Source organism: Dasypus novemcinctus, chromosome 6 (genome assembly GCF_030445035.2).
Source record: "Dasypus novemcinctus isolate mDasNov1 chromosome 6, mDasNov1.1.hap2, whole genome shotgun sequence".
Taxonomy (NCBI): Eukaryota; Metazoa; Chordata; class Mammalia; order Cingulata; family Dasypodidae; genus Dasypus; species Dasypus novemcinctus.
The window spans coordinates 101,557,061-101,619,414 of NC_080678.1; the positions used below are offsets into that span (position 1 = coordinate 101,557,061).

General features: G+C 50.2%; 1 protein-coding gene and 1 long non-coding RNA gene across 2 annotated transcripts; both read left to right on the top strand.

Annotated features, from left to right (window-relative positions):
* The first annotated feature begins 3,044 nt into the window (after positions 1–3,044).
* Positions 3,045–48,962, top strand: LOC131278902 (anthrax toxin receptor-like). Its single transcript, XM_058299542.1, has 13 exons — positions 3,045–3,330; positions 31,524–31,595; positions 32,228–32,299; positions 33,924–34,008; positions 34,114–34,147; positions 35,145–35,224; positions 35,302–35,370; positions 35,709–35,786; positions 35,905–35,965; positions 43,919–44,017; positions 47,480–47,549; positions 48,458–48,540; positions 48,946–48,962. The coding sequence occupies exons 1-13, from the start codon at positions 3,140–3,142 to the stop codon at positions 48,960–48,962; spliced, it is 1,011 nt and encodes a 336-aa protein (XP_058155525.1). The 5' UTR covers positions 3,045–3,139.
* Positions 48,963–49,325: 363 nt separating this feature from the next.
* On the top strand, positions 49,326–51,607 carry LOC131279004 (uncharacterized). The gene is made up of 3 exons (XR_009186348.1): positions 49,326–49,390; positions 50,200–50,241; positions 51,524–51,607. It is a non-coding gene; the product is annotated as an uncharacterized lncRNA (long non-coding RNA).
* Positions 51,608–62,354: the final 10,747 nt, after the last annotated feature.

The window sequence follows — 62,354 nt, forward strand, 5'->3', positions numbered from 1 at the left end:
CTCCAAAATGTGTTCAGCAAAGTGCGATGAGTGTGCCACAATGATGGAGGAGGTTGTTGGTGTGGGAGGAGTGGGGTGCAGGAGTCGGGGGTATACGGGAACCTCTTACATTTTTTAATATAACTTTATTTTGTGTGATGTATATATCTTCAAAAATATATAATTTACAAAAATGATGGGGTGGGGGTGGGGAGTGGGGTATATGGGAACCTCATGTTTTTTAAAATATTTTTTACTGTAGTGTTCTTTGTAATCTATTAACTTTAATTAAAAAAGTGTAAAAATAAATAAAACAAAATGGATCAAGGACCTAAATATAAAAGAGACAACTATAAAGCTCTTAGAAGAAAATGTTGAGAAACATCTTTAAGATCTTGTGGTAGGGAAACGGACTTTGGCCCAGTGGTTAGGGCGTCCGTCTACCACATGGGAGGTCCGTGGTTCAAACCCCGGGCCTCCTTGACCCGTGTGGAGCTGGCCACACGCAGTGCTGATGCGCGCAAGGAGTGCCCTGCCACGCAAGGGTGTCCCCCGCGTGGGGGAGCCCCACGCGCAAGGAGTGCGCCCGTGAGGAAAGCCGCCCAGCATGAAAAGAAAGAGCAGCCTGCCCAGGAATGGCCCCGCCCACACTTCCCGTGCTGCGGACGACAACAGAAGCGGACAAAGAAACAAGACGCAGCGAATAGACACCAAGAACAGACAACCAGGGGAGGGGGGGAATCAAATAAATAAATAAATCTTTAAAAAAAAAAAAGATCTTGTGGTAGGTAATATTTTCTTAATCTTATACCGATAGCACAAACAATGAAAGAGAAAATTGATAAATGGGACCTCCTCAAAATTAAACACTTTGTCCTTATAGGACTTTGTCAAAAGGGTGAAAAGGAAGCTGAATCAATGGGGGTAAATATTTGGCAATCACATATCTGATAAGGGTTTAATATCCATGATATATAGAGGACATACAACTCAACAATAAAAAGTCAAACTGCCTGATTAAAAAATGGGCAAAAGAGTTCAAAAGACAATTGTCCAAAGAAGAAATACAAATGATGGAGAAACACATGAAAAATGTTCAACATCACTAGCAATTAGGGAAATGCAAATCAAAACTACGAGATATTATTTCACACCTGCTAGACTGGCCACTAGTAAAAGTTGGAAAAGTGTAAGTGTTGGAGGTAGGAACACTTATTCACTGTTGGTTAGAATGTAGAATGGTACAGCCACTGTGGAGGACAGTTGGGCAGTTTCTAAGGATGTCGAATATAGACTTAACCATGTGACCTGGATATACCATTACTAGGTATATACCCAGAAGAACTGAGAGCAGTGTAACGAACAGACTTCTGCACACCCATCATTATTCACGATTGTTAAAAGCTGGGAACAACCCAGGTATCCATCAACTGATGAATGGGTAAACCAATTGTGGTGTATTCTCCCAATGGAATAGTATGCAACCATAAGAAGAAATGTGGAAACATGACAACATGGATGAACCTGGAGGACATTATGTTGAGTGAAGCAAGCCAGATACAAAAGAACAAATACTGTTTGATTGTGCTATTATGAACTGAATATATAATGTGAAATTATGGAGTGACGCCTTCTCCCAGGGGCTTCAGGCACCCTCTGCCTGCCCCTTCTCCCCCAGCAGCTGGGATCCTAGGCCCTCCCTTCAACAACACGTGCTCGCACCCGGAGCCCCTGCACGCCGGCTTTGCGCTCCCTCCCTCAGCAAACACTTCAGCCCTGGACGAACCCCACGTCCCCCCGGGAAGCTGCGTGGAGGAGAAAGGCCCCAAAGGACCAGCCGGCCCCGCGGGGCGGCCCCACCACCGACCCCAGTGCCGCTGGCATCCGACTCCACGGTGTGGTCACGGCTGGTCCCGGGCCCGAGGCTCCTGGTCTGATAAGGGCTGAGCACGGGGCTCCTCTCCTCCGCGCACAGGGCACTTCCCCGCCGCCCGCAGCCAGAGCAGGCGGTGGTCGCAGTGCTGAGCGGGCGGATGTGAAAGAAGAGCCCGTGCCCCGTCACTGCACCCCCAGCCCAGAGCCAGCTCCAGGCCGGGGGACTCAGAGGGACCCCGGCCCCCCTCCCTGCCGGCTTGAACCGCGGCGTGGCACCGCGGCCCTGTCAGCGCCTGGCCCTGGCCCGGGGGGCGCTGAGCAGTTGGGTCCCCACAGCTCCGCCTCCAAGCCAGGAGAGTCGCGGCTGGACCCCCGGGTCGGGTCGGGGGCTGCGCCAGCCCGGGCGGGACTTTCTCTCCAGGAGAAAGGGCCCCTCAGGACAGACGGGGGATCCTAGAGTCCCTCCCGCTCCCCCAGCCGGCTTTCCCTCCCCACCCCTCCAGAGGCAGCCCCAAGGGAGAGTCCGGAGACCCTCGGAGCCCGTGGCTGGCCCCGCCTCCCCCACTGCCTGCTGCAGGCCCTCGGGGCTGGCCCCTCCTGCAGGGCCTCGGTTTCCCCCTGGAGCTGGTCAGGGGAGGACCGCCTCCTGCTGGGCGAGGAGAGGGAGGCGTCCTCAGCCTGCGAGCACCCTCTGGGTTCCACTTGCGTTCCCCGCAGGATTGACAGTAACAGGACCAGAGAGATGCCTGAGCCCAGCCTCTGCCTCCAGGCTCTGCTCCCAGGCCGGGGTGGGGAGAGCGGGTGGGGGGCGAGGGAGTGCCGGATACTCATCCGCCAGCACCCAGACCCTTGTGGTAACATGCTATTAAGGAAAAACGCAGCGATTTTGAGGGTCCTAGAGGCCCCCTGTGAGGGTCTGGGGGAAAGGGGCGCCTCGTTTAGCCCCCTCCCACCCCGCACAGATCCTGTGACCCCCCCCCCCCTTGCTGTTGTGAGCAGCCCCGCAGTGCTGCAGGTCACAAAGTGGCCACGTCAGCCTCATGGCCGTCGTAATAACCTGGCCCCGGGGCGGCGGAAGGGGGCGAGCAGGCAGTTGCGGCTGGTGACCAGAGCCAGCCGCTGTCTTGCTTGGCGCGCTCCGTGGGTGCGTGGCGAGGTCGTGCGTGTCTAGGCTAGAGGCGAGGGCCGGCGGCCGCTGAGCTCGCGCAGAGGCGGAGGTAGCGCCTGGAAGAGACTTTGGTGGATTTGCTGGGCCTGACTCCAGGCTTCCAGAGAGACCAGAAGGATGGGGAGCCGCGCTCCCCGGGCGCCCGGGCCAGCGCCCTTATGGCTGCTGCTGCTGCTCCTGCAGCTGCAGGTGTTGAGCGTGGGGGGCAGACCCCATCACGTTCGGAGCGGGAGGGGCGCGTGGCTCCAGAATTCAGGGGATTTGGGAACCTGCCAGCCCTCCTTGGATCTCTATTTCGTCCTGGACAAGTAAGTTGCTGGGGGCGCCTGGTGCACTGGGGGTGGGGGTGGGGGGCGGGGAGGGTTGTTGGAGCAGGTCCAGGCTCCACAGGGAGGTTCTGCCTGGGTCCAGGGCCTGGGGAGCCCCTGTTTTGTGGGCGCTGCGGGAGGCCCAGGGGTCAGTCGCAAGAGAGGTGGCACTGGGAATGCCTCGTTTCCCGAGGCAGAAGGATGCTCCAGGCTTTTGTGTCCAGATACTTTTCCTTTGGAGGTTTCTACTGAGAAATAGGCTAAGCTGCAAGGCAACCAAGTCATTCATCTGGGGTCCTGAATGGCAATTCGGGAAGCAGAGAGTCAGGGAGCACCCCAAGTAGTGTTGTGTTGTGGCATTTCCAAGCAGGAGATTTCAAAGAAAAAGACGAGCACAAAAGTTGACTGTGGTTGGAGGATGTTCGGGTTTATGTTAGGAGTTAGCTGAGTTCTTTCATTGCACTTTGCTTTTTGGAGTGGGGATGCCCCTGAGGTTTTGAGGAGCCTGTGCCTGAGGCTTTGCAGACTCCAGCGGTTTGTGACACCTGAGACCTGCCTAAGAGTCACCTCCCGCGTGGCCTCCTGACTCCATTTGAAATCTCTTGGCTGTCAAACTCTGTTTTCTTTTAGTTCTTTATAAGGAAGGGAACATAAGCCACCACAATGTTTCTGAAGCTTCTGTCCCTCCTTTTAAGTGGACTTCAAGTGGGCTGATCTTTAGTCTAGAAGACTTCTTTCTCTACAGGGTCCCAAAGGAGCAGGTTCGTGGCTTTCTTTGGGTATTTTAAGTGTCGCTGGTGCTTGGAAAATCTTTGCTTTGCTTCTTCTGGTGGCTTTGCTTCCTTCTTCACAGTCACTTTCAGGAGCAGCTGGCGGGTCTGCTTGTGGCCTTGGCCCCTGGGCAGTGGCTCAGGTGCCTCCTGGCCCCTGTGAGGTGGTCCTTCCAAAGAAGGAAAGGGAGGTGCAGGGTCAGCCTTGGAGAGATTGTCTTGCTTCTACCTTCAGCTCCTCCTGTTGGGTTGACAGTGAACTTTGCATTCATTGAAGAGTAATGGAAGTGCAACCAATGGTAATTCTGCTGGAGCACTTTACAGTTTCACTGTGGTTGTCTTCTTTCATCCTCCAAACAGCCCTGGAATGGACAGGGGCAAAGGGGGGTGTCCATCCAATTCTGGGTGGGAGGGGTGAGGCCCTAGGGGTGAGTGAGGGACCCAGGGTCAAGTGATGGAGGCAGATCTTGGAAGAGAATCCCTTCCTCTGCCCAGTGGGGGGACTTCTGACACACCCTGGACAGGTCTCGCCTGGTTGACGTCCCCTTGGAGAGTGGATCAGGGTTGGAGGACGGCTGGATCTGGAGGGGCTGACAGCCTCTCTAGTTTAGTCTTTCTGGAAAGGGCAGTGAGGCCAGAGGGCCCCCCACTGCTGGGCAGCCATCCTACTGCTCTCCCAGGCTCTGCTGTTTGGCCCAGCAGGGGCACAGCCCAGCCTGGGATGGAGGAGGAGCTCTGGCACCAGGGGTGTGTGAAATCACAATAACTGAGCACTTACTACATGCTAAGCAACATACTGGACACTTTAGTCCCTGACAACTGAGGGAGTGTGTTCAATTCCCCTCTTTTAGGATGATGCAACTGAGGCTTGGAGGGGCTAAGTGGGTTGGTCAAGGCCAGTTAAACCTAGTTTGCATTTATATTTCCCTACTGGCTAATGATGTAGAGGCTCTTTTCATATGCTTATTTTTCATTTGTGCATCTTCTTTGGTATGTTCAAGATTTTCCCTATTGTTTGACTGGTTTTTTATGCTTCTGTTGTTGCATTGTAAAAATTTCTGTACATTTTAGACATTAAACCCTTATTAGTCTATGATTTGCCACTATTCTCCCATTTTGTAAAATATTTTCAGTTTTTTTAATACTGCCTTAATGAATTAAAGTTTTAATTGTTCATGAAATGGAACTTACATATTGTTTCTTTTGTTGTTCATACTCTGGCATCATATCTATGGCTCCATAGCCAAATAGTGTATCATAAAGATTGCTTTCTTCAAAGAGCTTTGCATTTTTAGCCATTATAATTAGGACCTTCATCCAATTTGAGTCAATTTTTGTATATGATATGAGGTAGGAGTCTAGCCTCATTCCTTTGCAAGGGGATATCCAGGTTTTAATGATGTCATTTGTTAGAATCTAATCTTTCACATATGTGTGTTACTGACATTTTTGTACAAAATCAATTGTCCATATATGTTTGGGCTTATTTCTGTACTTTCAATTCTATTCCAATGGTCCAACTATGCATTATCTTTAGGCCACTTCCACACTGTTTTGATTACTGTAACTTTGTAGTGTATTTTGAAATTGGAAAATGGTACTCTTTCAACCTAATTCTTCTCTTTCAAAATTGTTTTGCTATCTGAGGCTCCTTGTGGTTCTATGTGAATTTGAGGATCAGCTTTTCCATTTCTGCAAAAATGGCTGCTGTAATTTGACAGTGATTGTGTTGGATCCATAGATCATATTGGGCAGAATTGACATTTTGGCAATATTAACTCTTTCAATCCATGGACATGGGCTTTGTCATGCCATACATTTATGCCTTCTTTGATATCTTTCAATGGTCTTTTGTAATTTTCACTATAAAAGTTTTTTACATCCTTGCTTAAATTTATTCCTAGATATATCATTCATTTATATGCTGTCATAACTGGAATTGTTTTCCTATTTTTGCGTTTAGATTGTGCATTGTTAGTATATAGAAGCATAACTGATTTTTAATGTGTTAAACTTGTACCCAGTTGCTTTGCTGAATTTGTTAATTCTAGTAGTTTTCTCATGGATTCCCTTGGCTTTTCTATTTAAAAGACAACATCATTTGCAAAATAGATCTACTTCTTGATTCCAATTTGGATACAGTTTATTTCTTCTTCCTTCTTAATTGTTCTGGCTAGCACTTCTAGTACAATATTGAATATTGAATAGCATGATTAAAATGGGCATCCTTATCTTGTTTCTGATCTTAAGGGGAAAGTTTTCAGTTTTCATCATTGAGCAAGATGTTATATGTGAGTTTTTCTTTTTTCTTTTTTGTCTTTATTTTCTTTAATGTTAAATTAACAAAATATGGGGCCCCATATACCCCCACCCCCTCACCCCACTCCTCCCCCCATAACAACAACCTCCTCCATCATCATGAGACATTCATTGCACTTGGTGAATACATCTCTGAACACCACTGCACCTCATGGTCAATGGTCCACACCATAGCCCACACTCTCCCACAGTCCACCCAGTGGGCCATGGGAGGACAAACAATGTCCGATAACTGTCCTTGCAGCACCACCCAGGACAACTCCAAGTACCAAAAACGCCCCCACATCACCTCTCTTTCTCCCATGCTCTACCCCCAGCAGCCACCATGGCCACTTTCTCCACACCAATGCCACATTTTCTTCAATTACTAATCACAATAGTTCATGAATAGAATATCAGTAATTCCACTCTAATCCATACTCTATCCCTCCATCCTGTGGACCTTAGAATGGTTGTTTCCACTCCACATCTGTATCTAGAGGGGGCTTAGATTCCACATGCATGCTGGATGCAATCCTCCTGCTTTCAGTTGTAGGCACTCTTGGCTCCCTGGTGTGGTGGTTGACCTTCTTCACCTCCTTGTTGGCTGAGTGGGGTAAGTCCAATAAACCAGAGTGTAGGAGTTGCAAGTCTGTTGAGGCTCAGGGCCTGGCTATCACATGGTCAGTCCAGAGATTCAGGTCCCCTGAATCCCCAGCACCAACTACATTTCCGGTAAAAGTAACAGGAGAGACTTGTGGGCAAAGATCACATCTGAGTCCAGCTCCATCACACGGAAACATAAACTCCAAAGTAGGGCCAACTGACATGGCACTGAACTCCATCTGCCATGACCATAGAACCTGTGGGTGTCTGTAGCCCTCAGAAGAACCAGTACCTGGGATTGTATCTACTTTATCTGTCTCTGGGACTCTGCTCAGGTGTGCATAAGGGCAACCCCTCTGATAACCTCCTGGCTCTTTTTGGAGACCCATAGCCATATAAACTCATTTGTCCTTTCCATTTCTCCCTTTTATTCAGGTCAAAAAGCATTTTTAACTCCTGGTACTATATGTAGACTGAGATATTCTGCTGGTCTGAGTTGACCCTTTTATTTAAGGTCATTTTTAAGTAATTGACCTTTATCATAAAGAAAAATTTCCCTTCTAATCCTAGAATTCTAAGTGTTTTTATCAAGAAAGGATGCTGGGTTTTTTTCCAAGTGTGTTTTCTGCATCCATTTAGATGATCATGTGTTTTTGTTTCCTTCATTCTATTCGTGGATTGATTTTCATATATTGAACCAGTCTTGAACCAAGTGGTATATATACACCACTTGGTCATGGGTACAATCTTTTGTCACATGCTGTTGGATTCAGTTTGCTAGCATTTTGTTTAGGTTTTTGGCATCAGTATTCACAAGGGAACTTGCTCTGTAAATTTCTTCCCTTATCAGCCTTTGGTATCCAGGTAATGCTGGCCTTATAGAATGAATTATAAAGTGTTCCTTCTTCTTGAATGCTTTGGAAGGATCAGAGAAGGATTGGTGTTATTTTGTACTTGAAATATTGGTAGAATTAACTATTGAAACCATCTATTCCTGGACTTTTGGTGGATGGTTCTGTTTATTCAGTGTCTTTATTTGTTATAGATTTGTAGAGATTTTCTCTTTCTTCTTGAGTCAGTTTAGGTAGTTGATGTGTTTTTAAGACTTTTTCTAATTGACCGTGGCCCTCTAATTTGTTGATATAAAATGTTTAGAGTATTCTTTTCTAATTCTTTTTATTTCTATAAAGTCAGTAAAGACAGCACTATTTTATTTTGATTTTAGTTATTTGTATATTTTTTCTTTGACACTGTAGCTAAAATACAGTCCATTTTGTCAAATTATCATAAACCCAAGTTTATTTGTGTTGATTGCCTCAAATGGTTTTCCATTCTCCATTTCATTAATCTCTGGTCTAATATAGAAATTATTTCCTTCCTTCTGCTAACACTGAATTTATTTTGCTCTCACCGGTTCATCAGGATGTGAAGTTAAGTTATTGATTTGAGATTTTTCTCTTCTTTTTCATATAGGAATTCATAGCTATAAATTTTCTTTTCAGCACTGCATTCATTCTATCCCATGAATTTTGGTATGTTGGCTTTAAAAATTCTTTCTAAGTATTTTATTTATTTTTTCTTCCTTTTTAATTTTTAAAAAATGTTACATTAAAGGAATATGAGGTCCCCATATATCCCCTACCCCCCTCACCCCACTCCTCCCACATCAACAATCTCTTTCATCATCGTGGCACATTCATTGCATTTGGTGAATACATTTTGGAGCACTGCTGCACCACATGGATAATGGTTTACACTCTAGTTTACACTCTCCCCCAGTCCACCCCGTGGGCCATGGCAGGACATACAATGTACAGCATCTGTCCCTGCAGTTCCACCCAGGACAACTCCAAGTCCTGAAAATGCCCCCGCATCAGATCTCTTCTTAATTTCCTCTGTGGTTTCTTCTTCAACCCACTGGTTTTGAAGAGTTTGTAGTTTAATTTCCACATATTTATAATTTTTCCAGTGATCCTTCTGTTATTGATTTCTAGCTTCATTCCATTGTGCTCCAAGAAGTTACTTTGCATGATTTCCATTTTTTAAAATTTACAAGTCTTATGCCCTAACATATGGTCTTCCTATGGAATGATCCATGTGCACTTGAAGGATGTATGTGTTCTGTGTCGTTGGGTAAATTGCCCTATATATGTCTCTTAATTCTAGGTGGTTTATGGTGCTATTTCAATTTTCTATTTCTATGCTGATTTTCTTTCTCAATGTTTCATCTACTATGGAAAATGGTGTGTTGAAACTATTATTATAGAACTGTCTATTTCTCCTTTGAGCTCTTTCTACTTTTTCTTCATGTATTTGGAGCCCTGTTGTTATGTGCATATATGTTTTATAATTGTTATATCTTCTTTTTTAGTTGACTCTTTTATCAATATATAATAACCATCTTTGTTTCTTGTAAGAGTGTTTGCTTACCATATATTTTTTCTGATATGAAAGATATCAGATATCCATCTTAGCTCTCTTTGGGTTATAATTTGCTTGGGGCATTCTTTTTCATTTTTTCACTTTCAACCTATTTGTGTCTTTGGAATGAAAATGAGTCTCTTTTAAGTGCATATAGTTGGATCATGCTTCTTTATTCTTTCTGCCAATCTCTACCTTTTTATTTGAGTGTTTAATTCATTTACAGTAATGTATTTATTTAAAAGGCAAGACTTCTAACATTTTGCTACTTGCTTTTTGTATGTCTCATACATTTTTTATCCCTCCTTTGCTCCATTATTATCTACCTTTTTTGCTAAGGTGATCCTTTATCATGACCCATTTTGAATCACTTCTCATTTCCATTTGTGTAGATATTTTGGACATTTTTGTGATTAACATATGGATCACATTTGACATAATAGATCTATTATAGTTTATTTTCAATAGTTTACACATAATCTTTTCCTATTTCTCTCCTTCCCTATGTTACTTTTATTGAAAGGTACTTCTTTCCATGTGTGCTCTATAATGTATCATTATGGTTGGTTTTATGCATTTGAACTTTAAGCCAGATAATAAATAAAAGATGGATTTACAAATGACACATACAGTAATACTGACATTGACATTTAGCCATATATGTACTTAAACCACAGGTCTTTATTTTTCAGACAGCTTGGAGTTGATGTCTAGTGTTCTTTCCTTTCAATGTGAAGGAGTTCCTTTAACATTTTTATAAGGCATGTCTATTTGTAATGAACTTCCTCAGTTTGTGTTTATTTGGAAATATTACAGTTTCTCCCTCATATTTGAGGAGCACTTTTATAGATATATTATTTTCCTTTGACAGTCATTTATTTCTTTCAACTCTTTAAATATTTCATGCCATTGCCTTCTGTCTTCCATATATTTGAATTAACAACCAAATGTTAATCTTACTAAGCATCCCTTTTACAAGATATATCACTTCTTTCCTGCTGTTTTCAAGATTCTCTTTTTATCTCTGGGCTTTGCCATTTCCAATAAAATGTGTCTTAATGTAGATCTCTTTGAATTTATCTTGCATGAAGTTGATTGAGCTTTTTGAATTAGTTTATTTCTATCTTTCATCATATTTGTGACATTTTTGGCAATTATCTGTTTTAGCATTCTTTCTGCCCCTTCTTCTCTTCTACCTCTGGGATTCCTATGACATATGAATTGGAACACTTGATTTGGTCCTACCATTTCCTTATACTCTCTTCACTTTTTCATTCTTTTTTCTTTCTGCTTCTCAACTTGCATAATTTCAATGGTCTTATCTTCTGGTTTGCTAATCCTTTCTTCTTGTTTCAGTCTGTTCATGCTATTGAATTTTCCTCATGTTAGAATAATTTTAGTTCAAGAATTTCTATTTGATTCCTCTTTATAATTTCTGTCTCATGATTGAAATAATAATTTTGTTAATAAATTGTTTTCCTGGTTTCCTTTAGTTCATTTGTCCTGTTAAGAGAGTTGATCTATGATCTTTGATTAGTAATCCAAGTGACTGGGCTTCCTCTGTTAAAAGATTCTTTTGAATTCATTTTTCCTGCAATTGAATCATACTTTCCTCTCTCCTTACATTTTTGTAATTTTTGGTTGAGAATTGGACATTTTGAGTTTTGAGTATTGTGGTCACTCTGCAGGCTAGCTATTGCCTTCCTCAGTTTGCCAGATCAAGTAAAAGACAAAAAAGTGAGGGGGTAGAATAATAAGGAAAAAAAACATACCCCCACCCCTTCCAAAAATGTCTGCCACCCCTTAATTCTCTAAGTAGATGCCAGTGGAAAGCTGGAAGCTATTGTTGCCAGGAAAGCCAAAATCAAGGGTTGTGTCTCTGCAGGTCCTTCATGACCCATCCACCAGAAAATACACACAAAAAGAGAAATGAAACTGTGTTAGTCAGGGTTCTCTAGAGAAACATAACCAATAATAGATATTGGTCAATAGTATGCGATTTTATAAGAATCTCTTACATCACCGTGGGGTTGCACACCTCCAGGTTCCACAGGCAGGCTGCAAAGCATGGCTCTGATGAACGTCCAATGGAGGTCCTTGATGAGTTTCTGAGAGATGTTGGCTGTCCAAAGACGAGCTGGGAAATTCTCTGAGTGCTGAATCACTTCCCCTTTTAAGGCATTCAACTGATTGGATAAAGCGTCACTCATTGCTGACAGAAATCTCCCTGACTGATGTAGATGTAATCAGCTATCTATGCAGTAAAGTCAGTGGTGACTAAAGTCCATAAATGCCCTTCTACTACAGTTAGCTCAGTGCTTGCTTGACCAAACAACTGGGTACGATTACCTGGCTGAGTTGACACATTAGCCTAACCATCATAGATACCTACCAAATATAAAGATGCTTGGATCTTTACCTCCAGCAGATGCTGTTTGAGGCCAGAACGCCCTAATGATGAGTGGGCCCAGACTGAACTTAGCATGTGTGCTGGTGTCTCAGGATTTCCCAAACTGACCTTGACCTCCAGCCAGACTCTTGGAGGCTGATGTTTCCTCTGCCCACAGTGACTACAGCCAGCTACTCTTAGAATCTATGACATGTTTCCACAGCTGTGCCACCTCCACTGCCAGCACTGCAGTACCTCATGGTTTCTAGTCTTCATTACAAAACTGAATTCTTGGCAGTCTTTCCTTTCATCCTGAACTCCCCATGGTTGTTCTGAATGTCTGATCTGGTTTTGGGGTTACCCCCTAGTTAATTACACTCTCTTTTTCTAGCTCATTTTTTTTTTTAGGTGGAGGGAAGATTCTTTAATACTTCCTATTTTACCATTTTGCTCCTAATAGCTCTCATTTGGCTTCTTAAAAGAGGGGAGGAAGCACAGGTACCTCTAGGTATCCTTGGAGAGCAGGGGAGGGGGTGAGCAACTCAAGTTGCCTATGGTCCAGATCAGACCCTAGGATTAATGATGCTCTACATGGTCCCTTCCTCACACTCAGTCTATTTATTTGCTAGTCCACGATGCTACTGGATTATGAAAATGGAGTGTATGCTGAGCTTGCCAAAGAAATCGCCCTTGTATACACATTGCATATCCTCAAGCTGGCATGTGGCCAGAGGTGGGTGTGGAAGTCTTATCAGGACCACAGTGGACTTCTTAACCCCAGGGAACTAATGTGCCCTATTTCCTGAGCCTGGCGCGTATTCATGTGGGAGTTGGAGAAGATGATGGTGAGGATATAGGTTGGTGGAGAATATGGTAACTGGCCACATTCCAAACCCATATTGAAACCAGAGGCCATGAAATTTTTGACAGTTTGAGTGAGGAAGGTGAGTTGTGGCCTGGACTTGGGTAAGTGTAAGGAGGAAGTTAACTCCCCTGACTGAGTGTCTGACAACACTGTGGGTAAATGGCATTTCCCTTATTTTTTAGAGAATGAGAGGAGGAGGCTCATGGACTGAAAGTGGTCTGTTGACACTTCTAGAAGGAAGACATGGAGACAGAATAGAAACTCTGGAGTGTGCAACTCCAGGACCCAGTCCTAAACCAATGGCTGAGGTCCCTGGGAGTTGCTGATGTGGTCTTGGAGGCAAAAATAATCTTTTAGGGAAGTGGCTGTGGCTCAGTCAGTTGGGCTCCCATTTACCATATGGTGGTAGGCTTGTGAAGACAGGCTCGCCTGCATGCCGTGGAGAGCCAACCCAGCAAGGGGATGCAACTAAAAGGGAGACAAGTAAAATCTTAGAGGAGTGTGCAGCAAATGGACACAGAGAGCAGACAACACAAGCAAACCACAAAGGGGGGGGCAATAAATAAAAATAAATATACAGACACACAGAAGAAAGCACAGTGAATGAACACAGAGAGCAGACAACAAGCAAGCTGCAAGGAGTGGGAGGAATTTAAAAAAAAATCTGTTAGCCATGTGGAGGCTCTCTGGTTATCATTGCCATTCAGGGACACCCAGAATTTGGGGACCAGGAGTTTACACTTGATGGACTTGGAAAATGTGGGTAAGCCCCTACTGTGTGCCCACTTCCTTGACCAGGGCACCTCTGACTTCTAGGGAAGAGACTCCATACTGAGGGTGAAGCCTGTGCAGAGGTCCAGAGAAAGCAGATGTCAGGTGGTCTAGGCAGGCCTGGAGCTCAAGGAAGTGGGGGGAGAAAGGAAGAGGGAGAGGAGAGGACAGGCCAGATGGCGGGGACCTGGGGCCATGAATAAGGTTTGCTCTTCATCTCAAGGGCATTTGGGGGTCATTGAAAGGAGGCCTTCATCAGAGGTGTGATGGGTCAGACTTGTGTTTTCAAAAGAGCCTTTGCGGGAAACGGACTTTGGCCCAGTGGTTAGGGCGTCCGTCTACCATATGGGAGGTCCGCGGTTCAAACCCCGGGCCTCCTTGACCCATGTGGAGCTGGCCATGTGCAGTGCTGATGCGCACAGGGAGTGCCGTGCCACGCAAGGGTGTCCCCCGCGTGGGGGAACCCCACGCGCAAGGAGTGCGCCCGTGAGGAAAGCCGACCAGCGTGAAAAGAAAGTGCAGCCTGCCCAGGAATGGCGCTGCCCACACTTCCCATGCAGCTGACGACAACAGAAGCAGACAAAGAAACAAGACGCAGCAAACAGACACCAAGAACAGACAACCAGGGGAGGGGGGGGGGGAATTAAATAAATAAATAAATCTTTAAAAAAAAAAAAAGAGCCTTTGGCATCTGTGGAGAGAATGGATATGAAGGAGGAAGGACGGAATCAAGGACCGAAGTGCAAAGGAGAAGAGTTAGCCCAGACTTCTGCTTCCATGGCTCTGCCTCTGCAGTCATTTTTTCTTGATTTTGTCCCATCTCTGACCCTCTGTGCCAAGGCTGGCAGTGCCTGTACTCAAAAAGTTCTCAAAATTCTTGTCAGTTTTGCATGCAGTTCAAGAGTGCCCATGCTACCAGACAAAAGGATTTCCCACATATCCTTCCTGGATAAATGCATTTTCAAGCCTGACTTCCTCTGAGGGGGCTGGTTGGATCCATGAGTCATACACCTAATCTTTGCAAATTTCAGTTCAACCAAAGCCTCCTGTGGGACCGTGTTCTTGGGAGCTGCCTTTCTCATATCTCGGGGAGGGCCCTAATAGAGCTGTTTCCATGCCTAATCAGAATATGTTGTCTTGATCTGCTGAGAACTTTCCAAAGCATCAATAGCTCGTTCCTTTTAGACCTGTTTTCCCTCCCTCAATTTGCTAAAAATAGCAAGGAGATACCAGGCAGCATTTTCCACACTTACCTTGGAAATTTCCTAGCTAAACATCCAAGAGCTCACTTACAAGTGTTGTCTTCCATCCAGCTTAGGTACACAATTTCACCAAGTTCATTGCTACATAATAAGGATTGCCTTTCTTCCAGTTTCCAAGAACACATTCATCATTTCCTCCTAAGGCCTCACCAGAAGCACTTTTGATGTCCATATTTCTATGAACATGATGTTCATTGCAATACAAGTGTTCTCTAAGTTGATAGAAACTTTCTATACACCTTTCAATTATTTCTGAACCCTCGCCAGAAACGCTTGCCAATTTCTTTTTTTTATTAGAAAAGTTGTAGACTTACAGAAAAATCATGCAAGAAAAAGAATTCAAATATACCACCCTATTATTAATACCTTACATTAGTGTTTTACATTTGTTACAATTCATGAAAGGACATTTTTATAATTGTATTATTAACTGTAGTCCATAATTTACAATGGTTCTCTGCCTGAGTTGTACAATCCTAAGTTTTCTTTAAAAATTTTAATCTAGTAACACATATACAACCTGACATTTCCCCTTTAACCACATTCACAATGTAATTCAGGGCTATGAATCAGTGTTGCTAATTACATTCACAATGCAGTGCAACCATCACCACCCTTCATTACCAAAACTTTAGGCTCAAACCAAATAGATACTGTATACAATTTACTTTTAATATACACTTTTCTTTTTTTTGTTTAATTCTTTTTTTTTCCAAATTCTACTCAATGTATTCATTTTTTAAAAAGATATTACATTAAAAAATATGAGGTCCCCATTTGCCCCCACTGCCCCCACCCCACCACTCGACCCCCAATAACACTCTCCCCCATAATCATGTCACATCCATTGCATCTGGTGAGTACATCTCCGGGCATCGCAGCACCCCATGTCCCGTGTTCCACACCATAGCCCACACTTTCCCTCGTTCCATCCAGTCGGCCATGGGAGGACATACAACATCCGGCAATTGTCCCTGGGGCACCACCCAGGACAACTCCAAGTCCCAAGAATGCATCCACATCTCTTCTCTTCCTCCCCTTCCTCACACCCAGCAGCCACCATGACCACTTTTTCCACATCAATGCCACATTTTCTCGATTATTAACCACAATAGTTCATGAATAGACTATCATTAAGTCCACTCTGATCCTTACTGTATTCCTCCTTCCTGTGGACCTTGGCATGGTTGTGTCCATTCCACATCTATGTCAGTTGTAGGTACTCTAGGCTCCGTGGTGTGGTGGTTGACATTCTTCAACTCCATGTTAGCTGAGTGGAGTAAGTCCAATAAATCAGAGTGTAGGAGCTGACGTCTGTTGAGGTCTGTGCCTGGCTATCATGTTGTCAATCCAGAGATTCAAATCCCCTAGATATATCTTAAACCCCAGTACCAACTACAATTCCAGTAAAGTAGCATGAAAGTCTTGTGAAAAGAGATCCCATCTGAGTCCAGCTCCATCACGCAGAAACACCAGCTCCACGGAAGGGTCAACTGGCATGGCAGTGAAACCCATCTGCCATGACCATAGAACCTGTGGGTCTCTTTAGCCCTCAAAAGGACCAATACCTGGGGTTGTATCGACTTTATCTGTCTTTGAGGCTCTGCTCAGGTGTGCATAAGGGCAATCCTTCTGACAAGCTCCAGACTCTTTTTTAGAGACTCATAGCCATATAAACTCACTTGTCCTTTCCATTTCCCCCTTAATTTAGGTGAAACAGCATTTTAAACTCCTGTTATTATATGTAGACAGGGATATTCTGCTGGTCCACATTGAACCTTTAATTCAAGGTCATTTTCTAGTTGTATCATCAACTGGTACTTGGTAGTGATCCCTCGGTGCCAGGGAGGCTCATCCCCAGGTGTCATGTCCCATGCTGGGGGGAATGCATTGCATTTACATGCTGAGTTTGGCTTCAAGACTGGCCACATTTGAGTAACATGAAGGCTGTCAGGAGGAAACTCCTAGGCACAGTGCTGCTCTAGGCCTTGTTCTTATTTCAGGCATATAGGCTCACAAGCATAGTCATTAGTATCAGGGGCTCACTGTTGGACCCTCATTCCTTCCTGGTCCTTACTGTTGCACATGGGGGACTGCTGCTGCTCCCCTAGGGACCACGAAAGAGCCCCCCCAGCCAGTAACCCAGTATCCCCCAGGTGTTGTTTTTAATTGTTTCTACTATGAGTATATCCAAACATTACCATGCACCCTGGACATATGCCATGTATAACTCCCTGTCAGCCATATATCGCCTGTCAATAACATCCCATACCAGTATTCCTTCACTGCCATTGTTGAACCACTCTGTGATCCAAAACTTCCTGAAAAGTGAAGCCCAATATAATGTCAGGTTCCCTTTATAGTAAAATGGAATATAGCGATGAGTTTAAAGGTTAGATATAGAATACGTATTGATTTGGAAAAATTCTACATCCTATCTTTTTCTTTTCTTTTTTCCTAATTATTGAGCTTCTCTTCACAAGAGCCTTAGATCACAGTAATTCATATATACAATATACAGTACTCCCACACATCCACCATAAAACCCTTTCCCTTCCACAGTGATAATCTTATAACATTCATATCATATTTACTTAAACTGATGTACAGACTCTGAGACAATAGCTTTCAAACAAGGTGACATCTGTGCTTACATTGTGGTCCATGCTTTAGGATATACAGTTTTCTAAATTTTTAGTTATCCTATGTTTTACATTATGGTTTATATTATTAGTCTGTCGTCCCCTATACATTTTTGGTGTAATATTACATGTTTTATATCCATCCCTGTGTACTCTCATGAAATTCCTCTCTTACCCTCACATTTACCTTGGTTCCATCCATTCAACATCGATTTTCCCCTCCCCTTGGGGCCCACAGCGACAGCCAATCTCCATTTCCCGAGGAGCCACGTCCAGAGATACTTGCAACAGTGTTCAGGGCCTGACTTTCTCAACTGCCCTAATGCCCTGGGAGCCACCCTTTCTCTCGAGAGATACAGTTCCCTCTATTTGATGGCATTGGTCCTCCTCAGGATGTGGGTCCACCCCCACTCTCACTACTTGGGTCTCTACCCAATGGTACAACCCACCCTGGCAAAATGAGCATTCAGACATTCCCCAGGAGTCCGTCCTGTGTCAGACCATCCCCTCCGAGCATCCTAAACAGGTAACCCTCCTAATTATATTTTGATATGGTTTTCTAAGCATTTTACTCTCAACCAACACCTGACACTCTCCTAGGTTCGTATGTTGCCCCTCCCTTCCCCCAATTTTTTGGGCAATATTACCCGTCTGCCCATCCCCAGCCCCCATCAAACCTGCAAAGCCCCACCCAAAGGCAACCCCTTGCCCCCATTTTATCTCTTCTTTGTGCTCATACTTACTGCCAGCTCATCATAGATTCCACCCCTGCAGACGTCGGCTCACATCCTTCCTCCACCCCCTGACTTCTTGTAAGCCTATCTTCCAGTCTCTAGCTCTCTGAGGCAGGTTGCTTATTTCATATCATTGAGGTCATGTAGTATTTGTCCTTCAATGCCTGGGTTGCTTCACTCAACATAAGGTTCTCAAGATTCATCCATGTTATCACGTGTGTTTGTAGTGTATTTGTTCTTACAGCCGCGTAGTATTCCATTGTGTGTATATACCACATTTTATTGATCCACTCATCTGTTGATGGGCATTTGGGTTGATTCCAACTTTTGGCGATAGTGAACAATGCTACTATGAACATTGGTGTGCATATATTGGTTTATGTCCTTGTTTTCAGTTCTGCTGGGTATATACCCAGCAGTGGTATTGCTGGGTCCTATGGCAAATCTATGGTTAGTTTTTTGAGAAACCACCAGACTGTCCTCCAGAATGGTTGTATCCTTCTGCATTCCCACCAGCAGTGGATGAGTGTTCCCATTTCTTCACATCCTCTTCAGCATTTGTATTCTTCTGTTTTTTTTTTCATAGCTGCCAATCTTATGGGAGTAAGATGGTATCTCATTGTAGTTTTGATTTGCATTTCCCTGATAGCTAGAGATTTGGAACATTTTTTCATGTGCTTTTTAGCCATTTGTATTTCTTCTTTGGAGAAGTGTCTGTTTAAATCTTTTTCCCATTTTTTAAATGGGTTGTTTATCTTTTTGTTTAAAAGATATATGATTTCTTTATATATGCAAGTTATAAGTCTCTTATCAGATATATGGTTGCCAAATATTTTCTCCCATTGTGTGGGTTCCCTTTTTACTTTCTTGACAAACTCCTTTGAGGTGCAGAAGGCTTTAATTTTGAGGAAGTCCCATTTATCTATTTGTTCTTTTGCTGCTCGTGCTTTTGGTGTGATATTCATGAAGCCATTTCCTATTACAAGGTCCTGTAGATGTTTCCCTACACTGCTTTCCAAGGTCTTTATGGTCTTGGCTCTTATATTTAGGTCTTTGATCCATCTTGAATTGATCTTTGTATAAGATGTGAGATGGTAATCCTCTTTCATTCTTCTACATATGGATATCCAGTTCTCCAGGCACCATTTGTTGAATAGGCCATTCTCTCCCAGTTGAGAGGGCTTGGTGGCTTTATCGAATATTATATGCCTATATATATGAGATTCTATATCAGAACTTTCAATTCGATTCCATTGGTCTGTGTGTCTCTCCTTATGCCAATACCATGCTGTTTTCACTACTGTAGCTTTGTAGTATGTTTTGACGTCAGGTAGTGTGATTCCTCCAATTTCATTTTTCTTTTTCAAAATGTCTTTGGTTATTCGGGGCCTCTTTCCTTTCCAAATAAATTTCATAGTTAGTTTTTGTAGTTCCTTAAAGAAGGCTGTGTTGATTTTTATTGAGATTGCATTGAATGTGTAGATCAGTTTTGGTAGGATAGACATCTTAATAATATTTAGTCTTCCTATCTATGAACAAGGAATATTCTTCCATTTATTTAGGTCTTCTTTGATTTCCTTGAACAGTCTTGTATAGTTCTCAGTGTATAAGTTTTTTACATCTTTAGTTCAATTTATTCCTAAATATTTGATTTTTTTAATTTACTATTGTAAATGGCATTTGTTTCTTGATTTCCTCCTGAGCTTGCTCATTATTGGTGTAAGAAGTGCTACTGATTTTTGCACATTGATCTTATAACCTGCAACTTTACTAAATTCATTTATGAGTTCTAGAAGCTTTGTTGTAGATCTCTCAGGGTTTTCTATGTATAGGATCATGTCATCAGCAAATAATGAAATTTTGACTTCTTCCTTTCCAATTTGAATGCCTTTTATATCTGGTTCTTGCCTCAGTGCTCGAGCAAGTACTTCTAAGACAACATTAATTAGAAGAGGAGACAATGGGCATCCTTATCTTATTCCTGAGTTTAGAGGGAAGAATTTTAGGATTTCTCCATTGTAAACAATGTTGGCTGTAGGTTTTTCATATATACTCTTTATCATGTGCGGTCACCCCTCGGGCTGAAGCGTGGTTTGCTGGCCTGGCGGGGGAGCAGCTGCGGCAGGCCAAGCATCTGCCCCCATAATAGGGTGGTTGGTCGGACTCACCGCCACGCCTGAAGGGAGCTCGGCATGGGCGCAGAGTGCCCTCGGGTCTCCCCTTCTCGGCAGCCATGCTTCCGTGGCTGCCCCTCCTCCCGGATGGCACCACACGATGCCTGTGGGGCAGCACCTTTCTTCTTCTTTCTCCCTGCACAGGCACAGGGTGGAAAATTCCAGTCTGCCCTTTTCCCCTCCCCCGACAGCAGCAACAGCCAGGCGTGGGCGGAAAAATCCAGTCTGCCCTTTTCCCTCCCCCCGACAGCAGCAACAGCCAGGCGTGGGCGGGAAACTCAAGTCTGCCCTCCACCCCAGCAACAGCAGCCACCAATCCCTAAACCCTGCCCCTTCCCCCAGCAACAGTGACAGCCAATCCCTAACCACCACCCCTCCCCCATCCAGTACCGCCCACTGACCTTTCACTGGCAACCAATCAGAACAGGGCATGGCTTCGACCAATCAGCCTTCCCCAGCCCCTATAAAACTGTTGCCTCTCCCTCAATAAAGTGGACCTGCATGTTTACCTCGTCTCCGCGGTAGTTCTTCTGCCGTGCGCCCTCCAGTCCTGAGAGCCCCCAACAAGGGCCTGGCCTCCCTTGTCCCCAGTTTGTCGCCTGCTTCTCCGGGCGACCCCTTCGTCACCGGCTTCGCCGGGCGACCCCGTCAGCCGAACCGCACAACCCCTGAAGACCGACCCCTCGTCTGCTGCCGGACCGACCCCTCGTCCCAAGCGGGACCGATCCCTCGTCCCAAGCGGGGCTGACCCCTCGTCCTGAGCTGGACCGACCCCTCGTCCACAGCCAGACCCCACCTCTACCGACCGAGGAAGCCGCCGCAGCTGGCGCCCAACGTGGGGCAGTGCAACCCCACCTCTACCGACCGAGCAAGCCGCCGCAATCATGTTCAAAAAATTTCCTTGTATTCCGATCTTTTGGAGTGTTTTTATCAGGAAAGGGTGCTGTATTTTGTCAAATGCTTTTTCTGCATCTATAGATATGATCATGTGATTTTTTCCTTCAATCTCTTTATATGGTGTATTACATTGATTGATTTCCTTATGTTGAACCATCCTTGCTTACCTGGAATGAATCCCACTTGGTTGTGGTGTATAATTCTTTTAATGTGTTGTCAAATATGATTAACAAGTATTTTGTTAAGTATTTTTGTGTCTAGGTTCATTAGAGAAATTGGTCTGTAATTTTCCTTTCTTGTGGTGTCTTTGTTTGGCTTTGGTACTAGGGTAATGTTGGCATCATAGAAGGAGTTAGGCAATGTTCCTTCTGTTTCGATTTTTTGTAATAGTTTCAGCAGGATTGGTGTTAGTTCTTACCAAAATGTTTTGTAGAGTTCACCTATGAAGCCGTCTGGCCCTGGGCTCTTCTTAGTTGGGAGGTTTTTAATGACTGATTCTATCTCTTTACTTGTGATTGGTTTGTTGAGATCATCAATTTCTTCTTTCATCAATATGGGCTGCTTATATGTTTCTAGGAATTTGTCCATTCCCTCTGAATTGTCATTTTTGTTGGAATATAGTTTTTCAAAGTATCCTCTTATGATAGTCTTTATTTCTGTGAGGCCAGTGGTGATATCTCCTTTCTCATTTCTTATTTTGTGTATTTGCATCTTCTCTCTTTTTTTCTTTGTTAGTCTCACTAAAGGTTTGTCAATTTTGTTCATCTTCTCAAAAAACCAGCTCTTGGTCTTGTGTATCTTTTCAAGTGCTTTATTTTCTATTTCACTTAGTTTTCCTCTTATCTTTGTTATTTCCTTCCTTCTTTCTGTTGGATTATTTTGTTTTTGTTTTTTTTGTAATTCCTCCAAATGTGCAGTTAGTTCTTCAATTTTTACTCTTTCTTCTTTTTTGATATATGAATTTATGGCTATAAATTTCCCTCTCAGTACTGCTTTTGCTGCATCCCATAAATTTTGGTATGTTGTGTTACCATTATCATTTGTTTCAAGGTAGTCATTGATTTCTTTTGAGATTTCCTCTTTGACCCACTGTTTTTTTGAAGAGTGTGCTGTTTAATTTCCAAATCATGGTGTGAAATCTGGGCCTCTGACCCCTGCAAATTTCCAGCTTCACTCCACTGTGGTCAGAGATATTATTTTGTATGATTTTGATCTTTCTGAATTCATTAAGCCTTTCTTTGTGGCCTAGCATATGGTCTATCTTGGAGAATGATCCGTGTGCGCTTAAAAAAATGTATATCCTGCTGTGTGTGGCTGTTATGATCTATATATGTCTATTAGATCCAGCTCCTCTAATATACTGTTAAAATATTTTGTTTCTTTAGTGATTCTCTTTTGAGATGTTCTGTCCAGAGTTGATAGTGGTGTATTAAAATCCCCCACTATAATTGTAGATGCATCTATTCTTTCACTTAGTTTTTCCAGTGTTTGCCTCATCTATTTAGAGGCACCCTTGTTAGGAGCATAAATATTTATGATTGTTTGATCTTCTTGACAGATGGTCCCTTTCACTAAAATGTAGTATCCTTCTTTGCCTCTCACAATTGTTTTGCATTTAAAGTCTATGTTGTCTGATATTAATATAGCTACTCCTGGCTTTTTTGGGGTTATTGTTTGCTTATATGATTGTTTTCCAACCATTCACTTTCAGCCTCCATGAGTCTCTGGGTCAAAGATGTGTCTCTTGTAGACAGCATATAGATGGGTCATATTCCCTTATCCAATGTCTCAGTCTGAATCTTTTGATAGGTGAGTTTAACCCATTGACATTCAGTGTTATTACTTTCCAGGAATTATTTGTGTTAGCCATATTTTGATTGGACTTGTGTTTGTCATATTTTGTTTGCTTTTTTTCCCCCTTCTCTTTTTATCTTTTTTGTTGCTCTTACACTCTCCTCTAACTCTGCCTGTCCTGTTTTTTCCTTTCTTCCTGCAGAACTCCCTTTAGAATTTCTTGAAGGGGAGGTTTCTTGTTGGCATACTCTTTCAGTTTCTGTTTATCTGTGAATATTTTGAACTCTCCATCATTTTTGAATGCTAGTTTAGCTGGTAGAGTGTTCTCGGTTGGAAATTTTTTTCCTTTAGTTCCTTGACTATATCATACCACTGCCTTCTTGCCTCCATGGTTTCATATGAGAAATCAGCACTTAATCTTATGGAGCTTCCCTTGTATGTGATGGTTTTCTTTTCTCTTGCTGCTTTTAGAATTTTCTCTTTATCTTGAGTGTTGGATAATTTGACAAGTATATGTCTTGGGGTGGGCCTGTTGGGGTTTATGACGATTGGGGTGTGCTGTGCTTCTTGGATATGTACATCTGTCTCTTTCAGTAGATTTGGGAAGTTTTCAGCCATTATTTCCTGCAATACTCCTTCTGACCCCTTTCCCTTCTCTTCTCCTTCTGGGATGCCTATAATACGTATGTCTGAGCATTTTGTATTATCATTCAGGTCCCTAAGTCCTAGCTGGATTTTTTCTATCTTTTTATCAACCAATTCTACTATCTGTTTGATTTCTGATGTACTGTCTTCCACATCACTAATTCTCTTCTCTGCCTCTTCTAGTCTGCTGATATTTGCTGCAAGTTATTTTTGATTTCTTGAACTGTGGTGTTCATTCTCATCATATCTGTTATCTTTTTGCATATGTCTGCAATTTCCCCTCCAAGTGTTGTCTTCAAGTTGTTAACCTCTTCCTTTACTTCATTAAATTTGTCAGTGATAAATGTTCTGAGATCTTTAATTACTTGTGCGAAGTTCTGCTCCCCTTCCTGATTTTTAGTTTATTCACTGGATTCAGCCATGTTTTCCTGATTACTGTTTTGGTTTTTAGTTTTTGTTGCTGTCTGGTCATTTTATCTTGACAGGTTTAATCAGTTCCTTAGCTTCTTTGTCTAGTCTTGGGGATTAATTAGCTGTTGTTTTTGCATAAGTGTTATATCTTCTCTTTGTCACTTTGTTCTTCTTATTCTAATTTCTTATTGCTGGTTGAGTTCACTTTAAAGGAAAGTATTAGTGCCAGGGAAAGGCAATTATGTAAGCAAGGAAAAAGTGTAAAGTAGTATTGGTGATAAATGTTAACAGAGCAACAGTATGAGATCTGGGAGGATGGATATTAGATTCATGTAAGTTGTGTAGAGTTATAGCAGGAGGTAGAGTACCTATAATAAGGTAGTTGACTGAATATGGGAGGAATATGGTATGAATTAAAAAGCTAGTATTTTTGTTAAAGAGGGAAAGAGAAAAGAAAGGCAATAGTTTCAAGAGTGGATAACAGACAGAAAACAAAACAAAGATATTAGAAATTTAGTTAGACAATTTGTGGATCAAAGAAAGGGAGGTGGAATATAGGAGAGACAGTAGATGATGGAGGATATCAAGATGTAGGGGAAAGGTTGTAGTGTAGGTAGCCAAAATCAATTCACACAGAAATGAGGCAGTGGAAAATGAGGAAACCCAGCAAATGTGAGGTGTTCCCTGCAGCACCTACTGTATAATTAAGATAAAATAAAATAAGAAGAAAATGAGGGACAAGAGAGAGAGAAAAAAAAAGAGAAGAAAGGAAGATAGAAAAAGGGGGTGGGTAAAGGGCAGGGAACAGGTAGGGAAAAGGAAAAAAAGATATACACCAACCACAACAGCAACAACAACAACAACAAAAAACCCTAAATAACTGAAAAAAAAAAGACTTTTGGGGATATGCTGTGAGAAAAGACTAGGGAATAATGCAATGTTAGCAATCAGGACATTAAAAAAATAATAATAAAATAAAATAAATATAAACACAAAACAAAACAAAACAAAAAAGAAAAAACACAAACGTTGAGGGCTAGGACATTCAAGGACTTCAGATGGACCTCAAGGCATGATGGATTCAGGGATGGAAAGTCTGAGATATTGAAGACTCAAGAGATGTGAGTCTCTGGGGTGTGGGCCACCAGGGTTTAGGGGACTCAGACCTGGCAACTTCAAGTCCAGTTAACAGAGAGCCTGGGAGCACCGCAGTACAACACAGCCTTCAGGGATCCCCACAGCTGGGTGCCAGCCCTATGGGTGAGATCACATCCACAAACTGTATCCTGTGTGTCTGAACCCCACAATTCACTCACTCACTGGGGTCTATTCTGTGGATGTATCACCAATTTGACTTCAGGACCCCTCCCACCCTGTAAACCCCCAGAACGGCCTCCTGGGGGCACCTCTACACTGCAGCCAATTTAATGACACAGATCAATAGCCAGGCCCGGGGGTGGGGCTCCAGCTGGAAACGCTGATAACAGTCCAAAACCGAAATTCCCACGCTTCACAAAATATTCCCCTAATCAGCTTCCAGATGTCTCTCACCCTGCCAGACCCTGGTGATGTCTCTTTATTGCTATCAATTTAAGTCCACTGCAGATTGGCAGCCAGGCTTGGGGGGGCCGGGGCTCTAGGCGGAAGTGCTATTATTTGTGTCCGCAATCAAAAATTCCCCCGCTTCGCAATAAAACTCCCATTTGTCTCCCCAAATCAGTCTGCAAAGGCCTCCTGTCCTGTTAACCCCCTGATAGGCCGCTCAGGGCTTATGAATTTCCCAGTAATGCAAAGCCTCCAGAAAACGCGGCTTCTGGCGCCGGTGCCACAGGTCCACCCACCAATATACAGTTTTCTACCAATCTTCTCTTCAAAGTAATCTAGGTTTTTTTTTTTTTAAATCAAATGCTTCACATTCTTCCAACCCTCACCCATTATCCAATTCTAAAGCCACTTCCATATGTTTAGATAATTTTAAAAGCAGCACCCCACTCCCAGTACCAAAAACTGTCTTGGTTTGCTGACGCTGTTGAGGCACACAACGAGTCAGCTTAGAACAGCCTTTTATTGGCTCATGGGTTTCGAAGTCCCACAGTAAGGCCCGATCAAGGACATGCTCTTCCCATAGTCTCCAGTGTTCTGCTGATGGCATGCTGCAGTCCCTGAGGGTCCCTGACTGGCTTTCTGCTCTGGGGGCCTTGAGTCAGAGCCACACACTGACATTCCTCCTCGGTCTCCAGCCCCGCCTCCATCAGGCTGGATGGCAACACTGGAGGAACGCAGCCTGGTGCCTCGACCCTGTGAAGAAGGAAGGAATGTTCCTTCTCAGTTGCAGCTTTACCCTTCCAGGTTTCTACCAGAACGAGGCAGGACCACTCTCAATTCTTTTTGCAGAAAAGGAAAGGCTCAGGTTGAGTGAGGAAGCCCTCGCCTGGGTCTCTGCTGGGTTGGCTGTGCCTGTCCTCAGCTGTCAGCCAAGATCCCTGCAGCTGGGATAGCCTTTGATGTTCCAGGGCCCACGCCAAAGCCCCCTGGTGGGGGGATAGCCCCACAGGCAAGGGAGGTGGGAAGGGACATCCAGGGCCGCTCCCACCAGCCTCCACTCTCTGTAGAACCCACAGTACCCACCCACACCCTTTGTCTGCCCGCAACATGGCTCTTTTCTGGCAGCACCCAGGCCTCAGAGCACATGCCAAGCATCCCGACCTGGGTTCCAGGCCAGGCTCTGTGGGACACGAGCCAGGCCCGCCCCTCTCCATGCTTAGAGATCTTGAGGTCAGGATGCAAAATCCCTCGGTTCTTTCTTAACCAGCTCTGTGTGCAGCCTCCCCATGAGCGCCTTGGATTTGGACCATCCTGTTGCTTCTTCATGTCTGGGGTTTGCAGCCAAATTTGGGGGGTATTTAACTGAAGGAAGGCCAAAGTATTTCAGCTGGTTAATTATTTCTTGGACCTGGAGTAGATGGTTGAGAAGCGGCTTCTGATAGGCTGATGACAGATCTAGAACCTGTCCTAAATTCTCTTCCAAAAGGGGAGAGGTCCTGCCTGTCCTGCTCCTCTCCTGGGCATCTCCGAGTGTCCCTTCTTCTCCCTTTGGCTTGTGACATGCACTTGGCCCATCTTTTTTTTGAGATGTCACACAGCTTGCCTCAGGGAGCTGCAGCCTGGGCCCCCCAGTTCAAACCAGGCCTGAGCCAGTGTCACAGCAGAGATCTAGCCAACGGCCTGAGGCAGTGAGCCTGGAATCTTCCAACAAAATTCTTTCAACCCACAAAATAGGCTGCTGCACAGCTTCCCTACAGCCTTGGCTGTGACTTGTACCCCCTTTCTCAGCATCCTTGAGATCTTGGTGTACTGCTGGATTAAGTCTGTTCCAGGAACTGACCTTAGGAAGGCAGCAGATGCACAAGGATGAATAGAGCCAGGCAAGGCAGCAGTTAATCTGTGCTCTCCCTTTCAGAGGGCCATCCAGGTTCTCTTGTTTTCACCTTCTCAGGACCCCTCACAAGTCCACAAGGAGGCACCTGTGGCTGATGTGCAGGTGTGGAATAAAGGGCATTCCAGGGTAAAGGTTGGATGGGATGCCTGGTCCCACCTGCAGCCTCCTGTCCTTTCCTCTGGCACTCATGCCATCCACCACTTCCTGCTGGGAGTTGTCATCTCACTGTCCAAGAAGCATCAGCCTGCTCCAGACGGTCCTAGTAGCTAAATGTTGGGGCCTCTCCCCAAGATGCTTGAGACCTAGTGGCTCACTGGATGCCCTTGCAGGCCAATGGCCCCATGTGGCTTTTGTGGTTTGACCTCAGTATATTCAGGCAGTGGGAAGATCAGGAGGAAGGTACAGGCTTGATGCTGAAACATATTTTTTCCACCCTGTCTTCTTTGCTGCTTGGTTTCAGGATTCACAGCTCAGAGAGTGGTTAGTGACCTCACAGGTCATCAGGCTCAATCTCCACCTGGGGATAGAACTGCACTGCTAATCTACCTCCACTCACACATGTCCAGTGCCCAGGGACACATTCTTTACGGAGACACTGTGAAGATAACTCTGAATTTTAGGTCAGGTTTCCTTGCATGGACCAACATTTTCATACCCTGCAGGAATGGCCCCATCTAAACTGAAAATTAACCTCCCATCTCCTGACCTCCACTCCTACCCTCCAGAAGCAGCCACTTGCAAAACCTCTTCTTTTGTGAGCATGTTGCACATTATTCTGATAACATGGTTGTACTGAGTGCAGTTTCTTATTAAAGTTTACATATTATCTCTTGACCTCTTCCATTTTCCCAACAGAGTTAAATAATTTCATACTAAATATTTATTGCTTACTTTGCCATTACAATATAAATATTGTTTATAGCTGAGCTATTTATTATGGTGTTATTTAGTTTTTAATTATTTGTTATGTTTATTTTTATCTTGTTACTTCAGGGATCTTTTAGTTTCCCATGTTTTCTGATTATGTAGAAGCTTCCCTCTTATATAACTAGCTTCCCAATTTTTTCATAGATATTCTCTTAATTCTCTGAGACTATGAATTGCAGAATTTTTACATTTTATCCTGCTCACTAATTCTTCTGAATTTTTCTGGTTGTTGCTGTAGGTACTGATATTTTGGTCACAAATTTTAAGAGCTGAGGTGTTGCTCGAGTGTCTGACCATCTTTGTCCATTCTCATCTAAAAGGGGGGCACAAAAACACTATTGCAGCTTGTTGTGCCAGAAGCTTTTTGCTATTCCACACCATGTCCTTCTCCAGTCTTTGGGTATCCTGTGACTCATTCTACTGGCCATAAGCCCTTGCTTTCTTTTTGTAGTCTAGACCCTCCTTCAAAATCATCTCAAACTGGGAACTTTCCTAGATGTTGTGTGTGAGCTGATGACTCTTGCTTCCTATAAATATTCTTGTAATTGTAATTCTTTGGAAGGGCCTTTTCACTCAGGGCAAGAAGAGAAGAGTAGAGAGAAGTGTTAGCATTAGCTAGGAAAAGGAGGGGCCTTGTACTTTTTCCTGTGGGCTGCCAAGGGTAAAGTCTGTACTGTGGGTGCCTTTTCAGAAGTTAGAGCTTTGCAGTCCAGAAGTTGTCCAATGCTAGATAGGACCCAGAGTGCCTGTGCCTCCTGCAATGGGCAGAGCAGGTGCTTTGTGATTGGAGATGGGTTCTTATCCATGCTAGCCCCAGAAAGTGTGGCCAACGACTTGACCCGCCTGACCCTCAGTTATCCCATCTGTGAAATGATAGTAACACTGGGTCATCAGGTTGTCCTGGAATTCGAAGTCATGCATTAAAAGTGCCTGGGATATAAATACCCCATAAATGATAATCCTGATATCATTAGAACCATCTGTCCTTAGTTTCCTCATTGTCTGCTGGCAGTTTTACTTATTTAAAATTTTTTTTTAAAAAGATAAATACATCACACAACTCTTACGTTAAAAAACGAAAGTTCCCATATACTCCACTCCCCACCCCCCACCCCCGCTCCTCCCACATCAACATCCTCTTTTATCAGTAAGACACATTCATTGCATTTGGTGAATACACGCTGGAGCACTGCCCTGCTGACAGTTCTAGACAAAGCCTAGAGGAGGCAGTAAGGAGGGAGGGGAGGAGAAGTTTGCTCTTGGGTGTATAGCAATGTCTGTAAACAGGACATTGAGAATTGTTTTAGTTTCCTCATTGCTAAAGCAAATACCATACAGTGGGTTGGATTAAACAAAAAGCCAGCTAACAGGGAGGTGAAGAAGGTCAACCACCACACCAGGGAGCCAAGAGTGCCTACAAGAGTGCCTACAAACAGGAGAACTGCATCCATCATCCAAGTGGAAGCTAAGCCCCCTCTTGATACAGAGGTGGAGTGGACATAACCATCCCAGGGTCCACAGGATGGAGGAGTGGAGTATGGATTAGAGAGGACTTGCTGATGCTCTATTCTGGAATTGTGATTAGTGATGGAAGTAAATGTGGCATTGAGGTGGAGAAAGTGGCCATGGTGGCTGCTGGGGGTGGGGAGTGGGAAGAAAATATGTGATGTGGGGGCATTTTCCGGACTTGGAGTTGTCCTGGGTGATACTGCAGGGACAGTTACTGGACATTGTGTGTTCTCCCATGGCCCACTGGGTGGACTGGGGGAGAGTATGGACTTAAATGTGGACCACTGACCAGGTGGTGCAGCAGTGCTCATAGATGAGTTCACCGAGTGCAGCGAGTGTCCCATGATGTTGGAGGAGGTTGTTGTAGGAGGAGTGGGGTAAGGGGGGTGGGGGGTATATGGGGACCTCATATTTTTTTAATTTAATATTGAAAAATAAATAAAGACAAAAAAATTTATTGGCTCACGGTTTTGACGCTGAGAGAGGTCCAAGCCAAGATGATGCTTTCTTCCTGAAGACTGGCCTCCCAGGGCAGGCTGTTTAGGTCTTTGGTCCTGAGCCCCTATGTCATGATGCAATGCACATGGCAGCCTCTCCTGGTCTCCCCCTTCTCTTCTGGGCTCTGTTGACTTTTACCTTCCAGCTGCTCCCTCTGTGGCTTTTTCTCTGTGACCTTACCTATAAGGTCTTCAGTAACAGGATTAGGACCCATCGTGGACCACATACTACTGAGGCAACCTCATCAAAGTCCTTATCCTCAAGGGTTCATACCCAGAGTAATGGATTTGGTTTCAGAACATGTTTTTTTATGGGATACAGAGCTCCAAACTGCCCAAAGGTACATTAACTGCTGGAAGGGAAAGGAAGGGCCTCCCTGTGGGTTGGTCCCTCTGATGCATGGCTTAGGGGAGACCTGAGTGGTCCCAGATCCAGGGAGAGAGCCAGCAGGGAACAAGGAGGCCTGGGGCCAGCCTTGCCCCCATGACTTACCTCTGCAGGCCTTCAGACTGCAGGCCTGCAAGGAACCCAGGCACCTGCCACTTCCCTCCATAACCTGAGTCATGCCCAGCTCCACGAAGCTGTACACAACAGATCTGTGGACATGCAAAGACCTTGAACCCAGGGGAGATACATAGACACAAGCAGCTTCCCACCTGGCCAGAAGGGGCCTCAGCCTTCTCCAACCACCTCACTTCTTCCAGGCACTGAACACAACCTGGAGAAGCTTCTCCATTTACTCAGAGGGAGAAAGTACCTGAAAGTGTGGGTGGGAGGGCCTGTGGCTTTCCCTGCTGGTCAGTACCTGATGGGCTCAGCCAGCCAATCCACCGCCCCCATCCTGGCCCTCTTGGCCCCTCCAGGGTCCACACCTCCATCTGCCTGGGGCTGACTCAGCTTCAGCACTGGAGGGCCCTGGTCCAGGAAGCTCCTCTGACCTGGGCAAATGGGCTGGGGGCACCCCCTGCCCTGCTCACCAGATGCGCCATGGGGCCTGAGGGCTGCTGCTCTCCAAGGCTGTGTGCGGGAGGGAGGTGCCTGTTAGAGAGGCTGCTGGAATTGGGGGACAGGTAGAAACTCTCCCTGCCCTCTTGCCCGACAGGGCACCTCGTCCCCCTGACCCATGTCCTCTTGTCCTCAGGTCGACATTTGTGGGGAAAAACTGGAAAAGCATTTGCAACCTTGTTGCCGACATCGCAAATAAATTAAAGAAGTAAGGCTTCTCCGAGCTGCAGGCCCCTTGGGCTGTGGGAGCTTGGCCCTGGTCAGGCAGAGCACATATCCCTTGGAGCCTCTAGGGGTCTGCACGTCCCTCGGGTGGGAGACCCGAGCCCAGTGCTCTGAGCCAGAGCAGAGGACACATGGACAGATGCCAGTGGATGCCCCCTGTGGTGACCGAGGGGTGGTGCCAAGGGGGGGGAGCTCAGTAAAGACCATCCATGGCCAAGACAGGGAGGTGGTGACCAACTCCCCAGAGGGGGCTAATTGGTGGAGGAGGGAGGAGGGGAGATGGCGGAGAGGAAGGAGGGACAGAGCTGCAAGAATATCACAGTAGAAGGGAGATGCCTCAGAGATGCAGGTGCAGGTGTGTGCAGGTGTGTGCAGGTGTGCACATGCATCTTCTGGGGTGTGGGCTCTAGAGTTGGGCAGAATGCTATCCTGGCACCCGCTCTTGCGTGAAGCCTCCAAATCCTTCACTCAAGTTGTCGGCACTGTCTGGTGGGGAGTGGGCTCAAACGTGAGATGTGGTAGGGAGGGGGCAGCTGGGCTGTGGCCTGGCCTGGCTGCCTGGGTGTGCGGCTTCCAGCTGTGAGTGGCCTCTCACAAGTGGGCACTTCCTCGCAGCCCAAAAATGCGGATTTGCTTCATCACGTTCGACTCTCGGGGCTACGTGTCCATGGACCTCACCTCAGACGAGTAAGACCCCTGGACGCCCTCGGTGGACCCAGAGGCCCGGCAGGGCAGTGAGGAGTGAGCCCCAGTGCCAGGCGGGACAATGGGGGCAGTCAGGGTGCTGGAGCGAAGGGTCCGGGGAAGCCAGAGTGGGTCAAAAAGAGGAGCCCAAGGGCAGGGTCCTGCGAGCATGGGGCGGGCACAGCTGGGGGCATGCAGTGGCCTGAAGGGGGTCACAAAGCCTGGGGGTGGGGCTGGGGAAGTGCCTGGTGGATGCAGGGTCCAGGCACTTGGGGACACCAGCGCTGGGGCCCCATGCCGAGTGGGGAGCCCAAATGAGACCTGGGGATATGTCATCCTGTGGGTGATGCCTGGGGGTGGAGCAGAGCACGCTGCCCGCACCTTGGAGGGAAGCCAGGGCAGTAGGGGAAGCAGGAGGCAGCACTCGAGAGGGGGCACCGGGGGGGCCAGGCCTCCCCATGGTGCTCCAGGAGGAGCTGCAAGGGCTGATGCTCTGGGCAGGGGTGAGAGCATGGAGGGGGAGTGGGTGTCATGTGGGTTTGGAGGTGGGAGGAAGCAAGTCTTGGGAGGCCCCTGGGTGGGGCTGTGGTGTCCAGGGGGAGCATGCCTGGGCCAGGAAGGCCCCCCCCCAGGCAGGAGGCTGTGGGAGCCATGCAGGAGGGACACGTGCAGGGAGCCCCAAGTCCTCAAGCATCAGCTCTGGGGGCGCGTGGCCTGCAGCAGAGCTGGGGCGGCCTGGGACTGGTGCTCCCACAGGTGCTCCCTGCCCGAGCTGAGGAGGGGTGGGGCAGAGGGGTGGGGTGGGGCCTGAAGGGGCCCTGGGCCTGGGAGCAGAGGGAGCCTGACCCCCTGGGGGGGTGTGGAGAGTGTGTGGCCATGGGTGGTGGGTGCAGGGTCATGGAGGGTCTGCTGTGGGGGCAGAGGCCAGAGCACAGGGACTGGGTGGCCCCAGCTGGGCTGTCAGGAGAGTGAGACCTGGGAGGGGGGTTTCCTAGGGGAAGAGGCATCTGCAAGAGGAGGGGCTTGCCCAGGGAGGTGGAGCCTGCACACCAGCCTCCAGGGGTCCCAGCCCCACCTCCTGGGCTGGGCAGGCCTGTGAGGCCACCCCCACTGCCCCGCCCTCTGCTCACAGCCCACGCTCCTCCCAGCTTTTGGCCTTTCTCCCGCAGCAGCCCAGGAACCCTCTCAGGCCTATTTGCTGCTTCCTCTAGCACTGACACAAGCATCTAGTGGCACTGAGTCCACACCCCCGCACAGGGGGCTGCTGAACAGAGGAGGGGGTGGGCAGTGGAGAAGCAGGACGAGCTTTCCCAAACTCAGTCTCCCGTGGGCCGCCTGCCGGCGGTCCCCCAGGAGTTCCACGGAAACACTGGTCCCTCGTGAGTGCTGCCTCGCAGCTGCACATGCAGGGATGCCCCCACTGTGGAGAGGATGGTCAGAGGCAGGGCCCCTGGGGCTGGGGGCTGGGTGCTGTGGGTCAGGGATGCACCCAGCAAGCCAGGTCGAGCCCATGGGGACAGCGGAGCCCTGTCTGCGTGTGAGATGCACCCGCGTCCTTGCACGTCCACGCAGAGTGACGGGGGAGGGCCACGCCCACCTCCAATGCCTTTTCCATGTTGCATTTCAGAGAATATCTTCAACAAGGCCTTCGGAGACTAACAGTTGAGCCCATTCTCGTGACATTTTCATACGTGAATGAAGGACTAGAGAAGGTACAGCTGCTGGAGCCTGGGGCTTTCATCCCGCCTGACTGCATTCTTGGAGTGCTCCTTGTTCATCTAAACCCCTTGTCCCAACATTTCCTTCCTTTTTTGCAGGCAAATATGATGATCAGAAAAGCCGCCACTGGAGGTAAGCCCCTCCTGCCCGCCGTGGGCTCAGGGGCCGAGGGCAAAGCCGGGCTTGGGCATCAGCGCGTTCGGGTCCCAATCCCTCCCCCACATTCTAGCTCTGAGTTGGAGAAAGTTCCTTACGGTCTCTGAGTTACAGATTCCTCCCCTGGACAAGGAGGCTAAGGTAATACCCACCTCACCTTTATGAGAACCTTAGTTCTCATAAAGGTGCAGGTACCTGCCTGCACCTTTGGTCTTGAGAGGCTGCAGGTGTGTCCAGGTGAGGCCATTTCCCTCTCTGACCTGCACTTGGGAAAAGAAAAGGAAGCAGCCAATGTTCCCGCACAGACGTAGGATTTGGTTTATGGATCTTCTTGATTGCCGCCCTTTGCTGCCCGCTGTGCCCTCTGAGCTGCACTGTGGCTTTCAGCTCTTCTTCCTTTCACCCTGTGCCTCCCTCCCTGATGGTGTTGGGTGCTGTCCTCAGACCAGGAATGACGTCCTTCCAGGCTTCCCAGGGGCCTGCACTGGGTTTTGCAGAGCCCTTAGCTGGGTGCATGGTCCCCCATCAAGGGCCTTGGCCAGGGGCTCTGGGGCCCAGGACACTGGCAGGAACCCTGAGGCCAGCCCAGCTCAAGGAGCCCTTACCCTGAACCTGCAGCCTACCCATTACGGCAGGTCAGCCTGTGGTCTCCCTGCTGTTCTGGAGTATTGCACCTGTCAGGTGCATGAGCTGGGTTTCACTTCCTGGCACAGGTGGTACCATCTGGTGGGGGAGGGTGGGGCAGCCTGGCAGGAGGGGCCCTGAGGTGGGCTTGGACTCCTGTCTGCCAGGTGGGTCCTGGGCTCAGGCCCTTCTCTGCTGAAAGCCTGCAGAGTAGGGTGGCCGGCACATGCGCCTCCCAGTGAGCTGCTCAGACCTTGCCCGCACGGGCAGCCCTGAGGTTCTGCCGCCACGGCTCCCTGGTGCACCCAAGGTCCCGTTCCCACCTGGGCCCTCTTTGCTTGTCCTCCAGGTAAGAAGGTCACCAGCATTGTCTATGCTCTGACGGCTGCAAAAATACCTGAAGGGGCAGACCGGCTGGCTGCGGAGGAAGTGAGTCCAATCCATCGTTACAGCCATTATGCTGCACTGATTCTGGGGAATTCTACTCAACGCCTTCTTTCTCTTAGGCTCAAAAGGCTCGGAAGATGGGAGCAATCGTTTTCGCCATTGGCGCAAACGAATTTGAGCAAAAACAGGTAAGTGAGAGCAGGTAACGCAGGGGCCACCCTTGAGCCTGTTTGGGGGCAGGTGTCAGAGGCTGCTTTCCCTGGGTAGCCCAGGGATGCCATCCTAACCCCCCCCAATTACTTGAGTCTACCCCATCCACTTTAAAGGATGGAGTTGGTGGGTTCGGTTGTACCCCAGCTGAGGGTGGAGGCCGCCCCCCATGAGTTCTCCTGCAGATGGAAGGATCTAGTTCCAGGGAAACACTGCCCAGACCCTGACGTGTTGGCCAGGCACTGTCCCGTTTGTGGAAGCAGCTGCCCCTTCCATGCCCTGGCTGTACGTCCCAACCACCTCCTCTCCCTCATAGCTGGAAGGAATTGCAGACTCCAAGGACCATATGTTTGGGGTCCCTGATCTGGACTCCCTGTCAAGCATCAGTTCCCAGGTGAGTGGGAACTGGATGTGAGAACGCCGATGGGTGTGAGAAGCTGCAAGTGAGGAGGGGCTTGTCGAGAATCTCCCCACAGCTCACACCCTGCCCTCTTGCCCACTGTGGATTCTAGGTAATTGAGAAGAGCTGTATCGAAATTAAATCTTTGGAGCCTACCAGTGTCTGCATGGGAGGTAAGGGCTGAGGTGTCACTGGTGTAGATAGAGGTGTGTGTGTGTCTGCTTGTGTATGTGTATATGTATGTGTGTGTGTGCATACATATGGGTGTGTGTGTAGGTGTGTGCCTCTGCATGAGTCTGTATGTGTGCATGTGTGTGTCGGCATGTTTTTGTGTGTGTATATACATGTGTTGTGGTGGTGGTTTGAAGCTGCATGGACCCCTGAAATGCATATTCTTACAGCTATTCCATTCCTGTGGGTGTAAACCTATTGCATGTAGGGCCTTTTGATGAGGTTTCTTTAGTTAAGGCATGGCCCAGGGACGTTCTCAGTCCTCTTACTGGAGTTGTTTAAAGTGAATGATAGATTTTGCCCAGGTGGACAATGGCTCACAACCTTCTTCTTTCCCCCTATTTCCTGTAAGCCTATCTTCTAGTCTCCAGCTCTCTGAGAGAGCTTGACTTGCTTTATTCATATCAGAGAGGTCATGTAGTATTTGTCCTTCAATGCCTGGCGTGCTTCACTCAACATAAGGTCCTCAAGATTCATCCATATTATCTCATGTGTTAGTACTGTATTCCTTCTTACAGCTGAGTAGTATTCCATTGTATGTATAAATGACATTTTGTTTATCCATCCATCTGTTGATGGGCATTTGGGTTGATTATTCAGAAAAAGAGTGAGAAAGCCACAGAAGCAAGATTCTGGAAGTAATGAAACCCAGAAGTGAAGAGAGAGATCAGCAGATGCACCCCATGCCATGTGACAGAGGAGTCCAGGGTCCCAACAGCCCATCTTCAGGAACAAAGTATCATCCTGATGATGCCTTGTTTGGACCTTTCCAAGGCCTCAGAACTGTAAGCTTATATGCTAATAAATCCCCACTGTAAAAGTCAACTCATTTCTGGTATGTTGCTGTCAGCAACCTAGCAAACTGGAATAGACCTTGGTACCAGGAAAGTGGGTAGCTGCTAGTGCAAATACCTAAAATGTTTAAAAAACTGTTAGAAGGGAGAGAGAGTAGAGGTGGGAAGAATTGGGCAAAGCGTGATAGAAAAGGCCCAGAGTACTTTGAAGAGATTTTTGGTAGAAACACAGATGCTAAAGGAACTTCCGATGAGGCCTCAGTCAGAGATGATGAATGTGTCATTGCAAACTGGAAGAAAGGCAATCCTTGTTTTAAAATGGCAGAGAATTTGGCAAAATTGAGTCCTGATATCATATGGAAGATGATAGAATTTGGAAATGACAAGCTTGGAAATGTAGCTGAGGAGATATGAGACTAAATGTAGAAAATGCAGCCTGGCTTCTCCTTGCAGCTCATAGTAAAATGTGAGAGGAAAGGGATAAGCTGAGGACTGAACTGATGGGCACAAAGAGAGCAGATATTGATGGGTGGTAAATTCTGAGCTTCTGAAAAGCGAGTCCCCAGAGAATAGTGCCCCATGTGAAAACATCCCTGAACAGGGAGCCGGTCGTCAGTGTGTATCAGGACTGGGAACACAACCATCCAGGGAGGATCTCTGGAAGGTCCTTTGTCTTATGGCCTGGACCCCAGTATTCTACCTGTGAAACCAACACGTTTTTTGCAAAATCTGTATGAATGGAGCCATTACCAGTTTGGTCTATAAGGAACAGAAAAGGGGTAGACTGATGGAAAAATAACTTCAAAGGCACAATGATGGCAGCTGAGATCTGCACTGTAGACAGTATTCAGCCAAGAGAGCAGACCAGCCCAGCCAAGGTGTGAGTATGCCCAGGAAGCTGGAGGTCAGCCCTGCCATGTGGAGGTGTGAGTACACCTGGGAGTGTGGAGGTCAGCCCTGCCATGTGGAAGGTGTGAGTACACCCAGGAGCCTGGAGATCAGCCCTGCCATGTGGAAGGTGTGAGTACACCCAGGAGCTTGGAGGTCAGCCCTCCCATGTGGAAGGTGTGAGTACACCCATGAGCTTGGAGGTCAGCCCTGCTCTATGGAAGGTGTGAGTAGACACAGGAGCTTGGAGCTCAGCCCTGCCTTGTGGAGGTATGAGTACACCTGGGAGCTTGGAGGTCATCCCTGCCATGTGGAAGGTTTGAGTACACACAGGAGCTTGGAGGTCAGCCCTGCTATGTGGAAGGTGTGAATATGTCCGGGAGCGTGGAGCTCAGCCCTGCCATGTGGAAGTGTGAGTACACACAGGAGCTTAGAGCTCAGGCCTGCCATGTGGAGGTGTGAGTACACACAGGAGTTTGGAGCTCAGTCCTGCCATGTGGAAGGTGTGAGTATGTCCGGGAGCTTGGAGCTCAGCCCTGCCATGTGGAAGGTTTGAGTACACACAGGAGCTTAGAGCTCAGCCCTGCCATGTGGAGGTGTGAGTACACACAGGAGCTTGGAGCTCAGCCCTGCCATGTGGAGGTGTGAGTACGCAAAGGAGCTTGGAGCTCAGCTCTGCCATGTGGAGGTGTGAGTACACCCAGGATCTTGGAGCTCAGCTCTGCCATGTGGAAGGTTTGAGTACACACAGGAGTTTGGAGCTCAGCTCTGCCATGTGGAGGTGTGAGTACACCCAGGAGCTTGGAGCTCAGCTCTGCCATGTGGAAGGTTTGAGTACACACAGGAGCTTGGAGCTCAGCCCTGCCATGTGGAAGGTGTGAGTACACACAGGAGCTTGGAGCTCAGCCCTGCCATGTGGAGGTGTGAGTACACCCAGGAGCTTGGAGCTCAGCCCTGCCATGTGGAAGGTGTGAGTACACACAGGAGCTTGGAGCTCAGCCCTGCCATGTGGAGGTGTGAGTACACACAGGAGCTTGGAGCTCAGCCCTGCCATGTGGAGGTGTGAGTACGCACAGGAGCTTGGAGCTCAGCCCTTCCATGTGGAGGTGTGAGTACACCCAGGAGCTTGGAGCTCAGCTCTGCCATGTGGAAGGTTTGAGTACACACAGGAGCTTGGAGCTCAGCCCTGCCATGTGGAAGGTGTGAGTACACACAGGAGCTTGGAGCTCAGCCCTGCCATGTGGAGGTGTGAGTACACACAGGAGCTTGGAGCTCAGCCCTGCCATGTGGAAGGTGTGAGTACACACAGGAGCTTGGAGCTCAGCCCTGCCATGTGGAGGTGTGAGTACACCCAGGAGCTTGGAGCTCAGCCTGCCATGTGGAAGGTTTGAGTACACACAGGAGCTTGGAGGTCAGCCCTGCCATATGGAAGGTGTGAGTACACCTGGGAGCTTGGAGGTTAGCACTTCCATGTGGAAGGTGTGAGTATGCCTTGGAGCTTGGAGATGGTGGCCTTCTGCCTTGTTGTGGAAGAGTGCCACCATGCCAGGTTTCTCAGATGCCTGTGGAATTGCAGAGAGGATGTTTGCCACTCAGATGCTTGACAAGCCTTCACCCCAGTGTTTGTGGCGGCAGGGACTCTGTGCAAGCACCTGGAAAGGGTGGGGCTTCTGATGTACTAGGGCCTGAGGTCACACCATTGTTCCATAATGACTCTCAGACCTGGAAATCTCATGGGTCTGACCTGAAGGGTTTTGGAATTGTTTGGGACCTGTGACCCCTGTTTTCCTTCCAATTTCTCCCTATGGCAGTGGGAATGTTTGTCCTATGACTATCCCTTCTGTGTCTCTTGGAAGCAGGTAACTTGTGCTCTGAGTCCCCAGGTCCACAGCCAGAGGAATTGTGCCCCAGGACAGATGACAGCTGTAACTGCTTTTGATGAGAAGTTTACTTAATATTATTACTGAAATGAATTAAGGCTCTGGGATATTGTGATGGAATGAATGTATTTCAGTATAGAAAGAGCATGTCTTTTTGGATTCACGGGGCAGAGTGTGATGGTTTGAACGTGTATAAACCCCAGAAAAGTATGTTCTTAAAGCTGATCCATTCCCGTGGGTGTGGACCTATGGTAAGTAGGGCCTTTTGATGAGGTTCCTTCAGTTAAGGCCTGGCTCAGGGTGGGTCTTAATCCTCTTATTGGAGTCCTTATAAGACAATGAAATCCACACAAAGAGAAAGAAAGCCATGGAAGGAAGAAGCTGGAAGCAACAGCCTGGAAGAGGAGGGAGACCAGCAGATGCCAACAAGGACCTTGTGGTGTGACAGAGGAGGCGAGGTCACTGGCAGCTGGTGGTCTTCAGGAGGAAGGTACCATCTTGATGGTGCCTTGATTTGGACCTTTCCAAGGCTCAGAACCATGAACTTGTACGCTAATAAATCCCCACTGTAAAAGCCAACCCCTTTCTGGTATATTGCTTTCGGCAGCCTAGTGGACCAGAACAATCGTGTGTGTGTGCAGGCATGCTTTTGTGCACAGATACGAGTATAATAGGAGCATGAACCTGTATGTGTGTATGTGTGCATGTTTGTGTGTATGTGTTTCAGACTTCATGTGTGTGTGCATGTGGATATCATGATGTGTGTACATGCATGTGTATGTGTATATTTGGGTTGTTGTGTATGTGTATGCATGCATATCCATGTGTGTTTATGTGTGTTCATGGGCATGTGTGAGAATCATGTTTGTGTATGTATCTATGTACATGCAGTGTGTGTGTATTTGCAATGTATGCATGTGTACGTGTGAGCACATGAATATGTGTTTGGATGTGTGGTGTGTGCACATGTGCACGTGTATGTGCCTTTGTGTGTTTATACTTTGGTGTCTATATGTGTGTGCACGTGTTTGTGTGTGTGTGGTGTGTGAGTGTGTTTGAAGTGTGCAGGAAGGTGCTCATTTGTGAGTGACTTTGTGAGGGTGTTTGTGGGTATGTGTGTGCAAGTACATTTTTCCCCTCTCAAAACAAAATGTTTAACAAACAACGAGAAAGGAAAAGCATATTTAGAGCCCCCTCAGCACAGCACCAGGCGGTGGAGCACAGGAGCACACGAGACAGACATCACACAGGAGGAATTAGCCATCATCCCCGCTGTGCAAAACTGAGTGGCCATTTGAAACCTGCAAGTCACAGCATCGGAGGATGGGGAGCCCAACAAGTGTGGCTCAGGCATGAAGGAAAGACATGGCCGAGCCCGACATCCAGATGCCCCCCACTCAGTGCCGGGGGAGAAGGGCCTCCCAGCCTGGCAGGGGTGCCTGCTCATCGGCCAGCAGCTGCCTCCTCCTGGAGGTGGAATCCTGAGCCCCACGCACACCTGGGGACTGGGCAGAAGCCCTCTCCCCAGTCACGGCCACGGGGCCCTGCTGAGCACAGCCAGAGGGGACCTGCTCAGCAGTGACTTGGTGCTGGGTCTCCAAGTGTGGGAGGCCCTCCCATCGCCAGGCTCTTCACCTGGAAGCTGCTGCCCACACAGTGCTGCCCACCTGTCGGCCCTCAGCTCCTGCCCAGCCCTTCCCTCCTGGGGAACCCCTGCTGCCCAGCTCAGCTCCCCGACCCGGGCGGCCTGGTGTAGGGCCTTTTCCTGAGAGGAAGAGACCCCTTTGCCGAAAGCCCGGCCTCCCTCCGGGGCTGCCGGCGCTGCGGGTGGCGGATGCCCTGCCCCGGGATGGTGCTGAGGGGGCAGGGGTGGTGAGGGGCTGGGAAGGGGAAGGAGCGGCTGCTGCGCAGAGCAGAAGTCCTTGCCTGGGCGTCCTCTTCCCTGCCCCTTCCCTGTCCTTCCCTCATGGAAGCAGGTTCCTCTTGGAGCTGAATCCTTGGGGGGTGGGGGTGGGTCCAAGGCGTGGGTGGGTTGATCTGGAGCCTGAGGCCGGCTGGGGCTGTGGGGCTGGATGCGCATTCCAGGTAGAGGCTGGGGGTGAGGGTTGTGCTGTGGGGGCAAGTGCTCGCCATGCTGGGGTCCCCAAAAGGCCCTGTCCTGGGCTTCCATCCCTGCCCTCCACGCCCACCCCTGCTCGGGGCTTTCCGGCTCAGGACCCACATCTCCTGGAGCTGACGACTCCTCAGGGGCTCGGGGGCTTACTGGGGAGGAGCCCTGAGAGGGCGGCTCAGAACAAGACAGGGACGGGCAGGAGCAGGGCTGCTGGGGTGGCGCGACCCCGGCTGGGCCCCGTGGGAAGCAGCCTGGGATCCGGGCTGCGTGCGCCGAGCTGGGCCCTGGCCCAGGGCCCTTTGTAGCCTCCGGTTCTGTAAAGTGGGAACCTTCTGCTCACAAGATGCTCAGAAACGAGGGAATGCGATTTAGGATGAGCCCGTCGTCCACGCGCCACTCGAACTTGCCCATGGACGTTTCTTCTTGGCTTCTTCTTGGGGCAGGAAGGCCCTGTCCAGAGCCTAGCTTGCCTGCACTCCGGCAGGGAATGTCCCTTCTTGGGGTCTATCTAGCCATGCCTCGCTGTGTTCGTCAGGGTTCCGCCTTCTGTTATATAAATAATCCCAGGATGGAAGTTGGAAATGACTGAGCACCGTCCCCTGCTCAGTGTGGGCGGGGTCGGCCGGTCAGCAACGGCCCGTGTGGGTGGCGACTCAATGCTGGGCCAAGGCCCAGCCCACGTCCCGCTGGGGGAGAAGGGACGTGCCTGAGGGTGCAGCCAGAAGGCCATGACTGAAGGAGCCTGTGCCCCCCGCCTGGAGGGGGAGCCCGTGCCGAGCGACACAGCCTGCCATTAGCCGCAGGTGATGTTGTCACCACAGGTCCTCATAGCTTGCCAGGCTACATGACAAGGGTCGTGTGCTGGTTGGCTTCACTCAGGAGTTTCCTGGCTCATCGTGTTGGAGGCCCCCAAAGTCCCACACGAAGGGCTCCAGGCCAGGCTTTCTCCTGGGGTCTGTGGCCTGCTGGCGTAAGTGCCTCACAATCCTTGGGGGTCTTGGCTGGCTCCCCCACCTACCACTCCAAGGCCAGCAGTCTCCATGGTCTCCTCCCCTGGCATTTTCTCCTTGCCTGTGTTTGCATATTCTCTGCATTTTAAGAAATATGATCCCTGGGTTTCTTGTTCATAGATGAGCTCATTCCTTAACTCGTAATAGCATCTTCAAAGTTCCTCTTTACAAAGGGGTTGAACCCACGTGCACAGGGACTGGCCTTGGAAGTGACTTTTATGGCAGGCATGATTGGCCCCTGGCCCTTGGTGCTTCCGCATGGCTCATTTCCAAGGGCACGGCCACAGCCACCAGGTGCTGCCTGAGCAAGGGAATCACTGGGCCATGCCGGGCCTCAGAGGCAAAGTCCCTCAGGTCCAGTGACCAGGGACCATCCAAGCATGAGGGCTGGAATTAGCAGGCCCGGGTCAGGGGGCAGCATGGGGGGGGGGATGGATGGATTTCAGGTGGGCGCACCGGGGTGGAATGGCGATGGAGTTGCCGAAGGTCCAGCGGGCCTCCCTAAAGCCACTGTAGTATTTGCCTCAGGGCCAGGAAGCCCAGGGGACCCCCAGCGCCTGGACATGTGCAAGGCACCGAATGGCACCTCCATGTCAGCCTTTCTCACACGGGGATGGATGTGCACACTGAGCCCAGCATGGGCCAGGAGTGGTCCCTGGTGGCCAGGGAGAGACGGGTGCTGGGGTAGCTGACTCAGGGCTCTGCACCCAGGGCTAGGACGGAACTGCCCCTGCCATGAGGGCCTCTCAGGAGCAGGGCCCTGGGGGCCTCCATGCTGCCCTGGGCACCAACAGGACAGGATGAAGGAACAGCCCCTGTATGTGCAGAAGTCCCATGGCTCCAGGCCTGGAGGCCCAGCTCAGGCAGCCTGGGGGCCTTGGACCCACCTGGACCGAGCTCTGCTCTCACCTATAAAGCAAGGGGTGACTCTGCCCACTGCCAGCATCCCGTGGCTTTAGGGAGCCCCATGGGATTTCAGGGGTGGAGCTCACCCTAAGGAGAGGCCTGGCAGGACACAGGGCTTCTAAGAATCAGTGGAGAGAAGAAGCTGCTCGGAGGTGGTGTCCCCCAGAGGTGGTGTCCCCACAGCTACTTCCTTGCCTGAGTCCCCTTGGGTGTTCATTCTGGGGCAGCCTGTCCTGAAAGGAAGAGCCGAGGGAACACAGCCCTGAGCGCATCCTCACAAGCCTGTTCCGCGTTGTCCTTGCAGAAAGCCCTGATATCAAGGTGCACGGAAGAGGCTTTGCAAATGCCCTGAATAAGAAGGACATAATTTGCAGATTCAAGTTCAGCAGAACCAAGTTCGAAGGTAAGTACCTGCCCAAATGCCTCTGAGTCCCGAGTGACCCCACAGCATGTGTTCCTTCTGAGATGCCCAGCCTTGCCTGCCCTTGATGGCCTCTTTCAGTGGCCTTGGTGGGGTCAGAGGCAGCGTGCCATGTAGAGTCAGATGGGCTGGGGGCCTGGCCCCTCCCACCCCGACTGGAAACAGGCCCTGGGTACCTGGAGCAGGGCCGCAGGTGGCTCTGGGGGCATGGGCAGCCAGCCTGGGCCCTGTGCCCTGCCTGGTTCACTGACCCCTGCAGGGAAGGTGGCTCATCCTGAGCTGAGACAAGGAGCCCTGGCCAGGCCTGGACTCCAGAGTCCGAGGCCCAGGCCCCAGGGCCTTGCTCCTGAACCTGTTTTCTTTCCTGTAACATGGGCCGTGGTCATGGCAAGATCTCGTACGTAGAGCGGGAGGTGCCCTCGAGGGTGTAATAATTGTGTGAAAATGTAAGAAGCAGCCTATTATTTGGCAGGACTGAGGTGCCAGGCATGTGACCAAGGGTGAGCAGCCTTAGGAAGCAGAGGGCCCGGCAGGCGGCGCCCAGGGAGCTGGGGCTGGGTGGGCCTTCCCAGAGCCTGGGCTGCTGGGCGGCCCTCAGCACCCTCTGCTCCCAGCCGGCTCCTCGCTGCCTCCATTTGCTGCAGTTGCATCTTCCTGGGCCAGTGCCTTGCCCAGCCGCCTGGTAGACCCAGAACGGCTCCCTTCTCCAGCACTGGTGGGCATCTGCTCCTCTGGGTGGGCAGAGCATGGGGAGGATCTCAGCACTGGCTCTCCACCCTGCATGTGGGTGATGCGCCCAGGGAAGTGCTGTTTCCCTTTACCTGCCCTTCCCCAGGGTGGGTGAGCCCAAGCCCCTCAGTGCTGACAGCCAAAACCACGGAGGGCACCTTCTAGTTCACCTAGAAGAGAGTTCCTGGAGCAGGCAGAGCCCACCTGATGGCCCTGGAAATGCTTCTAGGTCCTTCCCCAGAGAGCTGGGGGTTCCTGTGCCCCCCCGGGGGTCCCTGGTGTCCCCTCTAAGGCAGTGCTGGGTGCCGGGCACCCGGCCATACCACGTGGGCAGAGCCAGGGCACGTGGCATGTCATGAGCAGCTCTGATGCACTGAGAAGAATTTGTCTTGTTACTTCTAATCACATTTTCCTCTTATTAAAACACCTGGGAAAACTTTTGGAAACCTGAGAAATGAGAAGAAAAATGTAATAGCCAGTGTGTCCCCCTGTCCCATGAGTTCTGTCTTTAGCATGCTGTTTTCACGACAGCAGGAAGGCCTATAAATTCGGGTGATGAGCTCGTTCTGGGTGGCACCTCCCTCCTGATCTGCCCACCTTGCCCCTCAGGCAGCCGTCTTGGCCATGAGCCATCTTGGCCGTGGCTTGGTGGCACCTGCAGTGCCCTGTGCTTCCTGACCCTGACCTTGGACATGCTGTGGTCATCCTCTCCCTGGGAGTCCATTTTCCATTGACTCCCAACCTTCCCACAGCAAATCCTCACCTCGAGCCCTGCTTTGGAGATGAGTTTCCAGATCGCCAGGTTCATGGCTCCTCTGACAGTTGTAATGTCAGCGGGTCACTGTGGAAACGAGCCATTTTGTTGAGAAGAGCCCTGATCTGTGGTAGAAAAGAGAAAAACAATCACAATTGTTAGAGATTCTTAATTATAAGATTGATGCAGCCACAGGGAATTAGAGGAAAGAATAGAGAATAAAACATTACCCCGATCCCAAACCCAAATAACTACCATTTACCCTCTCAAATACAGCATAGTGAAATAATTTTTCTCAAATTTGACAGAAAAAAGAAAAGAAACTGAACTGGAATTAATGCAACTCTCATGCCCTAGAAATATTTCTTTATAAGACCTATTGGTTCCTAAAAGACACCCTTGAAGTTAAAGGAGACTGGAACACCTGAAGTGGTTAGGACAGTAACCAGGGGTTCCATTTCATTTTGATCCATGTGCTTTATAGGTCAAGTGCCCAGGAAGTAACACCTGGCTGCCAGTCCCACCAAAATTGGCATTTCTAAAGAGATAAAAAGCCTAGTTTTGAAAACATTCCACAAGAACCACCCCTAAATCTTCTCCCCTGCAGGGGGCTGACCTGCCACCTCCAGGGTCCTTCTGCTGGAGAGGGCAGTGCTCCCAGCAGCTCTGAACACAGCTCTCGGGGGCTGCAGGTGGTGGCAGACCCAGCCTCCATCCTGCAGAGAGACAGTGGACGCTGCTGCTCACCCTCCTTCCTGGGCGCAGCTGGGCCTGGGCCTTGGGAAGCGGAGGTCCTGCTCCTCCAGCCTGGGGGATGACCGTGAGGCCGAGCCCCACTCAGAGGGCAGCTTTGCAGTGCCCTTCACCCCAGTCCAGGGGCCAGTGAGTGTGTGGGCTGTGGACTGAGAGGTCCCCCCACAGCTGTGGGCCTGCACTCAGCCTCCTGTGCCCCAGTCCCAAACCCCACAGAAACTGAAGGCTAAAGGAAAGCCAAAGCAGCCCACATCCTTTCCCATGTCAGGCTTCCCCATCGCGGGAAAGGGCGCCCCTAGCCACTCAGTCCTCTCCTCCAAAGCTCACAGCCCCCTCGTGCCTCTTTGCTTCCCCTGCATCCAACCACCAAAAGTCCTGCTGCCTTTAAGTCCACAGCACCCCGGGATCTGTCAGGCCCCGGCACACTCGCTGTCCTTGGATAAAGCCCACGCTGCCCATCCTGCTCACTCGCTTCCTCCCTGCACACGCGCGAGTAGTTCTGACCTCAGGACCTTGGCACAGGCCCTTCCACAGCCTGGAACATTCCTCCCTCAGACCTCTCCCTGATGGCTTCCTCACCTGTTGGGGCTCAGAGCAAGCACTGCCTCCTTGGAGAGGCCTGATTTTTAGTGAAGTTTCAACAGCATACAATTCTTGTGAGAATTATAGAATGAACTTGAAATACTCATCACCTGCTGTCAGTAATGGTCCACCCATGCCAAGCTGGTGACGTCGGTATCCCTGCTGCCACTTATTTGAAGCAAATCCCGGACATCACATCTGTCCATCTGCAAATATCGTAATGTCTCCAAATGAGAAATTGTACCTGTAAGAGATGATCCAGGCCACCTGTTCTGAGTAGATGTCCCTTCACTTGCATGCTCTGTGCCTTCCCCGTTTTCATTGTCATGCACTTCGCACTCCCTGACATTTATTTTGTTCATGGTTATATTTTATGGGATTGCCTCCCCATCCAGTCATGAGAACGTTCCTGCCTTGAGAACATCTCTCTGCCTGCCTTGCTTCTGTTAAATACCATCAGCTGCCCAGTGCCTGGGGGAAGGCCAGGGATCCCACAATTTCTCTGAGTAGACGATGGCTGAAGGAGAGGCTGGCCACCTGCCAGGGTCCACTTGTCTGGCCGAGGGCAGCAGGAGGTGGTGGATGGATGGACGTGCACTGACCTTCTGCTGTGGGTTTTCTTTTAGATAAAGCAGCAAACTCTTCTGGAGACAACTTCATAACTTGTCCTGGAGTAGAACCTCAAGTACTTGGAAAGTAAGTGCCCCAACCTGGGGACCCTCGTGGCAGGAGACCAGGTGGGCAGTGGTTTAAGGGTCCTGGGTGAGGGCACCCTTGGCCAGGGCACCCAGGGAGCCCTCTGTACCTGCCCTGATGGGTGGTCCTGGAGGTGGGCAGGGATCCATGTGGCCCGGCTCTGCTGAGGACAGCAGGAGGTGGAGGGTGCCTGCCTCAGTTTCCCCATGCTGTGACATCTACCAAGCCATGGGTTGTCTTGACAAGAGGGCTTTCTTGGCTGTCAGTGTTGGGGCTGGAAGCTGGCTCCCTCCAGGGTGGGCAGCGCTCTGGTGCTGGCAGCCGGGAATCCTGGGGTCCCGTGGCTCCCCCACCACACGGCCACGTGCTCTCCTCTCTCTGCCGGGTTCCCAAGGACTTCCAGTGTCTTCTCCTACAAATGGCTTTCCCTTGAAAGCCCCCAGTCACAGCACTAAGGGCAGTCTCATTCCCCTGACCGCAGCGTAACGATGTCTTAAGGTCCACTTACGCTGGGTTACACCCCAGGACTGGGTGCAGGTCGTGAACATGGTTTTTCTGGGGCACGCGCTTCAGCCCATCTGGTTCCAAAGGGCTCCTGCCACTCGCCAGAGCTGAGCCCACGTGCCCTGTCCACAAGGAGGAGCCAAGTGACCCCCCGCCCGTGGCCGCCGCTCACGTGGCACGTGGCCGCACGGCAGGCAGACGATGCCGGGCTCCTGGGGCCGGCCGTGTCCCTTGGGGCCTCCAAGCCAGGCCGACCTCGTGCTCTGGGGAAGGAGCTCTTGCCTCGTTCTCTCCACTACCCCACTACCTTGCTGGCACAGTCACTGCACCCAGGAGAGCTGGGGGCCAAGGTTCAGCCATGGGGGAGACCTGGTTGTCACCGGCCCACCCCCTCTGTGCTTTAGGCCCATCTTCATTGAAATCAGCCTCAACAAAGGCATAACCTTCATCGCCAACAACCTCAAATTCAGTGGAAAGGACTGCGTGAGTACTGGGTGGGGGCACCCCCATCATGGGGCACGTCGGCCCAGCCCTGATGCAGACACGCTGGGGGGCAGCTGGCAGCCAGGGCGAGTGGGTGGGGCAGGGGGCCCACCAGGACCAGAGTCCAGGCCTGTGGCACCCCTGGCTGTGTGGGCCCCAAGGCCCACCCCTCCAGGTTGGGGTTCAGGCAGGGGGATGGGGCAGCCTCCGCCACATGTGGTGTCTGTGGCCCTGGGCACTGCCGAGGTGGTCTGGGCATCTGGCCATGGACTCCTGGCCCCCCCTGGGGTCCCTGGAGGTGGAGCACCTGAGGAGAGGAGGAGGCTGGGGGTGGAATGCCAGGGGACGGGAGCCAGGAGGGGACCACCCAGCCCCAGCCCAGCCCTCGGCCACACCTGTTCTCTGGCAGCCAAGGCTGGATGGTGACGGTGGCCCTTCCACAGGGGGAGAATCCTGCTGCCAAACCCACCGAGGACAAGGTTGGGAACCCAAGCAAGGTCAACAGCCAAAGCCTCGCTGCACAATCCCCCGACAGACCCCCTGAGAAGAGCCCCACAAAGCCCTCCAAGAATGCTGCAGCCAGCACTCCCAGGAAGTCCCCCGAGCAGTCCCCCAAGCAGTCCCCTGAGCAGTCCCCCGAGCATGCCAGCAAGAACACGAATAGAGAAGACGAGGGCACTGATGAGGAGGAGGACCCCGAGGAGGACGCTGATGAGGAGTACCAGTACGAGGACGACGACCCCACTGAGAGCCAAGGCAGCTCCAAATTCCCCTGGATCCCTGTCGTGGCTGGCGCATCCACCCTGCTGCTCCTGCTGCTGCTGCTGGGCTGCCTCTGCTACCTGTGCTGGCCGGTGAGTGTCTCTGCTGCCTGAGCAGGCAGGTGAGTGCCCCTGCTATGTGATCAAGCAGGTGAGTGCCCCTGCTATGTGAGCAGGCAGGTGAGTGCCCTGCTACATGAGCAGGCAGGTGAGTGCCCCTGCTATGTGATCAAGCAGGTGAGTGCCCCTGCTATGTGAGCAGGCAGGTGAGTGCCCTGCTACATGAGCAGGCAGGTGAGTGCCCCTGCTATGGTGGCAGCTCCCAAGACTGCTCACGGCTCAGGCTCCGTTCTCCCCTGGAACCTAGAGGCGCCCTGGCCTCCTGCCCCACCTGCCACGGGATGCTCACGGGGAGGCTGCGCACGCTGGGCCAGGCTGCTCCAGTGCCCACGGCCCTTCTAGAGGTGACCAGAGGCCAGTGTGCAGCAGGGCAGCAGGAGGACAGACAGGAGTGCTCCTGGGTTAGGAAGGAGGGGCCTTCGAGGGGCTGGAGGACCATCCAGAGAGCTGCGGGAAGGAGGAGGAGAAGGGGGGGGCAGAGAAGGAGCAGGCGGGTCCCTGCCCAGGGAGGGCTCGAGGGAAAGCCTGCGGGGACCATCCCGCAAAGGGCTCTCGGCTTGGGGTGGCCTCAGCCTGCCTGGTCTGCCCAAGCCGTCCAGGGAGGGGTGGTGTCCCTGTGACAAAGGAGGAAACTGAGGCTCAGAGGCAGCCATGCTGGCCACAGCTCCACAGGCATCGGTCTGTGCCCCGCGGTTCTGAGCAGGGTCCCCACCTCTCCCAGGGGCTGAGGCTGAGCCCAAATCACACCTTCCAGCACAGGTTATGTTTTTTTCTCAATCTAGACAGAAAAGGAGCTGCCACGACTCCTGCTGGAACCCTCTACTGTAAGTCCTAAGTGCGTCCTGACTTTTGTGAGCTCATCTGCCATGCACCGAGCCTCCCACGGCCCAGGGAGGGGTCCGCTCCCGCCCCAGGAGCTCCACCGCCTGTGCCAAGAGCCTGCAGAGCAGGAGGAGGAGGGCGCAGGGGTGGGGCGACGGGGGCTGCTAGCGAAGCCAGGCGTCCCCCTTCCTGGGCTCCCACCAAAGGGGCAGTGTGGGCAGCCTGTGGGGGGTCTACCACAGACACTCCTGAGACAAGTGGGGCCCTTGGGCCCCTGCTGGCTGGCAGGATGGTACTTGCCCAGGACTCAGGGAAGCTTCTGGAAAAGGAGCCTCATGTTGCAAGGACCCAGCTCTGGGATCTGCCGGGCCCTTGTCTTAATCACGGTCTCCTGGTGGGCAGAGGGGCCTGGCCAGGTCAGCCCTTGGGGACTGCAGGGCTGAGGGTGGGTGAGGGAGCTTATCTGGCACAGAGCTGTGAGGGGCGCCCACCCGGGGGAGCCCAGGGCCAGGTTCAGGGCAGCAGCCGTGGGACCAGGTGGGCCTGGGGCAGTCACGCTTTCAAAGCTCGAGCCCGGTGGCTGAGGGGCGTCCCCTGGCCATGCGTGGACCCCTGACCAGCCCAGCATGTGGTGTCTTCATTTGCCAGGGCTGCTCTGACAAACGCCATGCACCGGGTGGCTTGAACCCGGAGGTCACTGTCTCTGGTCTGGAGCCCAGAAGTCCAGCTTTCTCCCAGGTCCGCAGGTTCCGGTGCCAGTCACTGCGGCTATCGGGGTCCTTGGCTGGCCTCATGCCTCGGCCACACAGTGCCATCCTTGGTCCCCTCCGTCCTCTGCCTTCAGGCTCCTCCTGAGTCACATTTCCTCCTTCATGAGGCTCCTGGAGTGGACAGAGCCCCCGCTTCTCTTTGGCCACCCATCCAGTAGTGACGTCCTGGGCACGCCCTGTTACAGATGGCTCCCCGCAGAGAGCACAGCTGCAGGCATGAACCCCTGTCTTCTGGGGCCCTCGGTCCAGGCCCCACACAGGGCACAGCCTCAAGGAGGCTCTGCCAATGGGAGCGTCAGAGCAGTGAGGGGACAGGGGAGCTTTGCAGCACTTTGGGGACCAGCCAGATGCTGTCTTGTTTACCCCAGAGGATGCTCCCTGGGGGTGCGGGCTGCTGATGGAATCTGGGGTCCCTCACTCGATCGTTCCTTATTCATCCCACAAACATCGGCTGAGTGGCAGCACCAGCCCCCCGGTTGTGCCACCCTGAAGCAGGTGCTTTCTCTTCCCACAGACAGTGTGCTGCAGCCTGCCACGCCCTGTGATGATTACCCGCTGCTGTGACTGCCCAGGCACTGGGTGTCTGAGCCAAATGGAGGTGAGGAGGGCTGGGGCAGGGGAGAGGGTGACGGTTCAGGTGCAGAGGCCTGGCTGGAAGGCTTCACCTGGGGGAGTGCAGGGTCTGGGTCGCTTTGCTTCCTCCCTGGGTGCGGGGGCCAGGGGAGGGCACGAAGCTGGGGGGCCTGTGCCCCAGGTGCTCCAAGTTGACTGAGCCTGGCCGCCCCTGCCCCACCTGGTCTCTCGGTGCTTGCGGGCGGCCCACAGCAGGCAGGTAAGCAGTTCCCACCGAGGTTTCCTCAGAATGAGGACAAGAGCTGCTGGCTGTGTGGCTGGTGACACGGGGCGCAGGGCTGCAGGGAGGAGGAGCCCCAAGACCCCCTCCCTGGTCATGCCACCCACCTGGTCAGGAGAGCCCTGCCAGGCCGAGTGTCCTGGGGTGAAAGGGCCACCTGGAGGACAAGAGTCCCACCTCCTCCTGGCCGGGCCCCTCCGCCCTTCTCCTGCGTCTGCTCCGTGCCCCTCTGTGGCCCCAAAAGGCACTGGAACAGCCAGCCCCACCCCTGTCCTGACACAGTGACTTGTTTGGCCTGCTCGGCCCAGACCCGCCCCACCCTGTGGCTCAGGCCAGCCAGGTGTTGCCTCTACCGGCGCAGGGCTCCTTCTGGGCTGTTCTCTGCCCTGCCCACCCCCCATACCAGGAACCTGCCTCCTGCCTGCCCCCTCCTCACTCCACCCCAGCGCAGGCCTCCCTGCCCACCGTGGGCTCCTGCCCAACTCCCTGCGCCCTCTGACCACCCCCTCAGGGACCTCTCCTGGCTCCTGGTGTAGCTCGCCCGACCTGGGAACTTGTCCCCTAAATGAGCCACTGACCCCACATGCCAAAAGGGTGTCTTGTTCCAAATTCTGACACTGAGCACAGCAACCACCACCCCAGCAGGCATGCAGCAGGGGTGCCTGACTCTCTCTGGATGCGTCCTCACACCACTTCTCCTTTGCAGGGCAAGGTGGACCTCCTGTGTGCCCTGTTCAGTCCATGCTGCACCCCATTGCGCCTGATGTGGCCCCCATTTCATGGCGGGCCGACACCCCAGTGCTTTTCCCTTGTGACACGTGCCCACAGACAGGGGCCTCAGGAGCACGCAGGCCCCAGAGGCCGGCCGTGGCTGCCCACACGCTCCTCCCTGTGGTCTCGGATGGGTGGGGGACTGTCCAGGCTGGAGGCTGAAGGCCACAGCCAGAGTCAAGGGCAAGGGGCTGCAGAGCAGGGCCGGCCGCCAGCTCCAGCGCTCCTGGCCCACGAGGCCCCTGTGCCTGCAGCCCTGGGGGTCAGCTGGCTTTATGCCACCCGGGAGGTGGCCTCCCATGTGGGAGCCTCCGGGTGCAGCCCCCACAGGCTCTTCCAGGTAGCCACGGTCCCCTGGAGTTGGCTCCCTGGCACGGGGGGTAAACGGCAGCACTACGTGTGCACCTGGAGTCAGGGCAGTGCTGCGCTCGTGGTGGACCTCCTGGGCAGCTGCCCTTGGGGAGCCCTACAGTCCTCCCCTCTGGCCCCTCCTCTGGCCCGAGCCTTGGCACTGTGTTACGTGCAGCTGTAAAGACCGGGAAGCTGGAGCACAGAGAGGCTTGTGCTTTGCCCCACCTCACACAGCCACTGCGGGGCGGGGATGGACTGGGACCCGGTGGCCTGGCTCCAGAGCCCAGCACCCTCCTCAACCTGCACTGCCTGTGCTCAGGTCAGCACTTGGGATCTCATGTGGTCCTCCTACATCACCTGGCAGCTGTCCCCACGTGGCCACGGGCCCCCTGGCCTGGCCTGCAGCCCACCCTGCGCGGCCTCCCCCGTCACGCTTCGTGCAGGTGGGGCAGGGGCCCTGGAGGCGCCCGGCCCTTGACCGCCACATCTGTGGCTCGGGCGGCGCTCCAGGACTGCTCTGGGCTGGGACCAGGCTAGTCCTGCATCATCTGGGAAAAGCACCCAGCAGAGAGAAAGCCCAGCAAGGACAGGCACTGCAGGTGGAAGGACTGCTGCATCCTGGCAGGTGCGGGGCATGTGCAGCTCTGGTTGCTGTGTGCCCGAGGGCACAGAGAGCACCTGAGGCCACCCAGGGCAGACAGGCCCGAGCCAGGGAGGGTGCGGCTGCCCCGAGGACCGGGCGGCCCGAGCGCTGCTCGCCCACCTGCTGCAGCAGCCCTCCTCCACCCTGCCTGATCTGATGCAAAGTTTCCATGCACATCTGTTCTGGATGGCACACGGTGCCCTTGCCGTCAGATCAGCCTCATCATGCCTGTTGGGCCCATCGTCCCTGGACTGGTGAGCACAGGGGTGGAACAGACAGGAGGAAAGAGAACCCTAGAGCCACGCAGCCTGCTCTTAGATTCGCCCCCAGAGCCGAGCACACTTAGTAAACACAGGAAAGGAGAAATTCCTCTTGGTGAAGGTAAGAGTCTGGCCTGGCGAGTGGTCCCAGGGCCACGCAGTCCCCTGGGCTGGCAGAGTGGATGACGGTGCACATGCCCAGCCTCTCCCTCCTGCTCTCCTGGCTCGGCTCCAGCTCCGTTCTAGAGATGGCAGCTGTGTTATCCGGCAGATGACTGGTCAAGCTGACACCCCACCCGGCCACCAAATGCTGCCCCGGAGAACACGCCTCCCATCTAGGTGTGCCCCTTGCTCCTCATCGGGACTTTGCACCCCTGAGCAGGCTGCCCTGGTCTCTGCCGCAGCGGGATAGCTGCAGGTCAGCACAGGCACTGTGGGGCCAATGAGTGACCACAGCCAGGGGACAGCAGGTCTCCGACTGAGGAGGCGTCTGCCCAGCAGCAGCGTGTCCACGTGCTGGAAGACTCTCCAAGTGCTCCTGGGTGGCTCGTGGCCCCCAAATCTGATCCCCACTGTGTCCCGGGTTGGGGGTCAGGCCCCGTGTCTTGCGGAGGAAAGCTCTGAGCTCCCCGACATGCCGGGCCCCAGCTTGACCCTAGCTTGACCCCAGCTGTGCGGGGCTGGCTTCCACCTGCCTTCTGTGTCCTCTGCCGTCCCTCTTGCGTGAGGTCCTGAGGTGACCCCACCACACAGGACAGGCCCCGGCGTGTGCTCGGGGTGTGGGAAGGGACACGTGAGGTCAGCAGGGCCTGGGGACCTCGCGTGGTTCCAGTGGCCTTTCCTGGGTGGCTTGGAGGCTGTGACGTGACCGTTTCCTGGAGTCCCTGCTTGGCTGTCCTGGCAGTGTCATAGCTTCCTCCAGCTGCCATGGAAGTTTCCCGAGCTCCATGGCTTCAGGCGTGCACACTGGCCCGTCCTCCATCTACAGGCTGGAGGGGGTCTCCAGGCCCCTTGGCCTCACCTGGCAAAGTGCACAGCTCTGCAGGCCCCTCAAGGACATGGGCACCCTGGGCTCGCTTTCCAGCAGCCGAGGGCCATGTGCCTGAGAGCAGGGCTGTCTTGATGTCAGGCGCCTGGCTCAGAGCGGGCACGGGCGGGCCCTCGTGGAAGGCCAGGCGGACACGGGTGTGCGGGTGAGTTGGAGGACTGCGGCCCCGGGCCTGAGCGAGGGTGGCGGCCGAGCACCCGCCGGGGCCCTGCCGGGCCTGTCCTGCTGAGGCCGGCCTCCTGGGCACCGGGGGTGCTGGGCTCTAAAGATAGACGCCGGGGTCTTGAGGTGCTGCTGCTGGAGGCGAGCGGGGGTCCCAGAAAGCCGGCGGTCTCCCTTCTCCCAGGGGGCTGACCGAAGGCGCGGGGAGACCCTTCCTTACTGGGAGTGAGGGAGGGGCCAATGTGCTCTGGTCACTCTCCTGGCACTTGCGGGGGCCTTGAGTGGAGGGTGGGGGTCCTCGGCAAGCCCAGGAGGAAGGGGCAGAGAGGACAGCAGCGCCGGGGCGGCAGGTGCCGCAGACAGACGCAGGGTCTGCACGGGCTTCCTCACACAGTGGGTGGGGCAGACCCTCTGCCTTCAGGGGCCCCCTGCAGCCCCCAGCCTCAGGGCCCCGCTGTGGCCTAGGCTGTGGGGAGGGGTCCTCCTTCAGCAGACACATGCCGAGACCCAAACCGGTCAATGCTGCAGCCCCAGGTGGAGTCGGGCCTGGGGAGAGACCAAGGTCAGAGGTCGGGCCTGGGGAGGGCGGGGAGTGCCCCTGCAGAGGAGGTGACAGCCGACGCTCATCACCAAGTAGAGTGGAGGCTGGAGGCCAGCACCCAGGGAAAGGTCCACCAATGGGTGCAGGTGTCCTGAGCCCAGCCCACCGTGCCAAGGGAACTGCAACCTCCGCTCCCAAATCGGACAACCTTCCTGTGACCTTCTCTCTCTTCTCTGCCCTCCAGGGGAGGTGCCTCACGTTCGCCCCAGTGAGAGCCCCATTCATGCCGGTGGTCTGCGACCCAGCCCTGTGCGCCCCACCTTGCCGCAGGGGGGTCCCCTTCCCCGTGTGCCCGGGGTGCTGCCATTCCCCCCGTGCGTACTCCTGGTCCTCCCGGATGCTGCCGCTGGTCTCGCCCTGTTCCCGGGCACAGGCCGCCTGCCCTCCGCGAGCCCTGCCTGCAAAGCCCCATCGCTAAGGCACCAAATGACCCGGATTGTAGACTTGCTTAGGTGGACACACAGTTTTGGTTTTACAGTCAAAAAGATGTTGGCATTTGTTGCTGATGATTAAAAGAGTTTATTACATGGTGAGTTTCTGTCCTCTCCGAGATGCATGTACGCTCCACCTGCTAGAATAATGCATCCCGGGGCCCGTGGGGATGCACATGGATTGTGCCTCTCACAGCACCTCGTCTTCATCCATCTGCCAAATTCCGCTCCATGAAAAAGCCCAAAGAGCCTATTTCATGTGAATCCAGTCCTGTGTCTCCCTCCCTAACTTCATGCAAAGAGAAGCCTTTGAATTTCTCATCTCCTTTCTCCATGTCCCTGGTCTCCCACTTTGGAGTCCCACATTCTGAACGTGTCATAGAAGGTGGTGAGGAGCCCCCAAGGTCACTAGCTGGAAGCACGACTTCTCCGTCCAGGTGTCCCAAACTGTGCCCAAGCCCAGAAGGATTCCACTGAACCGTGTCCTCTCCACTAGAGAAGAAAAACAACTCCCCATCTGGTTCCATCTGCCCGTTGGAGAATCCACGCCCAAGAAGGATGAGTTTTAGTGAGCAGCGTCCTCCCACCAGGTGCAGCCCACGGTCTCTCTGTGTCTGTGAAATCACCAGGCCCATGGGCCCCTGGAACCTGGCGTGGGGTCCCCGAGCACCTCAGGAGGGTCTGCAAGGGCAGCTGTGACTGAGGGCGCCCAGGCATTCACTTCATTAGGGAACTAGGCTGTTTCCACCTCAATCCCGTCTTCCTGAATGCTACATTTCTGCCTTTCAATTGAGTGCACAGCAAGAATGGGGAAAAATATGGCAGGTTTTGGAGTTTAATATCGATTGAGTTAGATGGCTAGTGAGGGAAATAACCATAATTTTTCCCATGTTTAAAAAAAGTTTCTCTGGAGGGGCCCGTTTCTGCGTATGCAGGTTGTGTGTGCAGGCTTACCCTGGGACAAATAACCATTGACCTTCAAAGCCTTCCTGTCTGGCATTGCTGCTGCTTGAGGGAGCCCCCTCTCCCCCTCCCTGCCCCGTGCCCTCCTGTGCAGCCGAGTCCCCCATCTGTCCAGCCAGCTCCCAGGACGGACTTGGGGAGAACATTTCCCACTCGCCTCCCAGGCCATCTGTGTGCCAGCAACTCCTCTCCCAAGCTGGTGGTAAGAAGGTTGCTCCTGTGACAAAATGCCACATAAGGCAAGGCCGAGCAATGGACCAACTCAGAGCCAGGAGCGAGGGAGAGGGGCTTAAAGCCCTGGGGAGGGGCTCGGTGGTTCCATTTTTGTTGTGTTTTTTTTTTAATATAATAAAACTTATTTTTAAAGAGGTTTTAGATTACAGAAAAGTTACATTGAAATTATGAGGAATTCCCCTGTACCCTCCTCACTCTCCCACATCATCCCCTATTTTTCAAATGTAGCAGTACATTTTATTATGATGTATCTGTAAAATCTGCTCATTAAAAAAAAAATGCGCACTTAAAAAAATGACTCATTGTGGTAAGGACTAACCTACCTAAGTGATAATCTAAAAAATAAACCATCATTGTGACATTTATCAGTACTTCAAACATCCGACAAATACTGCAGGTTCACAGGGCGGGTCCCATTTAGTGCATCAGCCTGTCTGCACACACAATGGCTTCTGAAAGACTGACTCAAGGTGATCACTGGTTTTGCCTAATGTGGAAAGTATGCAGGGCAGAGAAAATGGGTGGAGAAGCAGGGCAGACAGATCATGGGGAAGAAATAAGCCACAGCCACTGGGGTAAAATGTGGTGAATATATAAAAGGTGACTGGCACACAGGAGGAAGAGCTGGAGAGTTTCTCTTTAGGATGGGAAGCTGGGACACAAAAAAGAATTTGTACATGCCAGAGAATTTTTGAAAGCTACTACACATGCCCAGGGCAAGATGCATGCATAGAAAGACCAGAGAGGAACCTAATTCTTCAATATGGGCTGGTTTATGAGAGCTCAGTACAAATTGGCCTACATGTAGAAGGAGACCCTCAACACAGAGTTGATCCACATTACAGCCTTCAACGATCATTAAACAAACATTACAGAACCCTGGGAAGTGGTAGAATCTGACTTTAAACATTAACACATGAAAATATCCAATGTTTAGACTTCAGCAAAAAAAATCACAAGTCATACAAAGAAACAGGATATGATGGCTCATTCAAATGAACAAAATAAAATGAATAAACTGTCCCTGAGAAAGGCCAGACACTGGAATTCCTAATCAAAGACAGTAAGTTAACTTTTCTAAATAAGTTCAGTGAGATAAAATATGGACAAAGAACTAAAATAAATCAGAAAAATTATACATGAGCAAAAAGAAGAATTAGAAATCGAAAAGAGGATCAAAACAAATTATGAAGATAAAGCATACAGTAACTGAAATAACTCACTAGAGGGGTTCAAGAACAGATCTGAACAGGCAAAAGAAAGAATCAGCAACCTTGAAAATAAGACAAGTGATTATTCAGGCTGGTGAGGAAAAATGAAAACAATGAAAAAAAAAAGTAAACAGAGCCTAAGAAAGCTGTGGGACACAACGAGCCATATCAACATATCATAATTCCAGAGTAGAAGAAAAAGAGAGAGACAGAATATTTGAAAGAATAAAGGATGGAAATTTCCCAAATTTGGTGAAAGGTGTGAGTATAACATCCAAGAAGCTCAACAAAGTTTAAATAGGATAAATTCAAAGATATCCACATTGAGATGCATTATAGTCAAACTGTCAAAGGCCGAAGACAAAGAGTCTCCTAAATGCAGCAAGAGAGAAGTAACTAGTTACATACATGGGATCCTCATTAAAATTAATTGCTGATTTCTAATCAGAACCTGTGGAGGTGAAAATGCTGTGACGGGACATATTTAAAGTGCTGAAAGAGAAAAATTGTCAACCAAGAACTCTATATCTGGCAAAACTGTCCTTAGGATGCTCAGGGGGTATGGTCTGATGCGGGATGGACTCCAGGGGAATAGCTGAAGGCTCATTATGCTAAGGTGGGTAGTACCATTGGGAAGAGACCCAAGAAGTGAGAGTTGGGGTGGACCCACATCCTGGAGAAGACTAATGCCATCAAATAGAGAGAACTGTATCTCTCGTGAGAAAGGATGGCTCCCAGGGCAACAGGGCAGTTGAGAAAGTCAGGCCCTGAATATTGCTGCAAGTATCTCTGGACATGGCTTCTTAGGAAATGGAGATTGGCTGGTGTTGTGGGCCCTAAGGGGAGGGGAAAATGGATGTGGAATGGATGGAACCAAGGTAAATATGGGGGCAAGAGAGGAGTTTTGTGAGAGTACACGAGGATGAATATAAAACATGTAATATTACACCAAAAACATATAGGGGACAACAGACTAATAATGTAAACCGTAAGGCAAAACATAGGATAACTAAAAAATTTAGAAAACTGTACAACCTAAAGTATGGACCACATAGTAAGTACAGTTGTTACCTTGTTTGAAAGCTATTGTCTCGGAATCTCTGCATCAGTTTCAGGAAATATGATATGAATAAGTTAAAAGATTATCACTGCGGAAGGGAAAAGGTTTTATGGTGGATCTGGGAAAGTACTGTATATTGTATATATGAATTTCAGTGGTCTAAGACTCTTGTGAAGCTGACAATATGTTGGGATTCACTTTACAGGAAGTTTTGGATCACAGAGTGGTTCAACAATGGCAGTGGAGGAATACTGATATAGGATGTTATTGACAGGATATATAGGGTTGACAGGGAGTTATACAGGGCATATGCCCAGGGTATATAGTAATGTCTAGATATACTCATAGTGGAAACAATTAAAAACAACAGCTGGGGGGGTACTGGGCCCCTGGCCAGGGGGTCACTGTCGTGGACCCTGGAGGAGCAGCAGCAGTCCCCCAGGTGCAACGGCAAGAACCAGGAAGAAAGGAGGGCCCAACAGTGGGCTCCTGATACTAATGGCTATGCTTTTGAGCCTGTACACCTGCAATAAGAACAAGGCCTAGAGTAGCACTGTGCCTGGGAGTTTCCTCCTGACAGCCTTCATGTTACTCAAATGTGGCCACTCTCACAGCCAAATTCAGCATGTAGATGCAGTGCATTCCCCCCAGTGAGGGACATGACACCCAGGGATGAGACTCCCTGGCACCGAGGGACCACTACCACATACCAGCTGAAGATACAACTAGACAATGACCTTGAACTAAAGGTTCAATATGGATCAGCAGAATATCCCTGTCTACATATAATAACATGACTTCAAAATGTTGATTGACCTAATGTAAGGGGGAAATGGAAAGGAGAAATGAAATTATAAGGCTATGCTTCTCTAAAAAAGAGTCTGGAGGTTGTCAGAAGGAATGCCCTTATGCACAACTGAGCAGAGTCTGAGAGACAGATAAAGTAGATACAACCCCAGGTATTGGTTCTTTTGAGGGATAAAGAGACCCATGGGTTCTATGGTCATGGCAGATGGGGTTCACTGCCATGGCAGATGGCCCTTCTTTGGAGATGGTGTTTCTGCGTGATGGAATTGGACTCAGAGGGGATCTCTTTTCACAAGACTTCCATGCTACTTTATTGGAATTGTAGTTGGTGCTGGGGTTTAAGATATATTTAGGGGATTTGAATCTCTGGACTGATAATATGACACCCAGGCCCAGAGCCTCAAATGACTTCAGCTCCTACACTTTGATTTATTGGACTTACCCCACTCAGCTAACATGGAGTTGAAGAAGGTCAACCACCACACCATGGAGCCTAGAGTGTCTACAACTGAAAGCAGGAGGAGTGCATCCAGTATCCATATGGAATCTAAGCCCCCACCTGACATAGATGTGCAATGGACACAACTAATCCAATGTCCACAGAGAAAATGTGGAATGGGTGTGGGAAGGGTAGCCATAGTGGCTGCTGGGTTTGGGAAATGGGAGGAAGAGATGAGATGTGGAGCCGGTTTCGGGACGTCGAGTTGTCCTGGGTGGTTGTTTCACGGACAACAACGGGACATTGTAGATCCCCCCAGGGCCCACTGGATGGAATGTGGGAGAGTGTGGGCTATGATGTGGATCATTGACTATGGGGTGCAGTGATGCTCAGAGATGTACTTACCAGGTGCAATGGATGTGTCACGATGATGGGAGCAAGTGTTGCTGTGGGGGGAGTGGGGGGTGGGAGTGGTGGGGTTAAATGGGACCTCATATTTTTTTAATGTAATTTTTAAAAATAAATAATTAAAAAAATAAAATAAAGGAAGGAGAAATCAAGGCATCCACAGAAACCCAAAAATAGAGGGAGATTGTTACCACTCTAACTTCCCTACAAGATATACTAAAGGGAGTCCTCCAGGAGGAAAGGACAGGACACCAGACAGTAACTTGAAGTCATATGAAGAAATGAAGAGTTATTATAATGTTCGTTTGTAAATCTAAAATTTTTTATTTTTTTACATGACTTAAAATATAAAAGCATAAAAGAATAATTCTATGTTATTGAGCACATACTATATAAAGATGCAATTTGTGGAGAAAAAAAACACCATGTGAGGGTTTGGAGGAGTATTAAGAGCAGAGATTGTGTATTCTATTGAAGGCAAATTATTAGTATCAATTCTATCTAGATTGTTATATATTAAGGATGCTAAATGTCAACCTCATGGGAACCACAAAGAAAATATCTTTAAAATATCCAGAAAAGGAAATGAGAAGAGAATCATATCATTTCACTACAAAAGATTAACTAAAACAAAAGAAGGAGATGGAGGAAATGTAGGGTACAAGAGGCATCAGATTTACACACACACAAAGCAAAATGGCCATACTTAATCCTACCATATCTGTAATTACATTGGATGTAAATGGTTTACACTAGCCAATTAAAAGGCAGAGATTGACAAAATGGGTAAAAAGCATAACCAACTATATGCATTTACAAAAAGACTCACCTTAAACCCAAGGGTGAAAGGAAAGAAAAATATTCCAAGTGAATAATAGCAGACAAAATGGACTTCACGCAAGAGCGGGTGCCAGGATAGCATTCTGCCCACCTCTAGAGCCCACACCCCAGAAGATGCATGTGCACACCTGCACACACCTGCACACACCTGCACCTGCATCTCTGAGGCATCTCCCTTCTACTGTGATATTCTTGCAGTTCTGTCCCTCCTTCCTTTCTGCCATCTCCCCTCCTCCCTCCTCCACCAATTAGCCCCCTCTGGG

Coding starts and splice junctions, on each gene's coding strand:
- LOC131278902 (XM_058299542.1), top strand. CDS start 3,140: ATGGGGAGCCGCGCTCCCCGGGCGCCCGGGCCAGCGCCCTTATGGCTG. Junction 34,148..35,144: donor CAGAAAAGCCGCCACTGGAG/GTAAGCCCCTCC, acceptor CTTGTCCTCCAG/GTAAGAAGGTCACCAGCATT. Junction 35,966..43,918: donor TACCAGTGTCTGCATGGGAG/GTAAGGGCTGAG, acceptor TTGTCCTTGCAG/AAAGCCCTGATATCAAGGTG.